Source organism: Terrapene carolina, unplaced genomic scaffold (assembly GCF_002925995.2).
Source record: "Terrapene carolina triunguis isolate 2854851 unplaced genomic scaffold, T_m_triunguis-2.0 Scaffold22, whole genome shotgun sequence".
Taxonomy (NCBI): domain Eukaryota; kingdom Metazoa; phylum Chordata; order Testudines; family Emydidae; genus Terrapene; species Terrapene triunguis.
Genome location: NW_020664373.1, coordinates 5,760,537 through 5,832,625, shown reverse-complemented (window position 1 = coordinate 5,832,625; position 72,089 = coordinate 5,760,537). Strand labels below are relative to the sequence as shown.

The window sequence follows — 72,089 nt, the reverse complement described above, 5'->3', positions numbered from 1 at the left end:
GGGGCGCCTGCGAGCCAGGCCGCCCCGCTACAGGTCCCAAAGGCCAACTCTGTGGTATTGTAAGAGATGCATGAACAGTGCACGTATATTAGGAAGAATCACAGAGACAAACTTTTTTTTTATACTAGTTGACATTCTCTGTTCCTTCTGCAATGAAAAGGACTAGAAATCTTTTACCTGCCAGATGCAAGATCCACACAAACAGGGTAAATTGACTCAACAGAGAGTACAGTAATAATTATACACAAAGTGAAAGATGAGAGAAAAAATATTTTTCTGTTTCCTCAGTTATAATGGTAAGAGTAACTTACAGCAGTAAGTTAAAAAAAGTTCAGAAAGAAGTGTCATCTTTTTTAAGTTGATGGTGTCCCTTTAAAATCAAGTCCAATGATGTTTGGGTGATTGCATTGAATTCTGCTTATTCTGTTATAGGCCACTATAACCACCATAAAAAGAAATACACCACATGTTATTCTCTATGGTGACACATTTATAATCCAACTCTTTTGAGGCTGATCCTTACCAATAATTGTGTAGCTTGTCTTGCTAATAAATTTATTACAGTTGAATCAAACTGGAAAGTGACATTATACTCCACACAGGCATACATCAATGTTTGCTCTGAGGCTCTTTCACTATGAGGCAGAATAAAACCATATAAATCCTTTGCCCTGTAATAGCTTAAGTATTTTCACAGGACCATAAATCCTCAGATTTAGTGTCAGCTATATAGAATTCAATTATCAGTTCTTGGTGACCAGGTAAAGACCCTGATCCTGTAAACACTTAAGTACATGCTTAGCTTTAAGCATGTGAGCAGAGTTCCATTGATTTCAACAGGACTACTCATGCGTTTCACGTTAAGCAGGTATTTTTGCAGCATCAAGGCCACAATGAGCCATGGAAAAATGTAGATATGTCTTCTAACCTTCCTTTAGTCATACAGCTCCTACTAAGATAAGTATCTGCCTACCCATGGTGTACAAAACAAAACAAAAATGCTTTGGCTGGACATTCAGGTAAGTTTTATTACTGGAACATGTAATGCAAGGGTTGAATGGCATCAATAGGAAGTGCCTTGCATGGTGTCAAGTATCAGGGGGTAGCCGTGTTAGTCTGTATCTACAAAAACAACAAGGAGTCTGGTGGCACCTTAAAGACTAACAGATTTATTTGGGCATAAGCTTTCGTGGGTAAAAACCTCACTTCTTCATAGAGTGAAAGTTACAGATGCAGGCATTATATACTGACACATGGAGAGCAGGGAGTTACTTCGCAAGTGGAGAACCAGTGTTGACAGGGCCAATTCAATCAGGGTGGATGTAGTCCACTCCCAATAATAGATGAGGAGGTGTCAATTCCAGGAGAGGAAAAGCTGCTTCTGTAATGAGCCAGCCACTCCCAGTCCCTATTCAAGCCCAGATGAATGGTGTTAAATTTGCAAATGCATTTTAGTTCTGCTGTTTCTCTTTGAAGTCTGTTTCTGAAGGTTTTTTTGTTCAATGATAGTGACTTTTAAATCTGTAATAGAATGACCAGGGAGATTGAAGTGTTCACTTACTGGCTTATGTATGTTACCGTTCCTGATGTCCGATTTGTGTCCAAACTGGACTGTCCCTCCACAAAAGAACAAATTTTCTGTATAAACACAAATGAGAGTGGATGCGCACCAAATTGCTCCCTCTACATTTCTGTTAGTCACCGTTGTTACTATCCCTCTGGTCAAAATCTGGAATCAATAACCTTTTAATGGAGCCACCAGGGGGTGAAGGATATGCTGGGCACCATGTGTCCTCCATTGGCCCCGTTGGAGTTGAGCCTATTGAGTTTAAAAAATTTACACAAATGAGTCATATCAAAAGACAACCCCCCTGGAGGGCTATACCAGCCAGGAGTTTAATTGCACGCCTAAGTGAGAAGCTTTCATTCTTTGCCTTCCCTGTGGTGTGCTGTGCTCAAGCTAATTGTGTTATTTAGAATGACGGTAAGCATCATCTTGAGCTCATTAAAAATGCCCTTGTGTTGTACCTTTTTTTTGCATAAATAAACTGTGTTTACCTGCCATTCATCTACAAAACAAGGCTGATATCTAGGGATCTGGTAACTCCCTCAGGGTATTTATTTTAATATACTGGCCTTTCACTGCTGAAGATTATAGATTCCTCTGGGGGCAAAAGAACCTTAACAGTGAAATTCAAAGGGACTTAGAAATGTGTTTAGCATGGATTCATTGAATGCCTTACATGTGTGAAAGGGTTCTTTTCTGTTTAACCTCTGTTCATTTTTCTAGTAATATAATACAAAATTCTGTATTTCTAAACAATATGAGATCCAATACATTTGACATGTTAAATGTACAATTCGACCACATTAAGATGTGTGATTGAGCAGATCAGCCATGTTAGAAAATGCAAACAGGACATAATTAAGTCTCATTTGATTCGCTGTTTCACCTGCTTAATGCAGAGCTTGACGTCTGCAGAAGGGGGACCAAGTTAGTACTAATTAGGGCTCGTTTAGGGAATGCTGTGAGTGTAACATACTGGAAAAGCATCTCTTTCCTCTCTAGTAGCTGGAATGTTACAGGATAAGAGCATAATACCCCGTTGGCATTTTCTTAGGAGGTTACTTCTATTGTACAAGACCCCACCACTGAGGGAGAAGTTCGGGTGCAGCCATGGATTTGCGTTTAATTGACACAGTAATAAAAACGCTGGCTGCTATGGGAACCTTGTTCACACTGAGCTACCACTGTTAGCACAGGGTAGGATTTTTTTGCTCAAATTCTCAACTATAAACAGTCCAAGTATTGATGAATACTATTTAAAGAAAGAGCTATGAAGAACTCTGAATAAATGATACAATTCATTCGGCATCTGTAGTTACTATCTTCAGAAATTAAGGCAGCAACTGCCACTGATAGGCTACAAAGTCAGTATTGAGAAGGTTTAGCCACATATAGGGGTTCCATTACCCAAAGAAGGGAACACACGTCCCCAGGATTCAACAGATATAGGTTAAGAGTTACAGGTAAAAATAACAAAAAACAAACAAAAAAAATCTAAGAGCTAAACATTTAAAATGTCTGTTCCCTAATTCTTACCAAAATCTAGAGACCTCAAACATTTCTTGCAGATCTAATTTATTTTCTTCTTCAGTGAAAAAATAAAGATGTTTCCCCCTCCTCTCTTAGCTTTATATTTTCCTTGTCACTTAAGGCACCTATTAAAATTATCTTTTTTTTAAAAAATGTGATTTTTAAGAAATTAGAGTCAAGATGTAGACACCCATTTAATTTATTTATTGAAAATTTTGGCTTAGATAATAAAAAACACTAAAAAAATAGTTTGGCTGGTTATTTGCATGGGTGAAAAACAGCTATTTTAGAACCAATTTGATTGTATTTTTTTTAACATGGAAATCATTTTATGGATTAAAATTCATAGTGAAATGTAAATGATTGCATTGCACTGTCTGTTGTGAATGGCTACTTTCCCCTCAGTTCAGGTTAGTGCCAAGTCACACTAGATTGGTGAAAAGCACCCTGAGCAATTTTTTATTGTGCAGGCTGCCCGGGATCTCATGAGAGGAAATTGGGTATGGGACAACAGCATAGCCACTCTTTGCACTGGAGGAGGGAAGAAAAGGGGGATGTACAACAGGCACAACTTGCTTTTAGTACTCTGATTTCAATTGGGATAGTTGACTAGGTCACTTGCTAATACTCAGCAGCTGTTGGCCGAGAGACCTTTACTAAGGCAACAAAGGACAAACAGAAGGAGAGTTGTGTGTTTCTTTCCAGCCAACCATATTGACTGCAAAGAGATATCTGATATACTTATATTCTAAGAAAAAACAATGTACTTCTTTCTATTGAAGGAAGGAAGGAAATTCTGTTATCGTTTTGTCAACAATTGTATTTTGCTGAGTGGTAACTGCAGAGGGTTCTTCCAGCTCATTTTTCATCCTTTCTTTGAAGAGTATCCCTAATACACAGCACAAGGATTTTGATTTCCTTTTCATATTCCATCTGTTTTTAAGGTAGAGGAGAAAATGGTGATGCCTCCATCTCTTATTTATCTGGAGGGCTTTGACATCCTCTTGATATCTTGTGAGCATCAGAGGTTGAGAAGAAAAGAGCTCAAATCCAGTCTAAATTTGGACAGAGGCACAAAGCCAGAAGAAAAAATGCAGAATTACTCCAGGAACTATGGCTGCTTAGAAGTGTCATTTCAAAGAGTTTATTCAGGAGAGAATGAGCTAAATTCACCCCTGGGGTAGCTCCATGGAAGTCAAGAGTAACACAAGGGATGAGTTGGACCCATTGTCTTTGCTATGAGCTTTGACCATGCAGGGAGAATAGGGGGAAAATTTTCCTTTTTCACATGTTTGCAGCATTTCTGTTTAGCTGTTGGATAACATGTGACCAAACCTAGAGGGCTCAGTGCTGATGCCCAATGGGAGTTTTGCCCAAATAAGATCCTGGAGATCAGGCTCAGTGTTACCAGCTCTTTTCATAAGAACAGGCCACTTTCAGAACAGATTGATTAGTGGACTTTGAGGTAAGAAACACAAGCAGAATTCTGGTTTCCTCAGTGGTGGCATAACTGTACAAATTAAACCCAGTTTTCACTTTCTAGACTAGCATTAGAGCCTATGAAGAAATGAATTGTTCAGCTGGCCACTTAATCTAGATGACAGTTTTATTACAATTAAATATCACCCCAAGGATGCCCTTTGTTTGCATTGGACAGATTTTATTGTGTTTATATGGGTTAATGAAGCAGAATGAAATTATACAGTTTATATTAAATTTCAATGGCTGATTTATTGTATTTAAAGCCCAAAATTATCATCTATCGTCTTTAATGCCGCACAAACCAAATTATTACTACTGCTGTTTTATATTTTATTTTAGTAAGTTGCCTGTGGAATAAAAAAGTGACTTTCTGGCTGCACTAGGTTATTTCATGTTCCTAATATTTAAAACTACTACTTTTCAGCATCATAACTGTAAAAATGCTTTGATTTCCATCATCTGTCCTGTACTTCAAGTAAGTGGGTCTAATTTCCTAAGAGTAAAATTGCATTTCATATGTTATCGTCGATGACTCTGAGGAAAACTTTAGAGTTGGACCCCAGGGCAGCAATGGTCTGCACGTGGTCAGACCCCTGTGTCTAAGCAGGGCCTCTGTGAAGTCAAATGGGTCACACAAAGCAGCTGGCAGGAATGGAGCTAATATAGCCTCTCTCTTCACTTTCTATCTTTTATTTTTTGTTCTTTATCTGTATTGCGGTAGTACTAGGAGGTACCAGACCCATTGTACTAGGCACTGTACAAACATATAACAGAGATGGTCCCTTCCCCCAAAGAGTTTACAGTCTAAATAAACTTACAGTGTGGGTATACAGTTTTACGTGTAAATATCAATCTGGCTGGTTCTTGCTCACATGCTCAGGGTCTAACTGATTACCATATTTGGGGCCGGGAAGGAATTTTATGGTTCTCACTGCACAGACCCCTGATTTCTGAGTTTCAATGGCTTCTGCAGTTGGATGCAATGAATGGATTTGTCTGCTCAAGTGATGGAACCTGGAAGTTTAGCAACAGCATGTTTCAATGAGTTTCCGGGATTCAGCCATACTAATATCAGTTTCTGTTGGGGCTAAGTAACTATCAAAAGATGCAGTAGTTTGGATGGCTTCCCAAGCCCTATTTGAACTGTAAAAATACAAGCCTGAGGTGGAAATAATCGGAGGTTTTTGTCAGATCTCCTCTACTTGCAGGGCCAGATTTAGGGGCAGTAAACCCAGGCTTGGGGGCTCCAGGCTTGGGGAGTTGTCAGGTATTCAAAAGTTTAACAAATGGAGTGGGAAGGGGGCACCAAAGATGCTCCTCGCCTGGGGTGCCATTTGGTCCAGAGTCAGACCTGTCTACTTGTTGTATCCAGATGGTTCAGAACTAGGAAGTGTAGAGGCATTCCCTGCAAGATTCACTGATAAGGTACCTGCCACTCACTAGAGCTGAGACACTGAATGGTTCAGCAACTCTGTTGTCTGATTCCACTCAGGAAAGTGATTCTCCTTTCAAATGCCAAGCCTCTAATTCTGGATGAGTAAACTTTTACATGTGAGGAACAGCTACTTCTTTTCTATCACTTGAGGGAATATCACTTATCCCACTGAATATTCAATCAGAGAAAAAAAACACAATAATTTAAAATACTGAGGTCCAGATCCACAAATAAGTCTCTGCTTTAGACACCACTGCAATCCACAATACACCCTTCTGGCTGATGTCAAATCCTGTAGGCATCTAAACTCACTCAATGCTTAAATTGCTGCTGTAAAAGTTCCTTAGGCACCTATGTTTCTGCCTCTGGGTATGTGCCTAATTCCAGACAGCCAGGTGTTTATCTCACAGCTGAGCCCCAGAGCAATCCACAAACCAGGGAAAGATAGGCATTCCAGCTATGAGGGAGGAATCACTACCACCTCTTCCACCTATAAAGTAGGCACCATCTCCTCCAACCATGTTGTGTCGAGTGAGGCTGGTGCCTAACTCATTCTTGCAAGAAACAGCTTAGAGTTCATCTACATTATAATTAAACACCCACAGCTGGTCCATGTCAGCGTACTTAGCTTGCAGGGCTCGGGCTCATGGGGCTCAGGCTATGGGGCTGTTTAACTGCAGAGTAGATGTTTGGGCTCAGGCTAGAGCCTAGGCTCTGGGACCCCAGAATGGGGGAGGGTCCCAGAGCATGGGCTCCAGCCCGAGCCCAAATGTCTAAACCAGTGGTTTTCAACCGGTGTCTGGGGTTACCTGGGGGCTGCAAGCAGGTTTCAGGAAGTCCGCCAAGCGGGGGCAGCATTAGACTCACTGGGGCCCAGGAGAGAAAGCCGAAACCCCACTGCATGAGGCTGAAACCTGGGGCCCAAAGCCCCACCGCCATCCGAGGCTGAAGCCGAAGCCTGAGCAATGTAGCTTCACAAGGGCCCCTGTGGCTTGAGGCCCCAGGCAATTGCCCTGCTTGCTATCCACTAACACTGGTTACATGCACAAAACCAGTTATTATAGCATGGATGGGCCATGATGTTTTGATAGCACGTTGGGCAAGTTTCAGAAAGAAAAAGGTTGAGAACCCCTGGGCTCAATCACAATTAAACAGCCCTCCAGCCAGAGCCCCACAACCTTGAGTCAGCTGACACTTGCCAGCTGCAGGTATTTAATTGCAACGTATACATACCCTTAGGCACTTTAGTTGCCTGACTCCAGAAGAGGGACTCCTAGTTTGTGCGTAGCAAGCAGCAATAGGCACATCCCTGCAGCCCAGAGTTAAGTGCCTAACTCTGAGGGATTGGGGCTTAGAACATACCCCTCATGTCAGCATCCCCCATTGCTAGGTTAGGCAATTTCCTGCTGGCTTTTGGGACTCCCAGTCTTAGGCACTTCTCTCTCCCAAATCATGATATAGGTGCCTAGCTCAGGCTTTGTGGATTCCATTGTTATTCCAATGATGTTCTAGGTGCCTAAAAGTTAGGCATTTTGCCTCTCAGTGTTGCAATGCATAAGTCCTTCTATGGATCTGGGCCTTAGGGCCTGATACTGCTGATCCTTGTTGCATCAGTATACCATGAGGATTCTCATTGAAGTCAATGCGCCAGATTGTGCCTCATCCTGAAGTAGAGGCTAACAAGGGAGGACAATTCCGTCCTCCCAGAATTCCTCCCAGATGTTTCCATCCTTCCTGTCCACAAACCTCAGGAAGTGACCATGTGCACCAGCAGCCCTAGAAACCCCACTAGTCAATTGCCACTTGCCACAGCTACTTTTAAAAGGGGAGAGAAGATACTACAGCTGGACAGGAGGACAATATACTTGCTCCCACTGAGGGTAGGACTGCCCATTCCTCACCCTCCAGCCTGTCCAGCCCCTGTCCCTTCCCCTCCATGGATCCCAGCCACACAGATTGTGCTGCCCAGATCTATGCACAATCTGGCCCACTGGAAAAAGACATACGAGTGAAGTTACTCCTGTGCATTAATTATTTGTAGACTGGGCTCTTGAACTGGAAGGTGCCATAAGGAATTATATATAAAACTTATTTTGCTGAAGCTAAGTGTAGCGCCGCTCTTCACCTGGTTACCTCCTTTAATGGCAATCCGCTTCCAGGTTTTGATGGACAGGTCTGGGTTCTTTTGGATCCCGCCACCCACTCAGCAGGGTGAATCTTTTTCCTTCTTTTTCTATGAAATTATTTGGCAGTGCCTCCACCCCCCTCGCTCCTTCCTGGCAGGGTCACCAGGGCAGCTTGGGCAGAAAATTCTAACTACAAGGTATTCCCCACTTACTTGCCAGATAGTTGGAGACTTCCAAGAAATAACACAACACATAAAAATATATTCAACACAATAATTATATTAAACAGGCAACAAATACAACGTAACAGGGTAAAACACTATTTTTAGGGTCACCGGTGCCCACACTGAAAATACCCGTGACTTGATGTAACAAGTGTAAAACCAGTGTCCTGTTGGTACGCGTACTTTGCTGGGGCCCTTGATGATCTATAAAATTCTCTGCAGTGGTTTAGCAGTGTGGCTGACTGGGTTCAGTACAGCCCAAAAGACCCACAAGTGGGAGGAGGTGGTGAATCCCGCCACAGGTATAATCAGGGCCGGCTCTGGCTTTTTTGCCATCCCAGGCAAAAAAGCCTCCCGCTGCCCCCCGCCCCCCGGCAGGGAGCGCGGCAGGGGAGAGCGCCGAGCCCGGCCGTGGCCCAGCTCGCCCCGGCCGGGGCCCCGCTCTCCCCGAACGTCCGGAGCGCCGGGGGGAGGGTGGTGAGCCCGCCGCAGCTCCGCTCTCCCCGGCGGCAGGAGCGCCGCGGGGAGGGCGGCGAGCCCAGTCGCGGCCCCGCTCTCGGGCCTGAGCACCGCCCCCCTCCAGGTGCCGCCCCAAGTACATGCTTGGTAGGCTGGTGCCTGGAGCCGGCCCTGGTATAATAAGCAGCAGGTTATAAAATCCTCAAACCCTTACTCCCTGGCTTGAGGACACAGTTCAGGGAGTAGGGGGTCCCCAAAACAAATTCCCTGACTAACTAACTTAAAAATGGTGCACTCACGAGGAGGCCCAGATTCTCCCTCTTTAATAGTTTCTACCTCAGGTAATAGCTCATGAAGCATAGGAGGTTTTGGATAATGGGGGAAGAATTCCTCCTCACTGCTACTCTGTGAATGAGGATCATTTTCTCCAGGGGAGGTTAAAGGCTCGCTGTCTGCCTCCTCAGCAGATTCAAGTTGTGCAGTAAGGCTTCTTTCTGCAGGAACTTGCTTCCTGAGTCTAGAACAAGTAATGGGTCGCCAGGAGGGACCACATTCACTCTTGTTTTCTTCACCTATTAACTGCCCCACTGGCAAGAGGTAGTTTCGGTGAATAGTCTTACAAACATCTTTTCCATTTTCCATCCTAAGGTGGTATACAGGCAAGTCTGGTAGCTTATCAACCACTATGTAGGAGTCTGCATTCCACCGGTCAGCTAATTTGTGCTTTCCAGTGAGACCTAGATTTCGGATTAAGACTCTGTCTCCTACCTGCAGATCCTGTTCACGGACCCGACTATCATATCTCTGCTTATTGGCAAGGTTGCTTTTCCTGGCTGCTTGGGAGGCCAGTTTGTAAGCTTCCTGCAAGTCACGTCTAAGACTTTGAATGTACTGGAGATAAGTTGTTTCGCTAGCGTCATCAGAGGATATCCCAAAACATAAATCAATTGGTAGCCTTGCGCTTCTCTACCAAACATTAAATAATAAGGCGAAAATCCAGTGGACTCATTTTTAGTGCAGTTATAAGCATGCACAAGGTAACTGACATGTTCACTCCATCTGGTCTTTTGGGATGGATGCAGAGTTCCCAACATGTTTAGCAAAGTCCGGTTGAATCTCTCCGGTTGTGGATCTCCCTGAGGATGGTAAGGAGTGGTTCTGGACTTCCTTATTCCCAGGGTTTTTGTCAGTTCGTGAATTAGTCTGCTTTCAAAATCTCTTCCCTGGTCGGAATGGATTCGGGCAGGTAAACCATAATGTATAAAGAATTTGTCCCATAAAATTTTGGCCACTGTATTGGCTTTTTGGTCTTTTGTGGGATATGCTTGGGAATACCTTGTGAAATGGTCAGTAACTACCAGTATACTGGAGTGTTTTTTTCTATCAGGCTCCAACGACAAAAAGTCAATGCACACCAATTGCATGGGTGCATCTGTAGTGATGTTCACCATAGACGCTGCCCTTTCCGGCAGGGTCTTCCGCTTAACACACCGAGAGCACCGGTTGCAGTGGTTTTCCACAGATGCTGTCATTTTGGGCCAATAAAACCGGTCTCTGACCAATTCCAAAGACTTCAACACCATCTCCTGGTATTCTCGAGGTAAGACCAGTTGTTTTCGCACATGGCACCTTATGGTCTGGATGATCCGGAATAACAAGCCTTTGTTGATCACTAAACGATCCCACTCTTTCAAAGGAAGAATTGTGCTGGGGGAAAGTTAGCCTTGGAAATGGGTTTTTCACCCTTTTCCACAGCTTCCAGCACAGGCCCAACGTCTGAATCTTTCCACTGAGCTCTTCTCAATTCAGTCGGAGTTAACTGGGGCAATTCAAAAGTCTTTAGCCCAACGAGGTTGGCATAAATTGTAGGTATAGCCTTGTCAGATACCCCCAGTGTATCAGCATATCTTTCCTCATTTACATAAGGGGACTGCAGTTTTCCTATTATGGTCTTGCAGGTGGCACGAATAGCAGGAGAAGGTATTTCCATCCACTCAGACGCTTTCTCAAGTGGGTTATGATGACAACAGGACAATGCATCTGCATCGGTTTGACCCGAACGGTACTGCAGCTTAAAGTCATAAGCAGCCAAGGCAGCCATCCATCGCTGACCAGTAGCATCTAGTTTAGCTGTGGTCTGCACATAAGTAAGTGGGTTATTATCAGTTTTTACTACAAAGGTCGCTCCGTACAGATAACCATGAAGTTTGTCCACAACAGCCCATTTGAGAGCTAAAAACTCAAGTTTGTGCACGGGATAGTGTCTTTCCGATGCAGTCAGCCCTCAGCTCACAGAGGCCACAGGTTTCCATTGATTCTCATAATTTTGATAGAGAACTGCTCCTAATCCATCAAGACTGGCATCTATGTGAAGTTCATAGGGCTTGGTAGGGTCTGCAAAGGCTAACACTGGTGCAGTAGTGAGTTTCTCAATAAGGGTATGGAAAGTGTTGTTGCATTCCTCGGTCCAACGATCCCCAAAGGGCTCATTCACCTTGAAATACCTCTCAGGAGGACTCACAAGCTTATGTTGGGGTGATCTCTTCCACGTTGGGGGGTAGCCCCTTGTCAAATTGGTGAGCGGTCTCACAATGGAGGAGTAATTTTTTACAAATCGGCAGTAATATCCACAGAAGCCTAGGAAAGACTGTAAAGCTTTCAGGTCTTTGGGTATAGGCCAGGTGGTTAATGCCTCAATCTTCTCTGAGTCAGTTGCCACACCTTCTGCTGACACAATATGGCCTACATATTTTACTCGGGTCTGACAAAATTGACATTTATCAAGTGACAGTTTCAACCCACTAGCTTCCAGGCGGTCTAATACTTTCATTAGTCGAGCTTCATGCTCTTCCAGAATCTTCCCAAAAACAATTAAGTCATCCAAATTCACCAGCACTTCTAACAAATTCATATCCCCCACTGTCTTTTCCATCAAACGCTGGAATGTAGCAGGAGCTCCCAAGATACCTTGGGGCATCCTCTCAAACTGGTAGAATCCCAAAGGGCAAATGAAAGCTGTTTTCTCTTTGTCTTCAGAGCTCATCGGGAGCTGGTAGTAGCCGCTTCGTAAATCTAAGACAGAAAACCATCTGCTTCCTGCTAGGCAAGCTAAGGCATCATCTACCCTGGGTACAGTGTATTGATCTGGGATGGTCCTTTTATTCAGTGTGCGATAGTCCACACACATGCGCACAGTCCCATTTTTCTTCTGCACCACCACAATGGGGGATGCATAGAAGCTGCGGGATTCAGAAATTATTCCTGCTTCCAATAGTTTGTGGATATGCTTTCTCACATCCTCAATGTCTGCAGGTGCCAGTCTTTGGGACCTCTCCCTAAAAGGCCTGCCATCTGCCAAACGAATGTTGTGTTCCACGTTAATGGCACACTCCACATCCCATTCCTCAGTGGAAAACACATTAGGTCTCTCACTTAGCTGTTTTTTCAATCGATCTTTCCAACTGGGAGATACAGGAGAATCACCAAAATTAAAAAGATCAGGATCCAATGCCTTACAGGTCTTTCTGGCTCCAGTTGCAGGGCTCATGACACTCTCTACCCTGTACAATCGTGCCAACACCATTCCTTTCCTGATGGCTATAGGATGGTTGATTTTGTTTCTTACTCTTACCATAATGCCAGCTTCCTCCATCTGTGATAAGGACAATAAACTTCTCTGAACCATCAGACCACTAGGGAGGTTATCTCCATCAGACGGCTCCATCATCACTGTAGGAGGAAGGCTGCGACTGTGCTTCTCAAGTTTTCCTCTCAAGACAATCTCGCCATGTGGGGGTATGGACAAAACAGCTTTGGATACTCTTACAACTTTCCCTATTGACTCATCAACAGAGCTATCATGGTCATAATGCATCGTGGATGAGCCCAGGGTCGGCCCTCGCCGTGGAGGGTGAACCAGGCCTGGGGTCTTCTGGTCCAAACGACCACAAAGAGTGGCCAAAGACTGGAACATGTTGCTGTTGATTCCAATCAATATGGGAATGCCATCAGAATTTTGCGTCTCAGGACAAATCAAAGCCAGAGTATCACAATCCTGGAGACATCCAGCCAGTGCTGCAGGAAAACTTAGAGTCACTAGTACATACCCATCGTACGGGTAACTAGCATTGCTAAGGCCCCATATTGTCAATCCCTCTAGAGGATAGATCTTCACTTGAGGCAGGAATTGCTGATGGAATTCTCTAGTAATGATGGTGACCTGAGATCCACTGTCCAGCAGGGCCCTACAAGGAATCCTTTCCACCATCACATTAACTACCGTGGCTGGGCCTATCAATCCCTCTGGGAATGGGCTCCAGGAAGGCTGTTCATAACACAACTTAGTGGAGCTCTGCCTGTGATGGCTCCCAGTATGCTCCATTACCGGGACCCTTGGGAGTTTCCCTGTAGCTCCCTTTTTCGTTGTGCTACCTTCTCTTCATTCCTGGGTGGAAATGTGCCCATCCTCACCACATCGGTAGCAGAATCTCTTGTTCCTTGGGAGGGTCACCAAGATTTGCTTTGCAGGTTCTCTGTTGGGGTCTCCGCTCCCTGGGCGAAAAGGAGGGTACTTCCTTTCCGTCAAAGTTGGTGGAAGAATTTCGCTAGATGACCCCTGAGGCATCTTACTTGTCATAAATTCAGTGAGCTGTGCTGTCAGGGTTTTAAGCTGTTGCTGGAGGTCCTCAGTGGTGGACAGACAAGGATCTTCCTTCAGTTTGTTAGGAGCAACGGTCCGGCTCACTGAGATCTTATTCCTTTCTCTAACAGTTTTCTTTTCCTCCTCCTCCCGGACTTCTCGCAGCAATTGATGGAATCCTGGAGGACTGTCCAATCGGTCTGCAAGTTTCAATTTCATAATTAGAAAGTCATCATAAATGGCACCTCGTATGACCTGTTCTAGTCGTACTCGGTGTTCCTTGCTCCTCTCAGTGCCTTTATGGCGGATGCGCAGTTGAAGGGATGGTTCCAATCTGTGAAGATAGGAAGATAGTGTTTCACCTGGCTGTTGGTAACAGGAACGAAATTGAAAGTAGAGATCTTCCCCTGTCTTTAGGCTCCCAGAGGCATCCTCCATCGCCGAGAGATAGTCATCAACAGTGGCAACAGGCTTGCTGGCTTTTAATGCACAGATTACATTCCCTGCAGGTCCTTGCAGGCTTTCTGCCACACGTTTCCTCTTTTCAGCCTCACTACATTGCCATTCCTGCATCACCTGATTAAGTTGATGCCTCCAAGTGTCATAGTCATCTTCCCCTACAGCCACTGGTTTAATACCTGAAAAGAACTTCAGCCTTTGGGTTTGTGACATTACACCCCATATTCTTCATAGAAATATGGTTATGATATGAATATGGCATAACTAAAATATATTTTATGCAAGATGGCTCATGTAAGGTACCATTGGAAAGGTTATAATTTACTGAATGTGATTATCCAATTTATATGTATGTATCATTTCTGTATCTAAAGTTAGGAATATTGACTATGTAACAATTACAGCTGTGTGTGTACTTGGGAAACGCCCACCAGACAGTAAGCAATCAGCCTTAATGGGCCATTAGAAAAAGACAATGAATCTTTGAAGATGTGGATCTCTCATCTGCCTGGAGTTCCTTCCTGTGGACATTGCAAATAAACCTGGTTTCATAGTTGCTTTGACACTGCAAGGTCAGGTGATAAGATCACCTGATACAAAATACCACCTTGGACACTTCTGGTACTTTTCCTCTGTAGGGGTAGGGGGATCAAACAAAGGTTTCCCACCTTAGATAAATCCTTTTTAAGGCTGAGGAGGGAGGTAATCTGGACTCTCCTCCATTGCCTACGCAAGAAGAAAGACTGCTGAAAGTACCTAAAGGGATAAAGGAACTAACCTGAGGGGAAAGGCAGGAGTGAGTCCAGACTGAGACAGGGGTCCAGTCTGTAAGAAGAAATAACTGGAACTCTGAGCTACAGAAACTCTGCAACTTGCCTAAAACAACATTTAGGGTGAGAAATTACTTCTTGAAACCAGTCTCTTTAAGACCTTAAGCTTAGTATGTATGTTTGTTTTATTTGCTCATTAATCTGCTTTGTTCCGCTTGCTATTCTTTATAATCACTAAAAATCTGCCTTTTATAGTTAATAAATTTGTTTTTTTATTAAATCCAGTTCGTGCAATTTCTAACTGGGGGTGGGCAAGAGGTTGTGCACATCTCTCTTCACATTGAGGGAGAGGGCGAATTTTTATGAGCTCACACTGTGCAGATCTTTCTATACAGTGCAAGACAGTATCATTTTGGGTTTATTCCCCAAAGGGGGTGTGCACGTGAGTGCTGGGTGAATCCTCTCACACAGAGCTGACTTCAGTCTGTGTTTGCAGCTGGGTGTGGCCCTACCTGTGTGTGTGTGTGTGCTGCAAGAGGCCAGAGAGCCTAATTCAGCAAAGCAGGGAGAGGGAATCCAGGCTGGTGGTTCAGAAGGGACTCAGTGAAACCCCAGTACAGCAGGTGGCATCCCAGAAGGGGGGTCCAACCCATCAAAGTTTGAGGGCAATTTAAGGGGCTATGGAGCCTTGTGTAGAAAAAAAGAGCCTTTAGGGTTCTGAATGTTTGCTAGCTGGTAAAACTCAAGCTGGCAGTGATCCAATCCTTCTATTTTTGGTTACAGATGGATTGGGTCTGGGGAGAAGAGGGTTACAATCTTAGGTTTATTTACAGAGATCTGCTATAAAAGAGGAGGGGTTTGAATGTACAGTATTTTGGGGTGCTCAGAAGGCCCCATTAATACAATCAAGACAGTATATGTTAAGCCTGTATGGAATGGAAGTGAATCCATGTGAGGCTCCTGCTTGGAGAGCAAAGTCAGCCTCCACAGCTGGGGGTGGAGGTGTTAACATTTCTTCAGTTCTAGTAAAAGCTCACTGGGATATGCAAAGCACATTCATTAAGCACTGCTGGAGAGTGACAGATGCTGACACACATAATTTGACAGCTGCAAATACCAGGTACTAGAAAGTGTCATTTCCCATAAGTAAAAAATAATGGGTCATTATTTCTTGACAGATTAAAAACCAGCTAACAAGAATGTATGAATTGGTAATCCTGTTTAAATAACATATTCTTTTCTCACTCAGAGGTAAAGGTGATTCCTTTTGTCTTTGCCCTACCTGGCACATGCGTGTGCATGTGTGTGCGCTACAGTCCCCATCTGTGCCTGTCCACAGGGGATGTGATTTGGTTACAGCTCCAGGTAGGGAGGCTTGGATGTAGCAGCTCATGAGGTTAATCCCTGGTATATTGGCCAAGAGGGTGGCTATCACCGCTCCATTTGATGCTGAGGCTACTTTGAGACGTCTGAACCCATGATGTAGATATTCTTGCCCCTTTTCGACCTGAGCGGCTAGTCAAAGTTAGGGGCCCTGGGGACGCTCCAGTTGGAAGTAGAAATTGATGGAGTCTGGTATTTTCTTTGATGCAATCTTGTTTATTTACAAGGAATGTTCAAAGTCCTGCTTCTCTGAATGCTGGAGGAATTAACAACAAAAGGACCCGTTTCTTAGCTTACAATTCCAAGCACCTTTAGCTAACAGACTCAAAAACTCTTACCCTAGCTTTTCCCAGGATTGTACTGCAGTCACTGGCTACTGCTTGGCTTTCTTGCTTTTTGCTTCTGCATCTCTGTCTGTTCTTGTCTTTTTCAGTCTTTTGTCTCTTCTGCATGTGCACGTGTACACACACACATGCTCCTCGGCAGGTTCACTCCTTTTGTCTTAGGTGGGCATCTTATGCTTACCGTCATGTTAACTGAAAGGTGAGTTCACATCTATCAATCTCAATAGGGTTTTAACTCAACCCATAACAAGGTTTAACCCAGCTCATAACAACATGTTTGTTCCTTTAGTATTCTATAAGGATGTGTGTCATGGGTTTTTAGTATTCTATAAGGATGTGTGTCATGGGTTTTTAAGTCTTATGACTACAGCTGGTCAGAAAAATTCCAACAAAACAGTTTTTCAGTGGAATTTGCCTGTTTATCCAAATCAAAACATTCTGTGGCGGGTTTGATTTCAATCAAGTTCCGCTGGAAACCAGGCAGCTTTTGAAACCTGACTGTCAGAGCAGGTTTCCTGCCAGACAGGCTACTGAGTAGCCTGGACTTCCACAGTCCAAAGCTCAGGGGCAGCCCACCAGACTGACTGTTTCTCTGAGTTGGGAGGTCCTAGAACTTTCCCTTTTATGGAGAATTTCAAAAATTTGAATCAGAATGAAACCAAATTTCACAATATAGAAATCCTCTGTATAGCTCTAATCTTCTCTTTCTCAAGAAGAGAACATGGACTGAGTGAAACAATTTACATGTTAAAAACAAACAAATTATCTTACACCACCAAGTCAACTTACCATGTGAACTTACTGCTGTTACCCTTCTTCTCCTTCCCTCTTTTCTCCTATAGTTATACTCGCTCATTTGTGTCTTGTTTCAAAGTAGATCATCAAATCTTTGGGGCAGGGACTGTGTCTTCCTGTGTGTCTGAACTGGGCCTAGCACAAAATGGCCCACATCCTGAATGGAGCTTCTGGGTGCTACTTAGGGTGACCAGATGAGAGGAAGAAAATATCGGGACACAGGGGTGGGGATCACCGGCGGAGCAAAAAAAAAAAAAGCAGACTGCTGCCAGCGGAGATAAAAAAAAAAACGGTCGGGATGCGGGACAAACGCCTAGATATCGGGACGTCTGGTCACCCTAGTGCTACTGCAATATAAATACAACCAAGGAGCTAATTGATCTCAAGATAAATCTATTTCATAACAAGTTGCTTATGATATGGAGGCTCAGATCTTGAGCTGTGCTCAGTGTAGCTCAAGAAAGGGAGGAAGGAGAGAGAATGGTGCAAATATGGCTATAAGCCAGCACCACCACTAAGCTGGTCAGTTTGTGAGGCCTGTCCCCACAAATTAATTTACACCAGATTCTCATGGTACCAAGGGGCTGTTCTCATAGTGAGTGTACAGACACAATCCAGCCACACCCCCTTTTCAATGGCCACACCCACTGCACCAGCATCTGGAAAGGGGGAAGTGTAGGAGCTTATTACATTTAAGGAGTCCCCTGAACAAAGTGAATCCTCTGGTGGCCAGGTAAGCAGGCATTTGCACTGTTTTATATCAGCAGAGCAGTGCAAAGAGCCTTAATGCACTGAAGAATCTAGTCCTTGTAGTCTTTTTTCCTGTATGCATAATATACTTACAGAAAGAAGAATTATATATTTACTTATTTCAGTTCCTTTAAAGTCTGCATGTATCTGCAGCTATAGAGTAGATTTATAACACCAGACCTACTGTATAACACAGGCTACAGAATATCACCCAGTAATTCTGTAATGGCGGGGAATAAGCCTTCTGTTTTACATAAGTGCAATTGCATGCATCAAAGTTGTATGACATCCAGGAAAGCACAAAATTTACTGAAGCATAAACTGTATCCACAAAATCTTAAAACTGTCTACTGCATATTTTAATCATAATTATCTTTTATGCTACATTAATAAAGAGGTATGTAGCTTTAGATATTTTAGCATCATTGCTATGTTTAAATTCTGTTAGCATTTACTTTTAACAAATGATGTTAGTTAGTATCTTTGTATATTGTAGATAACTACAGACTCAGTAAGATGAACAAAACAAAACAAAACAACCTCATTGGCTAAACCACTGGTGAGATCATTATAGGATCTTTGGGTCAGGACCATCTCTTTGTTCCATTTGTACAGTATCTAGCACAATGAGGTCCCGGTCGATGACTGGGGCAGTGAGGCACAATAGGAATGTAAATAATAATAACTGGATACATGTTAAAGACAGTACTACCGCTCCAGGGTATTGATCCGTCGAAAGGAGGGGAGCCTGAAACGTAGTAATGATCATTTGTTTACTTCCCATGGGGAAAAAACCACACACAGCGGGGGCGGAGGGAATGTAAATTAGATGTTCAGTTTAAAATATCTCATTACACAGCTAATTATCAGCTCAAGGGATATATTAAGAAAACTTTCCACTCCAATCTGCCAATTTCTTCTCCCCCATTTTGTAACTGGTGGTTGTTCAGCGATTTGGGAGAAGATTACCTCCTCAGGATGACTATCAAAGGTTGTCAAAGAGGTAGTCCTATAATCTCAGGCACCTGGCATCAGCTGGGAGCTTAGTTTTTGTGAATTCAGTGTCATGCTATCCAGTCTTCTCACAGTCTAGGTCTAGATACAAGTCTTCTAACAGTGCTTGGTCTGTTTAAAAACAAATTCTCCTCTGGCTGCCCAAGATTTTGACATAATCTCAATCGCAATGGCCATTCAGGACAAGAAACTGAAAAGCATTGAATCAAGACTACAGATGAAATAATAGACCACTGAGAAGGATATGTGTTTAGCAATAGGTAAACTGGTGCAGATAAAATGAGTCAACAAGCCTTCACCAGTGTCTGTTAAACTCCACCCTCACCAAGTCTAGCGTGAGAGAATTATTAAATATTTATAAGGCACATACTATTATTTATTATCATTATTTATTTACATAATGCCAAAACTTCTCTAGACACATTACTGCACATCAGAGGCATAGTCCCTGTCATGAAAAGCAGACAGGCTAAATAATTTGTTAGTGTGTCTTGAGAATATAAGTCACATTTTTCAAAAACAGCCATACCATAGAAGGACAGTGTATGCATCCCTTTCCTGCACAGGGCCATGTTTGTCCAAAAAAAGGAGCCCAGTGTTAGGCTCCTAAATCCATGTGTAGGCATCTGCCTGATTTCCAAAATTGCTGATCACCCAAAAATCCCCAAATTATCTAAATATGGATTTGGGAACCTAATGTTAAGTGGCTGTATTTGAAAGTTAAGCACATGCATAAGCCTTAGTTTTCAGTTTCAACTTGACCTTTAATGTTCTGGATAGAATTGAGTGAAAATTTTTGTCAAATAGTAAATTTTTCAGAAAATGCAGATTTGGGGCAATCAAAACTATCCCTGAATTCAGGTCAAATTTGGCAGATAGCTTGGGCCAAATAAAAAATGAGGAAAATAATTTCAAAAAAGTCAAAATGGTTCATCATCTTGATACTTTCAACATGAACAGTTTCATTCCAAAAATGTAAATTTGAATTGACCTAAACAAAAATTTGATTTGTTTTGTTTTGTTTTGTGTTACAGCAAGAAAAAATAATTCATTTTTGGTTTGAAACAAACCACATTTGGGGTATTTTTTTTCAGATATTTCGGGTCAGCCACCAAAAAAATAACTATTCACTCAGCTCTCCTTATGGATCAGGAACCAAGATTTACTTTTATACATTAATAAACTTTTCAAATGAGAAATAATCTGATGGTTATTTCTCAGCTCTTGTATTCAACAGCCGTCTAGTGTTGGTTTTATCTGTAAGTCAGAAAGAGGTTGCAGAGGCAGTTAGTGAGGAAGTGTTACAGAACACCAGTAAAGTGGCTGACATACTATTGGCAGCAGGAGCCTACTACGAGACAATCATATCAGAATGAAAACAGCTGTCTGCCAGCACCGTAAACCTTTAGGAAATGTTATGGGTGATTAGTTGTTACACTTAATGTGTGAAAGTTGGCTTCTGCCTGCCTATGGACAAAGTAAACCCCTCCTTTTTTTCTACTTACTGCTACTCATATAGGATATAGTGAGGTGTTTTAAAACTCACAAAAACCAGGACATTCAGAGTTAGAGCCAGAGGTGAAAGCAGAAATAGGGACTTACCGGTATGGGGCTGGGTTGGGGCCAGCTCTGGCCGCCGGAAGGGGCGGGGCCTCGGGTGGAAGGGGCGGGATGGGGGTCAGAGCCAGCCCCGGCCTGCCCTGTACCAGTAAGTGCCCTCCCCCGCCGGGGTAGCAGCGGCAGCCGGGGGCTCCGGCAGCAGTTTAAAGGGCCCAGGGCTCGGCAGCTGCTATGGCCCCGGGCCCTTTAAACTGCTGCCGGAGCCCCCAGCTGCCACTGCTACCCCAGGGCTCCAGCAGCAGGGCTCCGCAGGCTATTTAAAGGGCCTGGGGCTCCCCTGCCTCTACCGCCCCGGGCCCTTTAAATAGCCGCCGGAGCCCCGCTGCTACTCCAGGGCTCTGGGGCTATGTCATGCTGAGAGTTGCAACACCTAACTTTTAGGTGCCCGGAAGCCTAGTGGAATACACAGCCCTGAGTTAGGCACCCTGGCTACCCATACCCCAATGTGCACGGCTGCCACACTCACACTTAGAAAACTCCTTCTGTATTTGTAATCGTTTTATTAATACAGTTAGCAAAGTCACCAACACTGTAACTCAGCAAGGTAACTAGAGATAATGAAGAATGCACAGTCGAACATCCATATACTCATCATCCCTCTTAGACCAACCGGAAATGTTAGCCATTATCTTCCTCATCACCATCCACTTTCTCATCACCCACAACCATTGTCCTGGTACCTCTCAAGTGCTACATCTCTCCCTTCCCAAGCACTCAGGCTGAGATACAACTTTTATAATATGTTACGCTGACATCACTATGCCTAATGCATATTCAGCTCTCCCCTCTTCCTTATTTGTATTTCTTCACCCTACTAATGTTGGGGTGTCTTTATCCTATAGGTTAGTATATTACTGATCTCAACTTATCATATGTCAATTTGTTGCCATGGCACTCTTATGGTCACATGTCTGTGGATGTTCCTATCCTAAAAATATGCAAAACCTGGTATCAGTTCAAGGTTTTTGTGGTTAACTCGTATAAACTTCCCCATTAAACATAACTTTCCTAGTTCCCAAAATTCAGGGTGACTGGCCATTTATCTGTGTCAAAATTTGCAGGCCTCAAAGCCTTATGCTAACTGCTTAAGTCAATGTCTTACAGGACACATGCCTGTAGGCTCATAGCTCTGCTGCCTTAATTTATGCTTATGCCTTACCTAGCAAATTCCTATACCTATAGGCTACAGGATGTGCATTCCAAACCAGCAGGTGCTGCCATCCAAATATAATTTTCTGAATTGAGACTCTGTAGCCAAATTCACGGACAAGTTGCCTGAATCCTTTAGGGAAGAGTTCAGGGCATTTATTGTGGGAGACCATCTGGTTGCCAAGGCATCATTACAATAAGCACTGGGCATAACTGATAGAGCTGCCAGAGTTAATGGCATCAGTGGTTATCACGAGAAGGGCATCGTGGTTGCAAAACTCTGGAAGCACCAGGCATCCAAAGAGTGTGGGACACCTGATAAAATGGATAAGACTTTATATTCATTGAAGACTCACAGCCAACCCTGCACTCTTTGGGGATTTATACCCCAGCCATGAAAAGGGTCCCTTCACAGGTCAGCAACAGCAGCAGCAGTACTGGCCCCAATGGTATTTTAGACAGGTATCATACCATTTGAGGCACCAGACTACTTCAGAAAGGGGAATAAGTCCCATAGGAGGCGGTCTTCTGGATCTACTTTCACTCAGCCAGCCCATTCCACTTCTACCTTCGGGCAGACTTGTACATTGACCTTAATACTATGCTGGCTGTCCTTGTGAGTCCTCTGGTCGAGCCCAGAGCAATCTGCTCACTCTCTCTCCGCTCCCAAAACACCACCTTTCATCATCTTGACTTTCTGTCTCCTATGCAGATTGGATGAAAGCTCAGCCAGTCACCACACAAATGATCTCCAGGTGGATACCACAGCTTATATACGGTAGCTTAGACTATGCCCCCACAGACATTATGGGCCCATTCCACAAGAGCACAAGCAATATCAATCACATTTCTCAGTGATGTCTCAATGTTGGACATTTTCAGGGCTGCTACCTGGTCTTCTGTATGCATTTTTGCTAGACAATATGCTGTTGCCATGGCATCTAGATCAGAAGCAAACTTTGGGAAGATTGTTCTGCAGTCACTGTTTAAATAGACTCCGAGCCCTATTGCCTAGCAAAACTGCCCGAGTGTCGCCTGAGTGGAATACATGTCTGCGCCCCTTGAAGAAGAAAAGGTGGTTACTTACCTGCTACTGTAACTGTTCTTTGAGAGGTGGGTACAGACATGGATTCACCACCCACCCTCTGCGCCTTCAGCATTGGAGTCCCGAGCCTTGGATTTTGGTGTGAAGGAACTGAGAAGCAGGCATCACCCTTATGTAGCCATGGGAGATGCTAGGGCCATAGAGCATGAGCACCATGCCTGTGGGTACTGCTAGGCAAAGTTCTCCAGCTTTCATATCCTGGGTGCACACACACGCGCACACACACACACGCACGCACCTGAGTGGAATACACATCTGCACCTACAACTCGAAGAACAACAGTTACGGTAAAGGTAAGTAACCATCTTTGACTAGGGGAACACAACGATCTTTTGTGTGGATTTTGATATGCTCTCAGCACACCTACCAGAGCACCTCTTGAAAGCAAGATAGGCGGGGAATGCCTAGTTTGTTAATCCTGCTGAAGTTTAGGTGTTACACAGGTTCTCGGCTTCTGGATAGGGTCAGGACTTAGGTGTCTGTGCACATGCTCAGCTGCTGAACTCTAGGTGCCTCAGAGACTTTAAAAGTGGAAACATAAGCACCTAGAGAGGTTAGGTGCCTACAGGCTTAGGCAGCAGCTGAGCAAGGGTTTTGTGAATCCCACCATCTCTGTGAACTGAATGCACTAATAATGAAAATGTACTGGTTACATGAACAATCTCACAGAAACCACCAGGAAGGAGGTTGCAGATTATTTTTTCCTCTTTTTGCCACTATGTTTTCACAGATGTGATGTGTGAATGAACAAGCCAAAGCCAACAGACATACTTTGCTCCTGCCAAATAGTCCAAACAATGCAGAAATTCATCCCCCCCCCCACAAAGATCTTTGACAAACCTCAGTCTTTAAAAATAAATAAAAATAAATAAATAAAATGACAAATATTGAGTATATCTAAGGAAAATCACGGATACAATTTCAGAGTTAAAAAAATAAAACAAAATCCCTTACAAATGTTAAAAGGGAAAAGAAAGTACAGGCATGACTTGCTGGCATTCTGAGGCTGGAGACTTTGCTATATTGGGTATTTGAATGCCACCTAGTGGGCCTATATAACTTATAGCCAGTGGAACAAATAAGTTAACTCATGCCCCCTAAATTGACACTATTGCATCCTACTGTGCCTGTGGCATTTTATATGCTGTGTCACAAGGAATGCCATAGTACGTGCAATATTGTATACATAATGAGGTATATTCTGCATCCATAGCAAGCTCCATGCATCTGACGAAGTGGGTATTCACCCACGAAAGTTTATGCTCCAATACATCTGTTAGTCTTAAAGGTGCCACAGGACTCTCTGTTGCTTTTTAAAGCTCCATTAATGTTAATTGGAGTTATACAAGAAGAATGCACCCCAGTGTATTGCTAATAAATCATTTGCTAACTCAGTACAAGCTAAGAATATTGCACTGATGTAAGTCCTATATGCTTAAATGCAGAAGAGGACATTGGCCAGGACACCCTTTCTGGTACTTGAATGCTCTTATGAGAACGTAACAGGGAAAGATTAGATCTCTCTTTGAAGCTCACAGAATATCTAACTATGAGGTCAAACACTGGGCCTTCTTTGAGCTGCTGTAGAGAAATAAGAACAGATTAATGCTGGCTGCCAGGGCTGGTGCAAGGAAGTTTCTTGCCCTAAGCGAAACTTCCACCTTGCGCCCCCCCCCCCGCCCTGCGGCAGCTCCCCATCCCCCCCCGCCCTGAGGCGCCCCCCCTGTAGTAGTTCCCCCCCCCGGGAAGCCATGCAGCAGCTCCCCACCCCAGCTCACCTCTGCTCCGCCTCCTCCCCCGCTCTAATTCTCCTCCCCTCCCAGGCTTGCGGCGCCAAACAGCTGATTGGCGCTGCAAGCCTGGGAGGCGGGAGAAGTGGAGCGGCGACCACGCGCTCGGGGAGGGGGCGTAGGAGCGCTGTAAAAAAAAAATTGGGGGCACTGCTTTTGGTGCCCCTAAATCTTGGCGCCCTAGGCAACTGCCTAGTTTGCCTTAATGGTAGCACCGGCCCTGCTGGCTGCTCTGACAAGTTGTAGTTTGCCGTGCTTTATACAGACAGAGCTGTACTAGCTGCAATAACAGATTTGGTTTCCATTGTAAGGCGGATTGTGTTTATATGTGGGAAAATAAACTGATGGCAATTCCTAGTACAGATGCGTATATGGCAATTTAGTGATGACTCACTAAATCCATACTACTCCCCTGGTATGTCATATGGGGTACAGGATGAAATGGCAGGAAGGAAATGGCACTTGGCCAATCAGATCACCTGAGGAACTTTTAAAAGATCAGTCCCCAAAGGGAGGATTTGCAGCCAAATATTCCTGTTCCTCATCTTTTCCTCTTGGTACGTCATCCCATGAAGCTTCAGAAAAACTAAGGTAATAGGGGGAGGAATGGAGTCACTTGGTGAATGTCTGTGAGGGAGTGGGGTGTGGGAGGGAGACCAAGGATGCTGTTAGGAAAGCAGTACATTGGGCGACGGGAGGCTGAAATTAGAGGAGAAGAGTAAAGGGGCTACAGAGGGATAATTACTATTTTGGTCCGTCCTACCCTTTCCTATAGAGTATTGCAGTATTTCATTCATGGATGAGCAACTGGATATAGGAGCACAGGGGATAGGCTTTCTTTACACATCTGCACTACCTTTCCCCTCATACCCCTCCCCCACACAATGCATTCCTTTGACGTTTTCTCTCCCTTCACTTTCCCACATGATCTCCAGCGTTGGCCCAATTTCTCTCTTTGGAACATATGATCAACCCACCACGCGGAGGGGAGAGGGTTAGGGATGCAGTAGAAATGGATTTAGGCAGCTCGTGACCACTTATTTGGGCAGCAGCTGCCACTGCACAAGCCCCTGCATGTTAACTCTAATTCTTACTAAACATAAGCATGTTCAGAATTATTCAGACCGCTTGTATATTGATGAGTGTGTTAGAAAGGCAGAGAAGAACAAGAGCCCTAAGGGCCATACCTGGATTTGTCACTGGCTTGCCGTCTTCTTATAATCATTTGTGTTATGGCGGCCCCCCTACAATGTCTGTGGTATCCATGAGACCTTAAAAATATATGACATCACAGTCCCTAAGCCCAGATTCTCAAGGTATTTAAGCACTTCAGGCTAGATTCCAAAAGAAACTGAGGATGGATGACCACCTCCTTCATCAATTTGAGCCTAATGGTTAAGGCATTTCCCCTGGGATATGGGAGATTCCCCCAGTTCAAATCCCCCTCTGCCTGGTGGTGGGAGGCAATGGGATTTAAACAGGGATCTGCCACCTCTCAGGTGTGTACTTTATCCACTAGGCGATGGGCAATTATGATGTGGGGTTCCCTCATGCTCGCCTGCTGATGCTGTTCCACTGTGGCTAAATAACGAAAGGCTCATATTAGGTGTATGAGAGAGAGAAAAAGCATGAGAATGAGGCTAGAGCCTGGGGGTTAGAGCACTCTCTTGGGGGGTGGCTAGGAGCCAGTCCCCCTGCTCCAATGACTTCTTTAATTATTTCTCCACAATGTAACAGCTTAACAGGAGATCCTGAGGGAGCCCCACATCAGCATATCCCATCACCCAATGTGGGGAGGAGGACGAGATCTCAGTTAAAACCTTTAGCCCATAGGTTAAGAAATCCCTTGTCCTCATCAGGCAAAGCAGAGAATTATATCAGTCTCCAACAGCTACGGTGAGTGCTCTAACTATTGGGCTAGAAGCGAGGCTGCTGTTACTCCTTCCCCAGCCATTGTGTGTGGTGTTAGGCGTGCTTTGAGACTGCTTATTGGATCAGGCCTGTAGGTGGGGGAATGCCTATCTTCACCTGGTTTGAAGATCATGATGCGCTGAGCTATGAGAGAGGCACCTAACATGAAGCATTGTGCACATGTCCAGCAGCAGAAACTTTAGAGGACTTTTATAACGGAAATTTAGGCAGTGAGGGATTTTAGGCACCTCCAGAGTTGGCAGCAGCTGACAGGGGTTTTGACAATCTCAAACTCCCACTGTGGGAGCTAGGCGCCTAAGTGAGTCCTCCTGTGGATTTATACTCTAAAAAATGCAAAATGAAGGGGGCGATGGGACAGTAGGAAAAGATACAACACACAAAACATGACCAGAGTGGTACCAAGCACAGGGGTTTTTTTTAGTTACAGAGGATAATATATTAGTTTTATTTCTGTTACAAAAGCTTGGATGGGTATTTCCATGAGGTACTCACGGTTGAAGTCAGGGAAAGGAAAAGCCTGTTGGTTTAAGGCAAGGGAATGGACAGAGGGAGAGGTAGTCAGGTGACTGGGCTATTGCTGCAGTTCATGTGGAGGAAGTCATGTCCTGAACTGGCCCTTCTGAGTTTGGAAAGGGGGCATGTGACCGCTGTGACTTACCCGCTGGTGCCCTAAGACTCTGGGGACTGCTATAGTCCAACCCCTGAAAGCTCTTCTAGGCAGAGAAGAAGGGGAGGCTTTTGGGCCTGGTGCCCTAGGCAGATTCCTCTGGGTTGGGAATGGAGGCATAGGCCAGGATTGTACGGCACTGACTTACTTCCCATGCCCTTGTAACTAGTGCTTTGTGGTGGCATTACTTAAAAGTTGATACATGTCTAAACCATAACCCAGACCCTCAAATATGTGGGGCATTCAAAATCTGCAACCACGTCTCTTGACTTTGTGTCTTGTGTCTACCTCTAATTACAATTTCACTTGAAGTAGGGGAAGGGGGGGAGAGGGAGAATGCGAATGTAACTAAATGGCTGCTTAGCAGCTCCATTGTGTACTCCTGAGAGAGAGAGAAAAATCATGGATGAACATGACCAGGTCTGAGTCTGATGGGAAATGATGCAATATTCTGGCCAATAACAGCCAGTGTTTTTTCCAGCTGTGACTATTTGAGCATTCAGTGTCAGAGAGGTGCCTTGAGATTCCCAAGGCTGCAGACCTATTTAGCAAGCTGGATCTAAATGCCCTTAATAGTGGGGAATGGTATAGAGGAGGCAAATTTAGCCTCTGTTTTTTTCAGTCTGCTCTCCTAATGGCTTCAGATAAATAGCGATGAACCTTGTGAGACACTGAGGGCTGTGAAGGTGGAACAGGTAGTCGTACGAGTTTTATGCTACCTTTGCCACTCACAGCCTTTCTATGCTTCAGTTTTCCTGTTTATAACATAAGATTGATAGTACTTAGTATCCCTAGTACTATATGTGAGTTCCTAGTACTACTGTATATCTGAAGCTTAATTCATTAGCATGCTCCTTCTGATGGAAGTCACTATGGAAGTGCAATGTATAATTACTTGTGCTGGGTTAGCCTCCTCTTATTTTATAAGCATGACAAATGATCTAAAAATATACAAAAATGGGAAGTTTGTACTTGGTTTTCTAAAGTACGAGGCTTCATCACATAATCCAAGTAGCATCCGGAAATGCCTTATCCAGTGACTGGAAAACTTTCTGTGGCTGACCTCAAAAATATGAAATTACAGCCATATTCAGCCAAAAGCCTTCATCCCCCTAATTATTTGGGATGGTCTCATTCCACGGTACAGTTACTCCAGTCAGTCCATTAATTTCTACAGTCTTTCTCACCAAGAATTCCTTACCACTTAAATCAGTTGATGCTAGTATCCTACAGTACTGCACGTCAGCACTTTGTTAATGAGCCAGTCCATAACCCAATCCAGCCTACTAACTGTTTAAGGAAAAGACTCATTCTTGATGGAAAGATGTTGTAGTTTCAGAAACAGCAGGAAAGGAAAATAACAGTGGCTATATTACCTGCCACGCCCCGTAATAGAATTTCAGTTTTCCTTAGGGGAGCAATACGGGACTCATTCTTAGGAATGGAGGTAGCCAGCATTGAACAGGTGACAGTCCTGTTGGGCTTTACATGCATTTGTGTATAAATAAATGCACTTGACACAACAGAGCATTGTTCACTATATAAAGCAGTGGACTCTGCCTAGCCCATTAAGCAATCTGAGGAAAGTGAATTTGGTTGGGTTTTTTCCCTCTCCTTACTGAATCTGTTTGGATTAAGAAAAGCTGTTTAATCACTAAAATATGTGTTCCATAACAAAGTCTGGATTGTGCATAAGTTGTTCATCTCACTGTGCAAGCCAGGAACTGACTCCTGGGGCTTTTGGAAATCCCCACAAGATGCTGCGCGCTTATTGTTTCTTCTGCAGAATTATTTCTCTAATGAAATCTAATGTTGAAGAGATGCCAAAAACTGGCTATCCCTGATCTGCCTTCACATATGGCAGTCTCTTTCCATCCAGTTAACCACCGCTGGACTGGGAAAGAATTGTAACAGCATGAATTCTCTATTTTCTTTGTTCTTGGCTATATATGCTTTGGTCCAGATCCTCTGCCTTGGCTAAACTGTACATTGTACATGCTAGATTGGAGGCAGGCAGGCAAAGATGACCAACAGCTGCAGCTCAGGCTACTGCCCCTGCACTGAGAGCTGCCTAACTTATGCTGGCTGCTAATGGTCCCAAGAGGCCAAAAGCAGAGCTAGCAATCAGTGCAATGTAAGAATGCTCAGGCACACCCCCTTTCCTTCAGCCAAGTGCCCTTCCCCTTGCTGCACCAGCAGCAGGAAATGATGCAAGAACCTCTAGCCCACCAGAGGCTCCTAATTACTCTAGAATGATTTTCCTTGGGCAGGATATCCTGGCTTTAAAACTGTGCTTGGATGGAACCTGCCCCAGCATGGGTAGAGCAGACCTGGGAAGATACCACCCCCACCCTCTGTTTGGAGCTGAGCCAAGAAAGCAGGGAAGGAGAGGGAAGAAGTGGTGTCTGGAGATTAAAGAAGAGGTTGAAAGGGGGAACAAAAGGGAATGGGGCTGTCACCAGGCCATGTAGCAGCTGGCTGGTCTGGGCCTTGAAGCAGGGCAGGCAAGGTTCAGGGAAGGAGGAGAGAACCTGGCCCTGAGGTGGTGAAGCACAGGTGTGAGAGGAGAGTACCAGATCTCACACACATACCTTGAGTATTACCTTTCAAGAAAGGCTCTGCTCTCACAAGAGGTGGTTGACAGCTCCTGGCACTAAAACTGCCACCATACCTGGAGGTAGCTCCAAGGCTCTGTGGTAGCCAGTTTCAGTTCATGGGTTCTGCTCCAATTTTTTATAGTCTCCTGCAGGCTTCTGCGATGATGATGATTCTTCTCAGCTTATGGACACCAGTGTAAGCATGGGGAAGAGCCAGCAACACCATATGGGTTTACAGCAATCTATGGCCCAATTACAAAGAATCCAGGGACTTCGTCGTCTGCTTCTGAAATGCAACCATCTCTCAAAGGTGTTTAACAATACACAGCTCAGCGGCACAAAAAAGGAGGAGGAAATGAAGAATACTGTATCCAATGGAGACTGCAGGGAAACTTTTAGGCCAGGCACATAGCAATTAGTTTAACTGGACTATTGCCAAGATGTCCGGGTTAACACACTTACTTTCTGGAAAAGTGCCATGGTATCTTTAAAGCCTTTTGTGGTCAACTCCTTGATTTAGTGTCACATCAGCATAAAAACATAGTGAAATGTCTACCACCGTGTGGGACATTAACCAGGAAGAGCCCAATCCCACATTCTTTCTTCTCACTGAAAGCAATTCTCAGGCACAGAATTAATGGGAGTTCTTGCCTGAGTTACATATGCAGGATTAAGTCTACCATTTTCATTCGCTGAGCTAGCTCCAATCCAAGAAAGTAATCATGAATCACAACCAAAAATTGAACTCACACAGGAATTTGAATTAGCAGCCTTAAACTAGCTTAGGGAAGACAGCAAACAGAACAAACTTGCAGGAGAACAAATTATCTTCTTTCTTTAATTTAAAAAATAAATAAATTAAGAGTTCATGTTATTAAGACAATGTACTGCAATGTTGCTCTCCAAATACAGTATAAGACTATTTGTCTGAAGTTCATTGTATGGAGTTGACCAACTCAATATGTAACTTTAGCAATCACAAAACTCAATCAGAGATATCCCAACTCATCCAACAAGCTTGACTGGTCATGTGCGGTGAAATCTAAAGTCATACTGGTACACATGATATAAATGCTTTTTCGCTTACTTAACAATATGTTCATCTTTGTGGCTAGAACTGTAAGCTTGTTTTATTTAAAAATAGACTCCAACATTACTTTTTAATAAGGTGCAACATATAGACTGCTTTTTACAATTAAAAAACAAAGTAAAACAATACTCATTAGTATGCACTCATTCCAGCACAGAATTAAATGGGATCTTCTACAATGCTTGAATGGTCTTGTTTTCTGCTTCACCAAAACAAAAAAATTAGCAGTTACTATTACAGTGACACTCAAATAAGGGACTGGTGCATGTTAGCTTTGTCCTGTTCTTTAACAGAAGGCCTCCTGGTGCAGAACACTTCAAATACATGTCAGAAGCGGAGTCTAACTCAACACAGTCCCTGCATAACAAATGTGTAATACTGAACTTGCATCATTCATCAGCAAAGGTTTTATTCACCCATTTGGTTTGACATCAGCCTCAGTCCAATAGCTTGAAAGCAAGTATTGAACTGTAGTTGCATACATTGAGTTATATACTACAGTAACGTCCTCACTCTTAAATTAACCAAGTTCTGTGAAACTTTTTAGGTTCTGCAGAATTAATTAAATAATTAAGGTTGAGATCTATACTTCAGGGTTTGTCCAGTAACTTCTGAGATCAATGTTGATAAATGCAAAGTAATGCACATTGGAAAACATAATCCCAACTATACATATAAAATGATGGGGGTCTAAATTAGCTATTACCATTCAAGAAAGAGATTTTTGAGTCATTGTGAATAGTTCTCTGAAAACATCCACTCAATGTGCAGTGGCAGTCAAAAAAACAAACAGAATGTTGGGAATCATTAAGAATGGCATAGATAATAAAACAGAAAATATCATATTGCCTCTATATAAATCGAGGGTATGCCCACTTCTTGAATACTGTGTGCAGATATGGTCGCCTCATCTCAAAAAAGATATATTGAAATTGGAAAATATTCAGAAAAGGGCAACAAATATGATTAGGGGTCTGGAACAGCTTCCATATGAAGAGAGATTAATGAGACTGGGACTTTTCAGCTTGGAAAAGCGATGACTCATGGGGGATATGATTGAGGTCTATAAAATCATGAGTGGTGTGGAGAAAATAAATAAGGAAGTGTTATTCACTCCTTCACATAACACAAGAACTAGGGGTCACCAAATGAAATTTATAAGCAGCAGGTTTAAAACAAACAAAAGGCAGTATTTTTTCACACAAAGCACAGTCAGTCTTCGGAATTTCTTGCCAGAGGATGTTGGGAAGGCCCAGACTATAACAAGTTAAAAAAAGAATTAGATAAGTTCATGAAGGATAGGTTCATCAATGGATATTAGCCAGGATGGGTAGGGATGGTGTCCCTAGCCTCTGTTTACCAGAAGCTGGGAATGGGTGACAGGGTGGATCACTTGATGATTACCTGTTCTGTTCATTCCCTCAGGGGCACCTGACATTGGCCACTGTGAGAAGACAGGATACTAGGCTAGATGAACCTTTGGTCTGTCCCAGTATGGCTGTTCTTATGCATTTTGGGAATACTGTATGGACATAAAACACTGATGATACCATAAAGGGCTTGTACTATGGGCATTACATAAGGCATACTTTATAGCCATGGACTCCGAAATTCCAATGTGACTCTAAAAATAGCCTCCTCTCTTCCAGAGATAGCGGGTGTAACTGATGACAGCATTTGGCCTTCTGTATTCAGACTATTACAGTCTGCTACAACACAAAATACCGACGTTCTGTATCCCACAGAGCACCAGAATGGGAAGGCTTTAGGACCAGGTTAGCATCATTACCCCAACATACTTGGAGTTGTTTCCTTTTAAACTTCACATTCTTGGGACATAAGTGACACAAGGTAACAACAACAATTGCTTTCTTGCACCCTTGTCCAAGCTTGGTACTATGGAGGGTTGAAGCATTAATCCTGTACATGGTATAAGCAACTTAGGCCTGGTCCACACTAACCCCCCACTTCGAACGAAGATACGCAACTTCAGCTACGTGAATAACGTAGCTGAAGTCGAAGTACCTTAGTTCGAACTTACCGTGGGTCCAGACGCGGCAGGCAGGCTCCCCCATCGATGCCGCGTACTCCTCTCGCCGAGCTGGAGTACCGGCGTCGACAGCGAGCACTTCCGGGATCAATTTATCGCGTCTAGACAAGACGCGATAAATCGATCCCAGAAGATCGATTGCTTACCGCCGGACCCGGAAGTAAGTATAGACCTACCCTTAAAGAGTGAGTAGCTCTGCTAGAAAATAAATGTTTCAGCCATGCTATTGTAACCCACACACCTCCCGGGTGTGGTGTTCTGTCCCAGTTAGTGGCACCGAGACCACTTAGAGATTAATGAGTCTGCCACAGTCTTAGCTAAGAGCCCTGTGGCTTTTAGCTCATGCACTAGAGGCCCATGCATTTACCTCCAGAGGTCCCAGGTTTGATCCTGCCTGCTGGAGACCAGGGTCTGTTGGTTTTACAAGTGGGGATTTGTCCGGGATTTCAACTGGGAAGTCTCTGATGCTCGGAACGCGCTTCCTCAGCTAGGGGAAGTATGTAACCCACACACCTCCTGGGTGTGGTGCTCTGTCCCATCTAATGACACCAAGACCACTTACAGAGAGATTCATGAGTCTGCTTTACAGCCTTAGCTAAGGGCCAGGTGACTTTTGACTCATGCATTAAGCTCCAGAGGTCCCAGGCTCAATGCTGCCTGCCGCCGCCTGGGGTCTGTCAGTATTACACTATGTTAATTTAAGTGATTTCTTAGCACGTGCAAACAATTGCCAGTGGAGGAATAAGGAATAAACTGGAGCAGGGCAGAAATCACTGCAGAGCTTCATTTGTCTGTTTCTTCTATTTACATGGAGGGAGGGAGGTGCATAACTCCCACTGACTTTCAGTGAGAGCTGAACACCTAATTGTCCTTCGTGCCTTTGAAAATCTCCCCCGTGAGCTTTTTACACTTTTTCCATAGTCATAGCAAACTACATCATACTAAATATTACAGTACCAATTTGCCAATTTTTGCATAGAGAAATAATGAATCCTTACAAATCAATCTCTGCATTTTAAAAATAAGAGGAGAGCTGATTGACAAAACTGCTAAACTGAGTAAAACTGAATGGCTTAAAGCAGGAAACAAAGGACAGGATGTTTAAAGTGAACAGAAGTGTATTCTACAGCTTGAGTTCCACTCCAGTCTCAATTAACTTTTACCAAAATAAATGAAGATGACAAACTTCTCCATAAATAGGATGATTTTTTTTACCATGAAAATATTTTAGTATAATTCAGTAGCAAATAAATAACCATGACATCAGTAACAAATAAATCAACATGAATCGTACATGCTCCGTTCTCAGTTTAGAACACAAAGGTTTACAGCTGTTACTAACTTATTTATAAATATCTGCTCGTCTTCGCACCTGTCTAATAAGTTAGTGTGAACGTTGGTGTGTTCTCCAGTACTCCTGGCTCCTTGCCTTCAAACCATATCACTTAAACCTATATCACTTCAAACCATATCACACATACCAGCAGAGCTACTAGGAAACTCATTCAAGAAATATAGCTTGATGTTTGCAGCTATAGAGAGTGTCTAACCTGACTACCTGATTAAATAAGTCTCATCCTGCATCCAATCCTCTCTGTTATAGCTTAGTTTTGGGCCACTCCTCATACACTGTATTTTTCTCTTTAAACAAAACAAAATACTGTATGCAGCCTTTGTGTTAACCTAGGAGAGATTCCTTCAAGGTTATTTCTTCCCATCTTCTGTTACCAGTCTAGTTAAACATGATAGATTCAGGGTCCTGGTTTGCCATTTGAGCCATATGTCTTAACACATCCTTTTTAGTTATGATGCCCAGCAGCCTTCTAGAAGAGAAGAAAAAAGGAAAGGTGAATCATCTTATATCTCATCTATTTTTCCTGTTCTGCTGTAGGGTCCTTTTATGAGAGCTCCCATGTGCAGCTGTGGATCTTGTTAGTTTCCAAAATAATGATTAAAAACAAAGCAAAACAAAAAACTATTCCCACCTAATGATAACCACCAAGACAATAAAAACCATGTCCATTATAAAAATGAAGTGCTCTGATTCTCTTTACCTCCTTTTGTGGAGAAGCTATTCCACTCTGTGTTCAAGTGAGAACTGTAATTAATGCAACACCATTTTGTTTGAGAAAATAATTAAATTCTATCAGAATAAAATTCACTTTCAAGCAGAGGGCCACCAGCACAAGATCTAGGCAACACAAAACCACTTAAACCATCTAATCAGGGGCTAAGTGGGGCCTATGACTTGTCCTGGCATTCTGCACAAGGGTGAATTTCAGCTTGTGTGTTCTTTTTAAAAATTCTGGTGCCCTTATTTTCACGGCATAGTGCCTTACTCCCATTGACTTTAATGGAACTTAACAAGAAGTGACCATCCAACAGGAGTGAGAGTTTTGGAATCTGCCCCTTATTAAGCTATAACCAGCAACGCAAGTGCTGGTTGTGAGACATTTTTAATATCCAATATCTCACGACTCCTCGGGGGCCAGAATACCTCCCCATGCTACAAAGCATTCCTTTCCAACTCTTGAAAATAGTTAGATACTGGACTTTGGAACCCCATCATTCTTAGCACCATTTGCCTTTCAATTCAGTTGTAAAATAATATTTGTGGCTGATGCTTCAAGAACCGCTAGAGGTAGAAACCAAAACCAAAAGGTTCCAAGCCCGAGTGCCTAATAGTAGGCACCTAAACCCATATTCCAAATCAGAGGCCCTATTTTCACAGTTGTTGAGCACCCAGAACAGAAAATGACAGTGGATACTCAGCGCCTGTGAAAAGCAAGCAGGTTTTATTTAGGTGCCAAAACAATAGGCATCCAAATTTATCAGGAATTGGGCCACTATATTTTTCTGTTTATTCCAGTCACTAAAGCCCAAGCTAGACTGTCTCTCCAAAAGGTTTTAAAACCAGTTTGAGCTGTTAGGAAAATTTCCCCAGTGCAGACAAAACTGTTGTTTCACACTTTTGATTCAGTTTCTGTTCCTGATCATTTTTTGTCATCTGTCTCTCGTGGAGTTTTAACTCACTTTCCCTTGCTGTCAGACAAAACTGAGCAGATTTATTTTCCTCAGTTGTTATCCACATCATGCTTTTCATGAGCACTTCAGCCTGGCTGGAAGCCTAGGGACAAGCAAACCCTTTGCAAACAGTGATATTTTGCCAACTCTTGCTTAAAAACAAATGATTGTATCTGTATTTTATTGTCCCTTATCTTAGATATGGCACCTAAATTACAATACACTACAGAGAAGGGAACATGGTCTGAGTGTGAGCTCAATGGCAACCAATATATCTTTGCTTCTAATTCTAGCTCTGCCACTGATTTTTTTCTGTTGCCTTGGGCAGCCACTTGACCTGTCTACCTTAGTTTTAGAGAAAATAATAATACTTACCCAGCTGACTTCATAGGCTGTTGAGAGTTAGTTACTGTTTAGAAATTCCTTTGAATAGCAAAAGTGCTATATTTATTACAGCTACAGCAAAGCTGGTGTGGCACTTTCCTTCCCTTTAAGTACTTAATCTTATTGGTTCATCTATATATACCTACCCACTGCGTGTGACAAGACATTGTCTGAGTCCAAGTTTCCGAAAGATGTCTACCACAGTCTCCATTGGCGTGTGGTCAGTTACTGTGAAAGGGCTCAAATTGAGAATGCGCCGTAGCTTCAATGGGTGAGGGCTGTTGGCTGGGAGCTCTGGTGGATCTTCAGTGAAATACATGATAGAATTGCTCACCACCCCATCCTGACGCTGTCTTGCGTTCTCTGGAGGACAAAGAAATCAGGCACATGGCAGACCTACTTGGAAATGAATGGTTACATTTGCTTTTAATATGCCAAGGTATCAGAACATGGGATTACAGAGCAAATCACTTGCATTTCACAGGGTCACCACAGTAATTCAAAGAATCCTACCCCAAATCAAATATAAAGACAGTTCCTGTCCCTTTTATTTTGCTTAGCATATCTTTACCAACATGCTATTTCTTGTGTTGGGATGTTAATTGTCATCATTTTCCTTAAATTCAAATGTTTTACACTATTGGTTTTAGCAGGTAACACAATGCAGTTGTTGTATGAAATTCACCCAGGGTGTCGAGGTATGGAAGACCTCCCAAGACAATGGAAATGTGGAACTTCTGCTGTACATGTGCACCTGGATTTGGACATTGTGACTTCTACACCACCACAGAGGGGCAGTCTGTGGGCATGTTTACTCGGTCTGTACACTGATCCCATTCAGGGTGTGTGTAAGAGAGACAGCCATTATTTCAGGATTGCTGAACCACCACATGCCTTGCCCACAGCTTGGGGGGCAGATTCTGTCTCCTGAACCTCTGGATACTTCCTCATATAAAACTTGTTTACCTAGGCTTCATGTTGGAAGGAGGCGTGGTTGCCTTTAAGGAAAAGGAGCAATAGTGAGGGGGAAAGTGCTGAGCTAAATGAATTTGATCACCTCAGTTTTCTCAACTGTGCATATTTGCCCATGTTCCAAATCAAAACCTCTCACTGGCACCTTGATCAAGCTGTGAAGTGAAGTTTACTCCTGGCTTTTATGACTATTATTACAAGCCTGTCACTTAACGTATAGCCCTAGTCATTTGCTTTACAGTTATTGTTAAAGTGGAAACGGCTGGTTTTCTTTGCACTTTTCTCTTCACTGGCTGTTCGTTTGTACTCTGCAATGTATGGTGCTAACAACAGATGAAGTGAAATCTCAAGAATGATGATAGACACCTCCCTTCTCCCTAATATAAACATCTTTTTTTTAAAAAAAAGAAATCATAGCTAATTCTAACCATTTTCCTTTTTGATTGATTCAGGTTGCTTCTGTTCCTGAGAGGCACAGGGAATTGGAGACAGTCAGTGAAAATATATATATTCTTGGAGCTCATTTCCATCAATCAAAGTGCAGAAACCTGCTCTGTGACTTGTAATGTGCAGACAGTAATGATTTCCAACACATTCCTGCTGCATTATTTTTCTCTTAAAGATCATTTTGTTGTAATATCACTGGAATCAGAACAGCTCCAGTTCACACCTAATATTACTGTGTCATGTGACTTTCAACCTTCTCACCCCATATATTACATATACCCCCGCAATTTACAGGAATGATGCTAATCTTGTCTTTTCTTGTCTTGATTTATACATCTGACTTTCAAAAGTGAATGTACCTGCACAGGTCTTTGATATAGTAAGCTATGGGTTTACATCATCTAGCTGAAGGTGGTTCATTTAGTCTGACCTAGGTCAAGAAATGTTCCTCACATAAAGAACCATGAATAAATCAGCTAGTTATTTTCACTCCTTTATCTACACAGGAAGCAACAGACAATGACATTTTGGTAACTATTTTTCCAAAAGTTCTACTCCCCCCAAAATGACAATGACACTGGACAACACTGATAAGCCCAAGCCATTATTTTACTCCTGGAAGTAAAATTTGTGTCTCTAGAGACAATGCTTTTGCAAATGATACATTAACATTGGTCTAAATTCAGTAGTACCATAAATAGGGTAAAATTTATACATAGGGTATGAATGGGTTGGGAAGTTAGAGACGTGATAAAATATAGTAATTGCACAGATATATTTCAGTCAGTGAGTGTGCAAAACTTAGTCCAAGGAGCAAAGCGGCACCAAAGGAAGGGTGACTATATTTGCTGACTCCACTGAACCAGAGTAATCCACAGAAGACGACTCCTGTCAGATTTAAAGGTGAATTAGTCCCTGCAGATATGGAAATGGCCTCTCGGATCCAAGTTACCCACATGAGCTTCAAATCCCAGCTTGTCTAACCTAAGTTCCCATACTGAGGATTTCTCTGTAGTGGAAAAGTGCATGGAGTTAGCCAACCTGTTAGTTATCTTGTTTGAACTAATATGGCGTTCAACATTGTTTGCCCTGGTCCACAAGAATGGTTTAAAAACTTATTAGCTAGTCATGTCTAGTCACAGGTAATGCAAAATCAATGTGATTACATCATTTTTTATTAAAAGTGTGCATTTGTCTCCTTAGCTAGACAGACCTCCATTTGCCTCTCCTTCATCTTTTGCTACCAGAAGAGAAGCACTATTTCTTCAGGGTCTAGCTACACTGGAGAAATGCATCTGTGACATTGCACTCTATATGATTTTATTAAAATATGCTAATGAGTGTGAATATAATGTAACAGGAATATGCTTCATGCAAAAGGTCTCTTGTAAGGTATCATTACAAATCTTATAATCTACTGAGTGTGGTCATCCTATTTGTATAAATGTATCACTCTTGTATGAAACTAGAAATATAAAATATAACTCTGAGGTCCTATTGTAGTTATGCAAAGTGTGGGCCATTAATGGTGGTTTGGAATCTTAATGGCTCCCATCAACCAGGACAATTGATTGTGGATGGCTCTGTTTACTTGTAGGCCCTCCTCTGCCACCAGAATCCTCACTTGGAGGCTCAGTTCTCTCGCCAGCCTTATTCACATGCAGCCTAGCAGAATTAGTAAGACATCACATGCTCAAATGCCAACAGTATGCAGATGACATACAGCTCTATCTATCCTTCATACTGTCATTAAGTTAGCTCAGTAATTGGCTGAGATCAGTTCATGGACAAAGAACATCTGGTTGAAGTTAAATCTGAGGAAGACTGAGGTTATGTTGGTTGGCAGAGGAGTTTGCAGCCACAGTGAAGTCTCCTGTGGTTGACAAAACACACCTACAATTGGTTAAGCCAGTCTGTAGTTTAGGGGAGGGATAGCTCAGTGGTTTGAGCATTGGCCTGCTAAACCCAGGGTTGAGAGTTCAATCCTTGAGGGGGCCGCTTAGGGATCTGGGGCAAAATCAGTACTTGGTCCTGCTAGTGAAGGCAGGGGGCTGGACTCAATGACCTTTCGGGGTCCCTTCCAGTTCTATGAGATAATATTAGGAGTGTTCTTGGATGTTGACTGACATTAAGCTGTCACATAAGTAGTGTTCACAATTATCTTCTACAGCCGGCAAGAAGACTCCATCCAATCCTGCTGGCTGAAGACCTGGCCTAAGTAATATGTACTTTTGTTACTTCCAAATGGATTTCAGCAATGCAATATTCCTGGTATACAACCATAAGTCCTCAGTATAGAACACAGCAACACATCCCTTCAGTACCATGGGCCACCATGAACTCATGCAACCAGTCCTCTGCTCACTACACTAAATTCCCATTGAACACTGATTTATGTTCACGATCTCTAGTCTTACCCTCAAAGTGCTCATGGGCCCAGGTTACTTAAAAAAACAATGACAACAAAAAACAATCTGTCTGTAGCTCCAGAACGTGAATCACCACCACAAACCTCACCACCTTCCCTTCCAAGTGCAAGGTGCAATTCTTCAGCCTTGCCTTCACTAATAGGCAGACATGGCACAGCGTATATACATAAAAATATGGAAAAATAAAATAAAATTAATAAAAAATTTCAGAAAACATGCAATTTTTTCCCTGTCCGAAGAGATAAATAAGGAGAAAAGACACGCATGATGCTTGTTATAGCACTTCATGCCCCCTGGAAGGCTCTCCTATAGCATGGTGCAGGGCATGAATAGAATAGAATCCTTTTGAGCTAGAAAATTTAAATCAGGATTTTGATTTATAAAAGACACATATTAAATCATATAGAATCACCATGTACCACGAAAATTAACAAGCGAGACCGTTTATTGCAAAACTGGTGTAATATGAGATCAGAATCAGTCATATGGTTTCCAAACAGTTGCTGTTACTCCCCACTGCAGCCCACTCTCCGCAGAAATGGTGGGAAGCAGTCGCGGATAGCCCACTACTCCTGGATGTTTTAAGAAAGCTTATCTATGAAGAAATGTTCTTTGATTTTTAATTCTTGACTCTGCCCCAGGCCTATTAGAAGAGATTTTAATTAGAGCACCCCGGAAACCACACATTTTTTCCTGTGGAAAATTTGGATTTCACATAAACCATTTTCTGAGAGGAAAATATTTCAGTTGAAAAATGTGGGCCAGCTTTAATTTTTAATTAACTCTGCCCTAGTAATAAAAAGCGTAGAGACAGGACCACACATCCATGTGCCTCCCCGCGAACAAACCAGCCTTGTTGCCATTTAGCATCATCATCAAAAAGTATAATTCTCAGCTTTTTATACCCATTTCAGATGGTGTCTGATCTCTCTACATTTAAATTAACAGGCCTGATCCTTTCCTGTTTGCAGCTTTGCTGGTCACTGATATTGGTGTGACATTAGTGCAACGGGCCTGCAATCCAGCATGGCAACTCGCTGCACACTCACTGCATGACAACATACGGTACAAGACAGACAAGGGTCAGGCCCAGTGTATCTAATTTGTATTTTCAAGTTCTCACAAGGGAATTTAGGGAGTTGGGGATGGGCAGCACCTTAAAACTAGTTAGAAAGAAAGTGATATAAAACTGCAAACTCCGTACATTTTATAAAAAGTACCAACTCTTAGTCTTTATATCTTTTGTCAACTCTCAAACACTGGTTTATTTTGCCCTTCTGACCCTGCCATAGGGTGTGTCTTTTGTATCTGCCAGAGGAAGTGACAACCTGGAGGTAAAACAAAGATTTAAAGGGACAAAGTCACAATTGTTGGCTTAATTATCCTGTAAATGACTTAATAATTGTCTCATATTGAAGTTATTACTTTGAGGATTCCTTCCTTGTGATTTTGTAGGGGGTAGGGAGGAGGAGGGGTGGTGGTGGGGCTATTGAGTTGATGCTATTCAAAAAAGCAGATTCCCTTGAACTACTTGGTTGTCTTTTACAGTTAGATGAGCCAGGTGCCTTGTAGTTTGAGGTGTGTGCACTTCCCTATTTTTGATAATTGCAAAACTAGTCTGAATTCACAAATAGGGTTGCCAGGCATCTGGTTTTTGACTGGAATGCCCAGTAGAAAAGAGACCCTGGCAGCTCTGGTCAGCACCAGAGCTGTTAAAAGTCCGGTCGGTGGCACAGCGGGGGCCCGGGGCTAAGGCAGGCTCCCTGCCTGTCCTAGCTCTGCGCTGCTCCCAGAAGTGGCTGCTAGATCCCTGTGACACCTAGGTGCATGGGTGGCAGGGAGCCTCTGCGCGCTGCCCCCACCCCCAGTGCCAACTCCACAGCTCCCATTGGCCAGGAGCTGTGACCAATGGGAGCTGTGGGGGTGGTGCCTGCGGACGCGAGGGCAGCACAGAGCCTCCCTGGCCACCCATGTGCCGAGGGACTGCAGGGACCTGGCAGCCACTTCCTGGGAGCTGTGGTAAGTGCCGCTGGGACCCCACACCTCCCACATCCCAACCCCCTGCCCCAGCCCAGAGTCCCCTCCCACACCCAAACTCCCTCCAGGAGCCCACACCCCTCCCTCAACACCGTGCCCCAGCGCTGAGCTCTCTCCTGCAACCCAAACCCCTCATCCCCGGCTCCACCCCAGAGCCCTCACTCCCCTTCATACCCCAACTCCCTGCCCCAGCCCAGAGCCCTCTCCTGCACCCAAGCCCCTAATCCCTGGCCCCATCCCAGAGCCCACACCCCCAGCCAGAGCCTTCACCCCCCCACACACCCCAACTCCCCTCCCTAGCCCGAAGCCCCCTCCTTCACCCCAAACCCTTCATCCCCAGCCCCACCCTAGAGTCTGCACCCCCAGCCAGAGTCTGAACCTCTTCCTACACTCCGAACCCCTGGGCCCCAGCCTGGAGCCCCCTCCTGCACCCCAACCTCTCATTTCTGGCCCCACCCAGAGCCTGCACCCTCACCCAGAGCTCATCCCTTCCCCCGCACCCTAGCCCCCTGCCCCAGCCTGGAGCCCTCTTCTGCACCCCAAACCCCTCATCCCCAGTCCCACCCCAGAGCCCGCACCCCTAGCCATAGTTCTCACCCCCATCCCCAGTCCCCTGCCCCAGCCTGGTGAAAGTGAGTTGGGGGGCGGAGAGCGAGCGACAGAGGGAGGGGGATGGAGCGAGCGGTGGCAGGGCCTTGGAGAAGGGGCAGGGGAAGGGCAGGGCCTCAGGGAAGAGCGGGGCAGGCGTGTTTGGTTTTGTGTGATTAGAAAGTTGGCAATCCTATTCGCAAGCCATTTAAACCACTCACCTCTCAGTCATGCAGTTAAAAACAAACATACTTGTAGCTTAAGGGAAGGCTGCAATATGTATTATAGCTAGAAACTGGGCTCTAAAATTCTTCTCTCATCTGCTCTTTAACACTCACTCCCTATGCAGAACATGAATCCAATAACTTTTGAGTCTATGGCACTCTGTTAAACCGACAATGATGAAGTGGATTCCAAAGTAGGCACAAAGAGTTTTTCCATCCCTTGTGCTTAACATATATAATATGACACCAATTATCAGTTTTGGAGGAAGGGAGATGGGAAATCAAATTATAGATGGACACCTGATGGGAACAAGTAATTTAGTTTTTAGGTCTAATTTTACTTAGGGGTAGATCCACAAAGGGACAAATTGAGAGGGAAGGCTCTGAGAAAGTAGGTATTACAAAGCTCAGCATTGCAACACTTGCTTCCCTTTGTAAATCTAGGCTTTAGGTAGTATCCTTTTAAGTAGAGCAGCTTAAAATGTGAAGAGTACATGGTTTACAGAGCAATTTTTACTTCATGAAAAAGTCCCTGTAAGCAGGAAAGGCGGTCACCAAAATAGCTGTTATTTTCTATTTATAGATTTTATTTTCCAAAGAACTCAGGAGCTTCCCCTCCTCCACTCATCTGAAAATCATACCACTGATCTTTCAGGTCACCAAGATCTGCAAGATTTAAATGCTTACAAATTAGAATAACTATGATGTGATAACAGAAACTAACACAGTGTGGCCCCAGCACTTTGCAAGTTGTTATGTAGTGGCTGAGGTTCACAGATATCTTCGGACTTTTACTGCTGAGAGTGACAAAAGATTTGGTTGGAGACTAGAGATGCTACTGACCATGGTCTGATTTGACTTTCACCAATTTGAAACTGGTTTAACTCCAACGGCTTCAACAGAGTTCAGATTTACCTCAGCATAACGGAGTGCGGAATTAAACCCCAGAGGTTGGCTGAAGGTATGTTGTAGTGGGGAGGTTGCTTGGCATGGTTCTTATAAAGAAGGGTAGAAACAGCCTTCCACATCCTTTGGAGTAAACATTCAGTTTTGTTCTTACTTACCTATTTGTACATGCTTCACAGTATCACTAATACCCTTTACATTCCCATTAAAATCTATATTGTACTCTTTACTCACTTATTGCAAGAATCAGTTCCCGTCTCTGTGCAAAACCAATGAGACGCTCCGAGTCTTTGGAAACCACCACCGGAAAGCCATTGTAATCGGTCTCTTTGATTAATGTCTCCACATCTTCCACTGTCATACTATCCTGTGTCAGAACGGAGAGTGGAGGCTCACCACGCCTAGGCCTCATGACATCTGTTGCTAGTGTTCGGTGTGTGAACTCGTCCTTAGCATCCAGAAATGGGTAACCATTCAAGTGGATGTGTGCCTCATAGATCCCTTCTTTCCCAAAGGCATCTGCTACCCACTTGCTTGTCACAGCTGCAGCCATTAGAGGTACAATATACTCCAAGCCTCCAGTTAACTCAAACATAATAACCACCAGGGAGACAGTCATTCTGGTAACTCCACCTGCCAAGAAAAAAATCATTCAGGTTCCCCCCTAAAAAAAAACAACAACAAAAATCTATAAATGTATCAACTCTTCTGGCTTTCTAGTATCTTATATTCATAAAGGCATGAAATTATTCAAACCCCTCACTGTGTGTCGTTCACTGAAAGTACAGGTTTCCATTTCATCTGCTGTAATTTTGAACAGAAAAGGTTACAGTGACATGCTCAACCCAAATTTATTAGCATGTGAAAAGCAGATAATTACGGACTCTGGTACCTGCGTGCTTGGAGATTACCTTAATTAAATAATCTGGCACAACAGCAAGCACACACATGTCTGAACTATACTTGATACATGACATACCAAAACTGGATTGGGGTCAATCTAAACTACTAGGCCCGTATTTCTGGGAAAATCAGTGCTAAAGTGCAGACATGTTTAATTTCATTATTGACTTCTTCATTTATATACAATTGATTATATTGAAGGTTTAATTTGAAAACATACTTGATTAAGGATTACACTCAAAGAAAAAGAAGCATTAAGGGAACTGTATTAAACATAGCACGCTCCTCGATCAACCTCTGTAAATTGCTTGTCATAATGTAAGCAGCTTCCATGAAATGTGTTTTTGTAGCTTGGTTGTGATGCCCTCTGTATATAAATCAGTTCTAGCATCAACATTCTTCACTGTAGTTTCTGTGTGTCATTTTATAATTAATCTGTTTACTGCTGCATTTTACATTACAATATATAAAGAATCATAATCACAGTATAACAATTGTATACGTTTCTCCAGGTAATATGTCAGAAAGATAATTGTGATAATTTGATATTCTTAGATCTCCAAATACAATGCCATTGTTTAGATTGGAGAAATAAGAAAATAGGTTATTAAAAGTTGTTTTTATATAATTGCATGGGTAATGCTATGCAGTTACAATTATTACATAGCTGTTTGTGGCTGTAAAAACAGAATAGGATTGCCTGCTAATGGATGCACAGTAAAGAACTTTTCTTTAATATAAAAGCAAAATGTCTACACTGATCAATTTTGTTTTGGAATGCTAAAGAAAAGAATAAAAAAGGACAACTGAGGCTGGTTTACTATTTCTGACATTAGGTTCCTACCATGACTGGTGTCACAAATGATCCTACTTATCTGCCAGTGCTCCTCTGGATGCAGCTTTCATTGGAAGCCTACTGAATTACACTAAGGCCTGGTCTACACTTAAAATTTGCTGGCATAGCTATGAACATAGGAGTGTGAAAAATCATACCCTAACTGACATATCCAGGCCAGCAAAACTGCTAGACGAAGTTCAACTGGCACAGGATTCCTTTTGCCAGAACAGCTTATTTTGTTCAGAGCGCTTGTATAAGCTATATCGGCAAAAGCACTCTTTTGCTTGTACAAGATACATCTACACAAGAAAGCTTCGTTGTAGACAAGGCCCAATTCTGTGATATATGTCCATTACTGCATAGTCCAAATACCAAGCAGCAGTGGAAATTATGTAAGATACAGGTCAAGTAAAAAATGAAAGAAGAAATAACATGCTTGGAATTGATGTTTTCACATTTCCTTTCCATGTACAACTTGGCATTTGATGTACGAGATTTAGTTTATATCACTGGGCTCGCTTTAACAATTAGCATTTAGGACTGAATGGCAGTTCAATTGAAGTTAATAGCAAAATTCACATTGAATTCAAAGGAACCAGGCTTTGAACCTATAATCAGAGATGAAAGACTGAATATAGCCTGTGTGATTAGTAATGGGATACAGACCTTTCACTTCCAGATCAATTATTTCAATTTGGGCAAAATTTGTAGTGACCAAAGATGGCTTTCCTTGGCTCAATAGTGGAATATTTTAAATCAGTGGGTAATTACAGTGGAAATCACAGCCATCGCAAATGAGCAAGCCTCTTGGAAGAGTTTTCCTGCTCTTTATAAAAAAGAAAACTCATGTTCTTTTTATAACTCTCTCCCCACTCACCCCCATATTGTTTGCAATTGACATCCTTTTTGGCAGATTCAACAGAGAAGACTAAGTGTAACTGGGCAGGGACAACTAACTACCCCCTCTCCTCTAGACCACGTTTAAAGTACACCGATGGGGCAATGTAAGGAAGAGTTCAGTGCTACTGCCTGTGCAGTGCCTGATCGTATAATTTGTTTCCAGGATTGTCAGAGTGGCAAACTTGCATGCTTCCATGAGCATGAAATTCTCTTAACAATTTAAAAAACCCACAGTACATCTGGAAAACATCTTGTAGCACACACACACACACACACACACACACACACACACACACACACACAAATAAAGACCGCCACTTACTGTACCTAAACATGCTGCAGCTCCCACCATAGCATAAAGCCCTGGGGTGACACAATCCGCTCCGGGTCTACACCAGTTCCTGAAGATGATCCAGTCATGATGGTGGTAGGCCAGCTGCTCTACTCCAATTCCAACCATTCTACCAGCCATGGCTCCCACAGCCATGCTGGGAATAAAGAGGCCTGAAGGGATCTTAAATGAAATACAGACAAGTGATCATTTTGACCAAAAGGTCTCAGCTATGCATGTAAGACATATAGTAATAGAATACCAACATCCCTTATCGGAGCCAGTGCCAGACCCCACAACTCTCCGGAAATCTTAGTGGATCTTCTCCTTGGTCTGAGATGGTCCTCTGCAATGACTGGAAGTATACAGGTACTTAAAAAGTAATATATAATTTAAATACATGCTTATCTATTTGACCTAATCCTAGTTCCTGAATTCACACCAACTTTATTTCTCAGTATTGGTATGAGCAATCTTCTTTTTTAGATTCAAAATTTGCACATTGCATAGTTTTAATTTCTCCTCTTCTGAAGGCGTAGCTTTTTGTGTGTCATAAGTTTGAAAAGTATAGGCTTAACTGTAAATAGCACCTAGAAATGAACCTCTACCATATGGGATACTTTAAAACTTTATTACTGCTGTTCACCTTTATTTACTTTATTAAATATCAGTGTAATTTAGATTGGATTTTAAATTAAACACCAAACAGCATACACATTGAAATGAGGAATCTGATGCTCATAGATGAAATGAGGTAGATCGTTTCTTCATCTGAATTTGCTATACACCTTCCAGGAAGCATTATGAATCAATGCCTTGCTGTCTGTTGTACAGTCAAGTCACAAGGCACTAAGCAATACTACAGAAAAGAAGAAATGAGAGAACCAATCGCTCTAGCTTGGCTAAGTCACTTTTCTGTAAAATATCAAGCATGTCTTTCAGGTAGGAGAGAGATTTATTGGTGGGGAAGAAATTGTTTGGTAGCCAATTATAAATTCTGTAGGGTTTTAAAAATATCTTTTTAATTCTGAAAATGAAGTTAGAGCTGGAGAAAAGTGCCAAAGCCTGGAGGCTGAAATCCTCTCTCTACCCAGAGGAAAGGTATGGCACTGGTAGCAGCAGTGCTAGTTTCCCCAGTGTTCTCATTCCTGTTCAGGTACGACCTTCTCTAGAGAGTGTTAAGCCTCTTTGCCTGTTCTCTCCTCGGGTTCTCTGCTGACACTGCCAATTGATGCTGGTGTCCACTAAAGCAGTGCTTCTCAAAGCTGGTCGGCTGCTTGTCCAAGGAAAGCCCCTGGCGGGCCGGGCCAGTTTGTTTACCTGCTGCATCCAGCACATCCCTCAGCCCGCGCCGCTTCCCGCAGCCCCTATTGGCCTGGAGCGGCGAACCGGCGGACCCGGCTGGTAAACAAACCGACCCGGACCGCCAGGGGCTTTCCCTAAACAAGCAGCGACTGGTCTTTGAGAAGCACTGCACTAAAGAACTGTACTGAGAACTTTTAGCTACTGAACAGCCATAAGGATAACTTTGTGCCAGTATCAACCTCAGCCACATCTGAACTTGAGACTTCATCAGTGAAAGGCGTCACCATCCTATTTCAAATCCTCCTCCAGTTCCATCAAGTTATATTAAATCCACAGGAGTCTAAGAACACTTAACTTGGACTCTGTTTGTTCCTACAACTCAGGAAATCTACTAAAATTGAGAGATAGTGTTAATAATATTTTAATCATTAAATGGCTTTTTATTATTAACAATATCCCCAGTGTAAGAAAACCCATGTTTCTTGACTGAGATTATCCTATTATTATTTCCAAAGACAATTACAGAGTGAAACCTTATAAAACAAACTAACTGAGTTAAATCTAGTAAGAGTAGCACCATAAGGAGAACCCCAAGTTTGAGCATCACATGGAAAAAATACTAGGCCTTTTAGGCTATGGATCCTCAGTTCAAGCTTATTTTGCAAGATAGACTTTAATGGGTTTTAGCTTAGCATATGGCACTGATACCATATTAAAGTGGGTGGCTCAGCAGAACTTGATTCATTCTGCTATAGACAGGTCCTAAATTAGACACGGATAAAATAGCAGTTGGTTAGGTTAGCAAAATAATCACACTGTTGGGTTTATTTCAATAGTTTCGTTTTTTGGAATAAAACCATCAATATATTCATGTGAATGCGAGCTACTAGTTTATACAGACAAACGTATGTTTAGAAATGGGCCCCATCACCAACCGTGTAGCTACAACTTGCCTCTGCCCATTTTGTGTAGTTTGGGCTTGGATAAAATGGAATCTGGACCACAAAACCCCTGTTTGTTTGGAGTGGGGGGTTTTAAACCAAAATAACCCTTGATTGCTCTAGGTTAACATTTAAACAGCACCTTTTTTCTTTTAGCCATTTGGTCTGATGTACAGAACTCTATTTCCCCTTTCTTTCTAAAAAGCAAAATTTGACAAACACAATGAGGGAAAAAAATAAAACAAACCAATAAAACCTGCACTGGTGGAATATTACAGCTGAGCTTTTATTTAAAATTTTGCACATTTGCATAATCTCGTGAGCTTTTAAATGTAATAAATAGTCAGTAAATTCAAACTTATGGCTCCCACAATCAGTGCAACTTGGCTACACTGCACTATACTGAGACAAAAATTCAACAACATATACAGCAACATAAAATATTCCATATTTCCAAGGGAGCTGAAGTGGGAATCAACTTCAGTTGAAGTGGGAATCAAGCTGAATTGACTTACTGGCAAAAGTGAATTTAAATGCTCAAGTACAATATCTTTTTTTTAAACCAAGAAAAATCAAAGAAACCTAGAAGATACAACAAGGGTGCTCATTCCAATACTGTCTTTTTTGTATCTAATGCAAGTTGATGAGAAGCAGGGGAAGCGAGTCATACAAAAATAGATAGCATGCTACAGCTAAATTGAGTTACTCTGTATATTACAATGAAATACAAACACTGAATGAAAGACACGAGATGGTTATGTGATAGCATCTTACAATTCACCCCTGACACCATGAGTGTCTGTGGAACTCTTGCTAATTTCTGAATCTTTAGATGAATCTGTTGCCATCAAAGCAGAATCCTAATTAAGCCTTAATTTTCTAATGCCTTGTGCTTCAGAATTTGCATGTTCTGATACACATCCCTGGTATTATGCCAGATGTATGTAACCTGAACATGACACTCTAAGCTCTAATATTAACCAGGTCTTGTCATGCAAAAGTCTAGCTTCAACACGCAATATGGATTGTAGCTGTGAACTTTACACACCCTCCAACTTACCTTCATGCCAAAAGTAAATATTGTGATGATAATTTTAAAAATCAGAGCCAGGGCCAGCTGCCACATTGCAGTGTAGACTCCGAAGCCAGCAGGTCTGTCAGGGATGTCATCTACAGGCCTGGTCATGTTTGGGTCATTAATATAGTCACAGAGTTGTGAGGACTCCAAAGCACCACAGTCATTGAAAAGCTCAGAGATCAGCTCACTGGTGCTCCTCCGGGTGTATGGATTAGGATAGGCGATGATGGCAGTGATAGCAGTTACCACAATGACCTCTAGGACTGGATACTTCCCAAGCCTGGTTGTTTTGCGCCTCCTGCACCATGCAATGTTGCAACGGATAAAGAGCGTCCCCCACAGACCTCCAAAGACCCCAAGCAGAATGAATGGGAAAAGTTCAGCCATATACCAGGGGGTGTGGTACTCCACATAAAAAAGAACCAGTCGGCTGTTTCCAAACGGATTGATGGACCTCAGAGTAAAGGCAGCCACAAGAGCAGCAAAAAATGACCTCCAGAGGGTTTTCAGGGGAAAATAATAACTAACCTAAAACAAACAGAGACAGTGAATGCTTAACTGAGTGGGAGGTAAGGTGTTTGATTTAGTTACTCTCTTTTCTGTAGCACCACAGGCCCTACTGCATTCCGTCTGTGGTTAGTATGACTTTACATACATGGGTGTGTCTGCGACCAGAACGTGGTCACACATCTGTAAGGAAAGGCATTTTCAGACTTGAGGAGGAAATTGCGAACAATGGAAAATGAACGTGAGATGAATCATAAAGCAAGCTGTTGAACAGTTATGATCTCTAGACATGCGGTAGCAAGTTTCTGTAATCTTTTGTTAGAATGCTCAAGGCATACACCTTTTCATATGGAGTCAAATGCTGAACACACAGAGCACAACCATGCCTTTGGTTATCTCCAGGAGACTATTACTCCTCTTCCGCCAACATTATGCTAATCTACAGGGTTACTTCTTATTGGCAACAACTACAGATTATATATGCTTATATATGGCGTAACAATATTGGGAAAATAAAAAAGGATTCTTAAGGAAGGAATCAAGGGAAAGTATTTTTACTGATGCAAATGAATTCTGCAAACATACATCATGAAAGTGAAACATAGCTGATTCGCTGGTAGCTCTTACCTCTTCCAGGCTAAAAAGTACACCACCAATTGGAGCACCAAAAGCAACAGAGACTCCTGCAGCAGCTGCAGCTGAAAGCACCTGCAACACAAAGATTTGCATTCAAGGCATGAGCCCTTTGAGTTGTTGACTATATTTAAGGGGAAAGAAATGACAATCTGAGTCCAAGCTCACCTCTCTCCTCTTTCCTTCATTCCTGCTGTACTTTGAGAAGAGGCTGCTGAAGAAGTTACCACAGCAACAAGCCACATGCACTAAAGGACCTTCTTTGCCGAGGCTGAGGCCCGAAGACACCACCAGAACCAAGGTGACTGTTTTGATTAAGAGTGTCCACTTCCCTAGGTAGCCCCTAATAATGAAACCACTCAGGATGGTTTTTATCTGGAAGGCAGGAAGAATAGGTTGAAGAACTAAATAAACTTCTGCAACTTCAATTTTGCAAAAACAGCTTAACAGCTATAGTAGACTAGAAGCCAATGATGCACAGAGCAAAAGATTAAGACAACTTTTCTACAGTGATATCGTACTAGTGGTTAACATGAGTAGTGGGTAAACATGGCAACAATTTTACAAGCTAGTTATTGTGGGTGGATCCCTGCCTCTGTGAAGTCAACAGGATGCTGCCCATGTGGATTGGCTTGTAGGATCAGGGCTTAAATCAGATGCAAATGAGTGTCACCAAAAAAACCAAAATAATTATAGTGGGAGGCAGATTCCATAAACAGAAAATGTTTTGTTATTTCTAAAAATTCCATCACAAAAAAAATATTACAGTGGCATGAAACTGAATCTGGCAGAGATCTTGGTTTGAACAAGTTTCTCTTAATTTTTTTAAAATATGGATCAAATCTTGCCATATTTAAACAGACAAAGTCAACAGGCAAAAATCTGATTTGAAATTTACCTCTAAAACATGTCTAAATTGAAGGTAACTCTAGCATATACACATTACTTGCCACCATTCTTAGCAGTGATTTTTATTTTTCTACATCCTGTTCCAGCAATCCAGTCCAGTGGGACTAGGACATGGGGCTGGCTTGGCATCTGAAGCGGCACAGTTTCTGATGGGAGTTCCTTTACTGACTGCAGTGTAAAAGGAATTGACTGAGCGTGTTCAAGCAACAGCAGTTTTAGTGTGCCTTGTAGCCCTTTGAGAGGGAAGGAACTATGATTTACTATATGTTTGTACAGTGCCTACATCTCTAGAGTGCGTGACCTGGTTAGCTTATAGGCATTAAAGCAATATACACGTAAAATAATAATAAAAAATCCTTTACAAGATTATAGCACGAGTTAAGACCATCAGGATTTTAAAAGCGAGAACCAACTAAGCTGTGTCAATTTAAGTACACACCATTCCAAGTTCCAGTTTACATGGATTGATACTCCCCCCTTCCTTTTTTCCTTTGTATTCTTCCCCAAAGATATAAAGAAATAAATCAATCTCTAAGCAAGTTTTCTAAAAGTACACTCAAATCAATATTGAAATAAGGTTTTTGGCTTTGGTGTTTGTTGATTTTTATACTTCTCAAAATTTTGCAAATGAAAAGTTTTTCATCAAAAAGTGGCTTTTTTTACTTCTGACTTTTCTGACTTCATTATCAGAATTTTTATCCAAAACGTTATCAAAACCAGTAGACATTTTCATTTATTAAAATTCAGGTTTTCTGTAAGTGAAAATGTTTGATAATATTTTTATTAAATTTTTTTTAAAAGTTACAACAAAAATTGAAAAAAAATTAAAATAGCTTCATATTGACACCTGAGCAATGGAAACAATATCAATATTTCAGGAGGGTTTTGCAATTATTTTTTCCAACCAGTTCCAGATTTTTGATTAATCAGTTTTAGATTTCTTGGGTTGCTCTCCTAGAGGTGAGGAAAGGAGCAAACAGCTCTGTACACTGAATTAAATCTAAAGAAGAAGGATAAGACTTTCAAAGACTGAAGCTTAAATTTAGACTCCGAAATCCATATGGAGGCTCTTAAACAATAATATCCAGCTGTTATTTAGCACTTTTTTTTAAATAAGCGTCTGACATGTTTTATTAAAGTATTGAGTAACCTGTAGATCGCCTTGATTTCAAGGTCACTCATTTAAGAACCCAAATATGGATTTAGGGCCAATTTTTCAAGTGACTGGTGACTTTGGTTGCCTGAATGTTGGGTACCCAGCTTGACACACCTGATTTTCAGAAAATCAGAGCCTTTAAAGGAATTCCAAATGGTGGGCCCCCAAAAATTGAGGAGCTCAAAATCACTAGTTACTTTGGAAAGCTTGGTCTTGAATCTTCCTCCCTTCCCTTTCCCTCCCTCCCATCCCCTGCTTAAATCTTGGCCTAAACTTTTATCTTCTCCCTTATAATTGGAACACGTAATTGTATCTGCTGGACTTCCACGCAAATATTTATGTGTAACCCACTGATGAGTATGCACTATGGCCCCCCTCTGTGTCCAATCCACAGAGGATATGAATTGTTACAGCCCAGCTAGGGAGTCTTGGATCTTTAGCTCAAGTTGTAGCAGTTCATGCTTTTAGCTCTGGGAGTGTCCAAGTTCAGTCCTTGGGTTGTTGGCCAAAACAACAGCCATTGCATATGCCTTTGAGTGGAGTCTAAAATGAAGAATTTAGATCGGTAACATGAACACAGCTTAAGCAAAAGGCATAATATAAAGACATGTCCAGTGGGGGGCGGGGGGGGAATTAAAATGCCTTGCTTCTGCTTGTTCATATACCAAAGGCATAGCTATATGATAGCACAGGTCTGGAACATGAAATGATTTTTCAGTTTTCAAATTTGCATCCATCTGGAAGAAACTCACCTCTGGAATCCCAGAACCACAGGCATAAGGAGCAAACACCCTGACCAGGGAGACTGCCAGGAAAGCAAAAGATAGAGCCCACATAATGTACAGAAAATAGTTTAGAATGTAAGCACTTGCACCCTGGAAAAATAACAGCAAAAACACTGTTAGACAAATGCAATGAAATAACCTTATGTTTCTATTAGGATTAGGAGTGGGGTGGAGCAGGTTCTGTTCAATTATTGCAACACTAGTAATATGTTTGAAGCTGCTTTTGCCTCAGTAAATGTGAACATTTGCATTTTTTTGTGCTCCACAAAGATATATAGATGCAGCATCTTAGTTTATTTAAATCAATCTATATGGTGTCTTTTGTAAGGTTCTCACGCACTGTACAAAATACCAAACTAAACACTTAAACAGTTGAAAGAAAAGGTAAGCACATATACACAGTCCAAATAACATCAAACAAATCTAGCACCAGGGCAAACCCAGTTACAGCCAGAAAAAAATACCTCAAAGGAGGGATTTGCAATGTACTTTAAAGCCAGCCAATGAGAGAGAGCGGCTGGCCTCTCTGGGGACACTGAGATTTTCAAAGCCGGGGATTTAGCAACACTTCTCCATTAATTTTAATAGAAGGGCCAAGACCAGAACCAACCTGGCTAATTGTAATGATCAGGCAGGGACATAGAATGCGAAGTGATCAATCCAGTTCTGAGGGTTTCGATTATGAAGAGGCTCTCCATACTAAGTCTGATACCTTAAATTATATTCTTTGGTGTAATAGCAGCCAGTGCACCTCACAGAACATGGGTATAACTGAATTCCTCACTCTTATCTGAAGGTATAAGGTAAATGACTCATTCTGCAGGGGTCGCAGCCTCCAAAGCAATTTGAAAGGACGCCCAATTATGAATGTATTACAGTCGTTTATCCTGTGACAAAAGCACAAGCAATCATGCTGAGGCCTGTACTCAAGATAAACAGATGGGCTTTCCCACCAGGATGGAAATGGTAATAGTAATAGCCACTCTAAATCACTGTTGTAACTGCGGAGCGAGCAGTCAGTGGTTACCTCCAAGTTCCACACCCATCTCCAGTGACGCCATTCTCCCTGGAATGGACATACAAAGCCTGCCCAAGTTTTCCTCAAGACACTTTTCCCTACCCACGAGCATGACCTTGACCTTTTCTGTGTTGAGTTTCAACTGGATGTGTCCATCCAAATAATAAAGCCATCTAGACCAGGGGTTCTCAAAGTTTTGTACTGGTGACCCCTTTCACATAGCAAGCCTCTGAGTACCAACAGGGGGGAGGGATAGCTCAGTGGTTTGAGCAGTGGCCTGCTAAACCCAGGGTTGTGAGTTCAATCCTTAACGGGGCCATTTAGGGATCTGGAGCAAAAATCTGTCTGAGGATTGGTCCTGCTTTGAGCAGGGAGTTGGACTAGATGACCTCCGGAGGTCCCTTCCAACCCTGATATTCTATGATTAAAAACACTTTTAAACCTATTTAATACCATTATAAATGCTGGAGGCAAAGTGGGGTTTGGGGTAGAGGTTGACAGCTCGCAACCCCCCATGTAATAACCTTGTGACCCCCTGAGGGGTCCCAACCCCCAGTTTGAGAACCCCTGATTTAGACACGCCAATAGCCAAAAAAGAGCCCATAATGGACTGATCCAATAGGCAGCATGGAGCTGTGATTCATCAGTCTAAAGATGACAATATGATGCATACCTTTAAAGGTTCTCCCTCTGCTGCCTCATGGCCCAGAACAGAGACAAGGGAAGCCTCTGCGTGAAGACTAGTAGTGTCCATAACCTATATTTGAGGTCCTGGGAGTGCTTTTTCAGATGGGAAGGATTAAGATGAGACAGTGCTGCGTGTGAGACAATCAAGGAAGTCTGTGTTAACTACTCCTATTCTGTTCCAATTCCCAATGCTGAAAAACCTATGTTCCAATCTCATGAATGACAAAGCAGACAAGGCCATGATGGTCCCTGTTTGCCAAACATGCCATAACAATAACTAACCCTAGCATAATCCTAGAGATTTCTATCCAAATACAATATCAATGATTGGCCTTGCTGATAACAGCAGAAGAGCAGAGTGTTATCAACTACCATGACCCAAGACTTAAGTCATAAATTCCACACTTATCACGGACACCCATCCATAGTCATAGTGGATTTTTATTGTTCCAACTGAAGAATGTTTATTTAATTGCCCCATGAATGTCTTCTCCCTAGTGCTTTCAGTTAGAGACTCAATGGTAATATTCACTATTCCCTTAGAGCAGTGGTTCTCAACCAGGGGTCCAGGGCCCCCTGGGGGGCCGCAAGCAGGTTTCAGGGGTCCGCCAAGTAGGGCCGGCATTAGACTTGCTCGGGCCCAGGGCAGAAAGCTGAAGCCCCACTGTATGGAGCTGAAGCCTAGAGGCCCGAGCCCCTCCACCCGGAGCTGAAGCTGAAGCCTGAGCAAGTTGCCCTGCTTGCTACCCCCTAACGCTGGTCCTTGCTTTTATATGCAGAAAAACAGTTGTTGTGGCACAAGGGGGCCGTGGAGTTTTTAATAGGACATTGGGGGGCCTCAGAAAGAAAAAGGTTGAGAACCCCTGCCTTAGAGGACAGTCTGGGTTTGCAGTCCCAGGGCCAGATTCTCATCTCAACTACACTAGTGTGAACCTGCAGCAGCTCCAGCTCATCTGGTGAGAATTTGGCTGTAAAACATTGGGCTAAAGCAGCTATTTTGCTTCTTAATTCAATTAAGCTGTACCATATTTGTTTCTTTTGACAGACTTCTTTTTCAAATCTGAGATGTAAACACTGCAGATCTGTTTTATGTATTTGCTACAGACACACATACATATACTGCATTATACTGGGTCAGCCTACTAGGATCCCACTTATTTTGCACGACTACCTCACTAGGGATAACATTCATCCTCACATTCTCCAAACATTTAACATATGAACATAAGAGCGGCCATACTGGGTCAGGCCAAAGGTCCATCTAGCCCAGTATCCTGTCTTCTGACAGCAGCCAATGCCAGGTGCCCCAGGGGGAATGAACAGAACAGGTAATCATCAAGTGATCCATTCCCTGTCGCCCATTCCCACCTTCTGGTAAACAGAGGCTAGGGACACCATTCCTGCCCATCCTGGCTAATAGCCATTGATGGACCTATCCTCCATGAACTAGACACGTGGTCACAGGCAAGATTGAGTTCTTTTTTGAACACTTATAGTCAAACTTTTGGAACTTTAAACAGCAGTTTCTAAAGATTAATAAGTTCTTTCAGAAGGGAAGTAGTAGTGACCCAGCCACACTTTTAGCTGCCATCACCAAGACCTGATTCAGGAAGGCACTTACTCACATGCTTAAATTTAAGCCTATGAGTCGACTGTCGGAGTCAACACTAGGCCAAAATAGATGGCTCCAGTGTATTACCAGAGGCAAGTTTAGTCTCCACAAGGAGGATGACGTGTATCCTACTTTTACAGCATCCTCTGCTGGCTGTTTAAAGGAGTGGCACTGGCAGTGGAATAGGATAGTGGTTCTCAACCAGGGGTATGTGTATCCCTGGGGGTATGCAGAGGTCTTCCGGGGGTACATCAACTCATCTAGATATTTGCCTAGTTTTACAAAAGGCTACAGAAAAAGCATTAGCAAAGTCAGTACAAACTAAAATTTCATACAATGACTTGTTTATACTGCTCTATTTACTGTACACTGAAATGTATGTAAAATATTTATATTCCAATTGATTTATAATAATATGGTAAAAATAAGGAAGTAAGCAATCTTTCAGTAATAGTGTGCTGTGACACTTTTGTATTTTTATGCCTGATTTTGTAAGCAAGTAGTTTTTAAGTGAGGTGAAACTTGGGGGTACGCAAGACAAATCAGACTCCTGGAAGGGGTACAATAGTCTGGAAAGGTTGAAAGCCACTGGAATAAGAGAAGGAAAGAGCACAGGGTTGAATGGATGGCCCACACAGGTAATCTGTATAATAAGGAGTCGGGAAGAAAATATGGTCTGGTGCGTAGTCTGATTTATTTTCATGTTTTCTCTAAATTAAATCTGCTTTTTGGGGGGAGGTTTCATAGAAAGACTATAATTAAAACAATATTGACAGATCCTATAGGATGTGTCAGAATTCATAGTGGCAACATATTTAAGGGGCTGAAAGCAGCCATAATGCCCAAAACCACAGGGAATGGTTTTGCAAAAAAAAAAAAAAAACTATCTACATCTAGGGCTCCAAAATGTCAAATTCAGTTAGACATGATAAGCAGAGCCACAGCTGTGCATAAAATAGAAGAGTCTGAACAGATTACATCTGGGAAAAACCCTCCAAGAACTTTTTATGTAAAATGTTCTGTGAATTGTTCCCTCTGTACACTCAAGGCAACCAGTTCTTTTCACTGTGCTTGTGTCTGTTGTTTGGATGTCTTCTGCAAGGTGTAGTAACTTATGAATGAGAACAAAAATCTCTCTCTGTACTGACTGTAATTAAATCAATCTTGATTGTTCTTAGAAGTTCTACAAGGCTTTGAGAAGCCTGCAGAGTTTGTACAGAGGTAGGACTGACTTTCTGTTGTATGTGTGTACATTGCTTGTGGGCCCCTGGTCCCTGATTGGGGCCTCTAGATGCTACCATAATATAACAACAATATTAATACAGTTAGATCTACTGACTATAGCAGCCAGGGAGACTCGGGAAGACTGAAGATCTTAGACGCTCCGTTGGTCTTGGGAAGTCACCAGAATCAGGTCAAACTAATATGGTGTCAAGTATCAGAGGGGTAGCTGTGTTAGTCTGTATCCACAAAAACAACGAGGAGTCTGGTAGCACCTTAAAGACTAATAGATTTATTTGGGCATAAGCTTTCATGGGTAAAAAACTCACTTCTTCAGATGCATTTGTTAGTCTTTAAGGTGCCACCGGACTCCTCGTTGTTTTTGTCAAACTAATAGTTATTTTCACTGTAATAATACCGTTGAGGATCAGAAACCTAGCTTGAATATGGTGAAAAAATTAACTCCATGTGAACTAACACACCCATCCAGCTGTTATGCTTAATGCAATGCATAACATACAGTAGACCTGATTGTTGAGTTTCCGGTGCATATGGGTAAAACGAATATCCTTGAGGACGTTTTCTATTTATGTCCTCCCAGAAATCAAGTGGCCTGCTGTGGATTTCCTCAAGACAGGGCCTATATCAATTATATGTTCCCCCTGGTTCTTCCTTCCCACCTCTTCTCCATCCAGGGAATTTCTAATAAACTACAACTTCACTCCAGTTCAACAATTTATCCTGGGACAATGTTTATTTAATGTTACTAAGAAACAACTAACAGTCTATAAATACTGACTAAGACAGTTGAAATGCCATGCAAAGTGCATGGCATTGTGTCTCACCCAGTGTACAGGAGCGATTCCTGCTTGGTATCTAACAGCGCAGCATATACACACAAGTTCCAGTGAAGTCAGTGAAACAACACCTCTGGAAAATTAGGCCAGGCATGTCCACAGACAGTGCAGTCCAGCTAAAACTAAAACAACGGCTTTGGGGTTACTGTTAAGAATGACCAAGTTGTTGTTGTACAGTGATGACAGGGTTCTTAGAGACTATATGGAGTTCCAGGTTAAAATTCCACTGCCAAATTAAAGTGAAGGTTGTGGTGTTCTCCCTGGTGGAGTCAAACCTTATGTTTATTCTGCTAAATCCCTTAAGCCAAAGATGACTTATCCCATGGGCCCATAAGAGTACATCCAAAACACTTTTTTCCTGAACGGATGAGATTGTAGCAAGCATCAGGGTTTTTTTTTTAAATTGCTGGTGGAGGATACTCACATAACTCTGTTCTCCACAGAGAGAGAGCGCGCGAGATATTAGAGAACATTTTTCGAGCCGAAACTAATCAGGTCAAATTCGTGAATAGTTTCAGGTTGGCCACAACTGCATTTTTTAGCAAATAAACGACTTGTCTGAAAATTTTCACCCAGATCTAGTTATGAGGTAATTCTTTTATTCTAGTAAGGATACATTCTCACAGACTTCGTTTCTGCAGCACACACACCCATGAGACCTGGGGCTTATAACAGGCTAAGCAGAAAATGTTTGTGGGAACCCCAGGTAACAATATTGGCAGTACATAACTCTCTATATTGGGGGTTGGGAGGCAGGCTGTTTGAAGAGAATATCACAGAGTAGTGGGGGGGAAAAGAATATTCTGGGAATGGTTAGTATTTCCCAGTCTCCAGCCTAACCAGGTCTTGCATACCTCAGACTGGTTTACCAGAAGCTCGGACCATTTCTGCCACTTGGGACATTTGTCCCTGTCATCAAATGTGGTTTCATTAGATGTCCAGCAGCACTGCTCATGGCTGTACCAGAATGCAGATAAGCAGACACCCTCTTTCAGATCTGTCATCCAGTCTACAGCTAAATCTATAACTCCAGCTAACGTGCCTGAAAAAAAGATCAGGAAATAAAAAATAAAGTGGAACACATATTAATCTAATTATATTGAAACAAAACACATGATCTGAAGGACCAGTTACAATATGAGCATAAAAATGTGCCAAATAATTAGACTGAACAGCTGAGAGTTAGTAGGGAGGAACTGAGCTTCTCCAAAAATATCCTCTCTTCTTCTACATTTTACTGTGCAATGCTTCTTTTTAACACCATAATTCTTATCTTGGCTCTGCCCCTGATAAAATAGGACATCACATTCCAAATACAGACACAGGTCCCAATCCTGCACGCTAATCCATGCCAGCATGTCATTTGACTGCTGGAGTACCAGTGAAGTTAATGGGACTTCACACATGCAGAGAAATCAACGTATACATATCGGACTGCAGGATCCGGGAAATTGTTCCACATGGTAGATGAGAGGAGGGGTGTGTGCGTGCACACACACACCTATTTCTGTTGGTTCCAGTACACAGATCTTCAAAATGAGCAATTTAAGTAATAAAAATAATGTTAAGGCCCAATCCTGATTTACTGAATTTTATGATAGTTTAGTCATTAAGATCAATGGGACTATGATTTAGTCTTTGATATAGATACCTAATAGTAATTCAAGCCCAAGAATAAAAATGTCCTTAAAATGCTTTCTTTATGAACTTCATCCTTCATTGCTGGAGCCAGCTTTTTCAAAAATTATACAGAGCAACAGTGACATCCAGTGGCCAAACAATGCTTGAGTATATGCCTTATGCTGTGGATTCCCAGAGAAGATCTTGACTTTCCTGTATAAGTCCTAATCAAACAGCGTAATCTACCATAGCTCTAGTATTGTGAAAACAGAGAAGTCACCTTAGCACCAATGCATTTTGCATCGTGCATAAGACTGTGAAAGCCTGTCTTCCACCACAGTAAAACCTCAAAGTTATGAACACCAGCGTTACGAACTGCCTGATCAACCACACACCTTATTTGGAACTGGAAGGACACAATCAGGCAGCAGCAGGGGGGGGGGGGGAAGCAAATACAGTACAATACTGTGTTAAACATACTAAAAAAATAAAGGGAAAGTTTAAAAAAAAGATTTGACAAAGTAAGAAAACTGTTTCCATGCTTGTTTCATTTAAATTAAAGCAGCATTTTTCTTCTGCATAGTACAGTTTCAAAGCTGTATTAAGTCAATGTTCAGTTGTAAACTTTTTGAGAGAATAACCATAACATTTGTTCAGAGTTATGAACATTTCAGAGTTATGAACAACTTCCATTCCCGAGGTGTTTGTAACTCTGAGGTTCTACTGTGATTATTTTGGACTTATTCTACACTGTTGTCTCCAGATGCTGTTATTGAAAAACTACTACAATTGTATTCAAAAGTTAAATTAGAAACAAACTCTTTAAAGACAACTGAAAGGTTTTGCAATAACTTCAAAAGTACATCACATTTATTGTCACGTCAGCAAGAGGGATAATACTTGTCACCACTGTAAGGCCATATGACAACAATAAAGGATTTAATGTGATATGGGAAGAATCTCTCTCCAAACTAAAGGAGAACACAGATATGCCAATGAGAGGTATGTGAGATCACTAGAGAAGCAAAGGGGAAAGCTGGTGTAGCAATCCAAGTATTTGCTTTTGTAGAGTTAGTTTGATTTTTTTTTTTTTTTGGATTTGGTTTGGTTTTTTGTGGCTTGTCATTTCTGGTTGCTCAAGTTTCTATGGAAACAGTGGGCCATATCCTAAGTCGGTGTAAATCACCATAACGCTACTGACCCCAATGTGCCTAGCTAAGTGAGTTTCGCTGTAAGCTCTATGATTTTCTGAAAAACCTCCCACTGATCAGAATCTTTAACTGGTTCAAGGAAACACAAGATCTGGGACTGGCACAAGGAAACCTCTGCCCTGTCCAAAATGTGCAGAGTTCGGACTCTACCTCAGCCTCTGATGGACCTCCCTATTTAGCTACACTTCCCAAGCTTCGCTGAAGGTACATCTACCCTGCACCCTGCTTTTGGCAGCATGTCGAGTACATACACTACGCACACACCCCAGCAGCGTACAGGGTAAGGCACCGCTGCCTCCCCCCTCTGCCAGAGCCTTTCACTGATACATGGAGCTACACATTGCAGTGTGGATGCCACCTGCTTATTCACTGAGGCGTGTAGCTACACATCCCCTCCATGCTGCCGCCCGTGGCATGCAGTATAGACAGATCCTTAGAGACGCCTTCCACCATGCCCTGTCAGGTAAATCAATACTCGTGTCACTTCAGAGGTGGAGTAAATAAGGACTATAACAGGGGTGGCCAAACTTACTGGCCCTCCAAGCCGCATACGACAATCTTCAGAAGTTCAATAGCCGGGGCACACCTGCCAGGAGCTGGGGCTTGGGGCTTCAGCGCCACGGAAGGTGCCTGATGGGGCTCAGGGCTTCAGCACAACCCCCGGCAGGCGCATCCGACAGTGCTGAAGCCCCAAGACCCTCCTCCCCGCTGGGTAGAAGCCCCCATCCCACCACCCCACTGCAAGGTCCTGAGCTTCCCCGCACCCCACCAGTCTGGTAGGTGGAGAATGGGGGGGGTGTGCTGCCTTGAGCCGCACTTTAACAATAAAAGAGCTGCATGTGGCTTGTGAGCCACAGTTTGGCCACCCCTGGAGTATAAGATTGTTTTTAACCTTATAAAGTGACTTGCCTAAGGTCACAAAGAAAGTTTGTAGCACAGCTGGGAACATATGTCCAGACCTCTGATGTGATAGACTCACATTTCATCCATTACACTATGGTGCCTCTGAGAAAACTGCATAGTTATGCTAGCTGCAAAATGAGGTTGCTGGGGTCAAGTGCTTTGAGATCTGCTAATAGATGAAAGTGCTACACATGTGGCCTACTTTTCACATAAGAAAACTGAGACATGGAAAGACTGAATGACCTGCCTGGGCAGTACTGTGTGCTAATAGGTTAGGTAGAGCCCTATGAGCCAGAAAACCTTGTGCCTGATTTCCGTAAGTGCTGAAAACTCATCACTCCAAGGAAGTCAATGGCAGATGCAGCTGCTCGGAAACCTCAGAAAGTCAGGCTAGTTTAATTGACTTTCAGTGAGACTTAGGCTCCTAAGTGCCTAAATCACTTTTGAAAATGGGACTTAGCCATCTAGATCCCTAAGGCCTTGCAATGCTGAGTGAAACAACACCTAAACACCTTTAAAAATCAGGGCCTGCGTGGCTTTCCCAACGTCACACAGGAAGTCTGTGGCAGAGCCTCTCAGGCTCCAGGCTAGTTCCCTAACCACTGGCCTTTTTCTTTCTACTACATCAAGCCACCACAGTGATGAAGAAGTGTGCAGAAGACAATCTTGAGGGGTAGTCTGATGTGTTTGGACAGGATCGTTTGGTAAAGGGGATACTGGAAGGCACATTTCCCTAAAAGGGCAGAATTAAATGTGTTGTGTGTTGTCTGTGGTGTACAGTAGTCAAAGAAGTGGTAAGGTGTAGGTCTGTGAGTAGTTAATATCCATTAACTAAGCCCAACCTAACCACAACCTTTTCCCTAGCATAGGTGCAGGATAACATGTTTTATTTCGATTTAGCCGGTTGAGATAAAAGGTGTTAACCTGTATCCACATTCGGGGAAAGGGTGGAGTTAGTTAACATGTTAACTAGCTCCATCCTAACCTCAACATACCCATACGACATACATGAAGGACAACAATTCCATTTGGCATCAACTTTTGAAGTTTCAAAATATTTTGGTTCCACACTGGAATGAGAGAGCGAGCGAGCATATGTTTTCACTGTACAGCTGGGTAATTGGGGTACTGGCTTGGAATGTGGGGGAGACAGGTCCAAGTCCTTGATTCAGAGCAGAGCTTTTCTTCCCAACTCAGGCAGAGCACTGACTTGAGCATTTCCCAGATTGGTACCCTAACCACCAGGGGTGGGTGGGTGTGGGTGTCTCATATCTTCCCAACAAAAGTTTTGTGTAAATTTATGTGTCTCCATGAAACAGCATATTTTGCCAAAATTTCACTTCAACAAAAATGCTCCAGCTAGCTTTAGCCATAATGTTCCAGAACAGCTTTCAATCACAGTTCTAAACACTGATATTAAGGGTACTAACTTTACATTTGTTAAACCAGGAGATTCCCACTAGTTTTGGTGAGAACATGGTGTGTAAAACTTGGCATCGTGCTGTTTCCTAGCAGTCAATCACATTGACATAACTGAGACAGCATAAAAACTATTCAAGGCCGCTGTTTTAGGTTGGTAACATGAGAGCAGCTTTCCAAACTGGAAGACATGCTAAACTGAGCAGGAGACAGGAGCAACTCAGGAAATTAATGAATTTCCCATCTGAGTTTGTTGTTAAATATGTAATGTCTGTCTGGCTTGTGAGCAGATCTGGAAGTCAGTCTGAAATTGGTTGTGTGTCGGGTCTTTTTTTTTTCTTCTTTTTTTCAGGCATGTATAAAGAGATAACTCAGTCTACAATGAATCTAGTGCATTAGAGAACTATATTTTCATTGTACTCTACCAGTACTCTCCTCCTGCATCAAAATATCTATCCATGGAATTAAATTCACAAGAGCAAGAAAGGAACATGTGAATCAGAGGCTGAGATAGTCAAAACAGTTCAAGGCACTTCCACTCAGAGGCATGTTTTCAAAAGCAATACAGAAATCACATTACTTGTTAATAGCACTTTTTCTAGGTCAGCACTCAGTGTGAGACTTTCCAAGTGAAGCATTAAAACTGTGTGGGTGCATAACTGTCTCTTTATCTCATCCATCTTGAAAAGTTGGGGACCAGACAAAGTAAGTAAAAGATAAGCAGATGGCTCTGCAGGAAGACTGAGAGAGAGTTCCAGACACAGCACTTCTGCTATTGTGCACATACCTGCCAGTAGTCCTATGAGAAGCATTACAACCCATCCTGACCAGGCATCCAACAAACTCTTGATGAACTCCAATATGGATTCCTTACTTTTGCTTGTAATCTGTAAAAAATACATACACTGATTCATAAGAGTTGGTTCTGTTGTGTCACATCTACAAGGCAAGACTCTTATTTGAACACAGATGGACTGAACACTAAAAACATTGATTGTTTTTACAGAGCTCGTGATCAAGTTGTTTAAAGTGAATTTGTCCAACCTTAACAATTTTACTTATTATTTCAGCTCTAATCCACCAGATTCAATATGTTTTTTCTTCCTTTTTTCCCCCCCATATTGACAGATGAAATCCACGAGCAATGAAAGGCAAATTACGACCATCTTTTTGTAGGTCCTGCTCAAGAACCAGGACGTGCACAATGAGATGATACAACAGTTTTGAAAACAACATTTGCCTGCTTTAGGTATAGATATAATTTGGGCTTTTGTTGATGAGTGCATTTGTGTTTGAGTCTACATCTCTTACATAAAGTCATACAGTTTTAGGCCAGAAGGCACCACCAGATCATCTAGTCTGACCTTCTGTATATTACAACACCAACATCACCCACCCCTGCAAGCTAAACCCAACAACTGAAATTAAACCAAAGGATTACAGCCCACAGGAGACTAGATTAATGTGTGCCACCATGAGAGAACAGGAGGGAGTGAGATGGACCAATGCCCAGGGCCTCTGCAATGGCAGAAAATGGATTAAGTGAGATATTCCCAGATAATTCTGGCAATTGACTTGCACCCCCATGCCTATGGGGAAAAAAAAAAAAAAAAAACCCCATAGGCACTGCCAATCTAGCCGAATATCACATATGGCAATCAATTAGACATGGAGCATATGAGCAAGAACCAGTGTGATGTCTTACCAGTGACTTGTATAATGGCATTAATACCTCTCTAGTTCTACTGGAAATGCTTCGCCTGATACATCCTAGGATTGCATTTGCCTTTTTCACAGCCTCATCACATTAGTGGGTTATAGTCATCCTGAGATCGACCCACACACCCAAGTCTTTCTCCTCCTCTGTTGCTTCCAACTGATGAGCCACCAGATTGAAGCAGACATTCTTATTATTAGACCCTAAGTGCACTTTGTACTATTGAATTTCATCCCATTTCTATCACTCCAGTCTTCAAGGTCATGCAGATCTTTTTATGTAATATTCCGATCATGCTCTGTATTGAGAGTGCCTCCCAACTTTGTATCATCAGCAAATTTCATTAGCACACTCCTACTCTTTGAGCCAAGGTCATTAATAAAAATACTGAATAAGGTTGGACCAAGACTGATCCTCGAGGAACTCCACTAGTAACCTCCCTTCGGTCCGGTAATTCATCTTTCAACACAACCCATTGCCTGCTCTCCTTTAGCCAAATCCTTATTCACCTTACAATGCCTATATCAATCCCTAATTTAACAAATAATTTCCCATGTGGCCCAGCGTCAAATGCTTTACTGAAGTCCAAGTATATTAGATCTACTGCATTTCCCATAGCTAAAAAATCAGTTATTTTGTCAAAGGAGGAAATCAGGTTAGTCTGGCCTGATCTACCTTTGGTAAAACCATGTTACACTGCATCCCCTTTACCTCTATGACTTTAATTATTCTTTCCTTCATAATTTGTTCTGAAACCTTGCATACTACTGAGGTCAGACTAACAGGTCTGTAATTGCCCAGATCACCTTTTTTCCCTTTCTTAAATATAGGTACAATGTTAGCTAGTCTCCAGTCATATGGTACTACCCCAAAAAGATATATTTATTACAAATCCTTGCAACTGGACTAGCAATCTCATGTGCTGGTTCTTTCAGTATTCTGAGGTGGGAATTGTCCGGTATGCCTGATTTGAGTGCATTAAGCTCTTTCTGTTTTTCTTCCACCTCAGATGTGGTCATTTCCATTTCTAGACACTGCCTTCATACCCACATTCCATATTATCATCATTATTAAAACCAAGACAAAGTATTCATTTAGTTTTGGGGCCATACCTTGATTATCTTTCATCTCCTTCCCATCCACACTGCATAGTGGCCCAACCTCAACCGTCCTTAGTCTACTTCTAGTTATACAACTAAAAAACCTCATTATTTATTTTAATTTCCTTAGCAAGAACTCATTTAGCTTGACTTTTAGCAATTCTCTCTTTATTCTGGCATTTTCGAACCTCCATGGTGTAGCTTTCTTTGTTGATTAACACCTTTTCCAAATCCTTATAGGCTCTCTGCTTACTCCTAATAACCTTTTTGAGGTGATTATTTATCCAGGTGGGTCTACAACCTCTCTCTTCAAGTTTCCTCCCTCTTACTTGGGATGCAAATTTCCAAATTTTTTGTATAGTTGATTTGAAAAAATGCCAACCCTCCTCCATATTTAAGCCCTTGAGCTCCTCAGTCCAGCTGACTTTTTAAACTAATTCCCTTAATTTTCCAAAGTCTGACCTTTTGAATAAAAAGTCATAGTTAACCACTTGGTTTTGATTTACCTTCCTATGTCTGTCAGTGTCACGCGACTTCTCTCTCAGCCAATCAATTGTGTGGAAGTCCTCATATGTCCCAACATCAGGGAAAGGCTCATCCAGGAAATCCATCAGATTGCCAGAACCATTCATGTCTCCTGCATTAACCATATTAGTACCTGTAGGAGGAAAAAACATAAATTTAGAAAATTCATGCAACATATCCATTTGTTTCAGAACAAAATTATTCAGAAAACCTTCGACCTGCCACTACACACACAATGCAAGAATGGTGGGAGCATGAGATAACAGCTCTTGTTTAAAGGAGCTTAGTATGTATGAAAAGTAATTGTTTCTAAAGCCTACATCAACGGAAAAAATACATGCACCCTGAGCAAAATGTTTGCATAGAATTCCTAGTCCACTAAACCGGGATGGTTTCAGAATTCAGTTGAAATGGTGCACCTCAGACCATGTCTGAAAAAGTAAGCATAACCTTACAAACTAGCTGCTTGCAGGACACTTTATAGTCAAAGGGGCCACATTGGAAAATAAGTGGTGGTACTTACCTAGAATCCCAGCTCTATCCATTCATAATGGCAAAACAAAATGACACCCATAGCACATCACACAAATCTTCATAACATGATAATCACTCTGAAGATCTAGGGGATTTACTAGGATTGCCAGGTGTCCAGTTTTCAACCGGAACACCTGGCTGAAAAGGGACCTTGGAGGCTCTGGTCTGCACCACTGAACAGGCTGTTAAAAGTCCGGTCAGGTGGCACAGCGGGGCTAAGGCAGGCTCCCTGCCTGCCGTGGCTCTACACGGCTCCCAGAAGCAGCGACATGCCCCCCTCTAGCTCCTAGGTGTAGAGGCAGCCAGGAGCTCTGTATCGCTGCTCACACCCCAAACACCGGCTCTGCAGCTCCCATTGGCCAGGAACCATGGCCAATGAGCTGTGAAGGCGGTGCCTGTGGACGGGGCAGCATGCAGAGCTGCCTGGCCGCACTTCTGCATAGGAGCTGGAGTGGGGACATGACACTGCTTCTGGGAGCTGCTTGAGGTAAGCACTGCCAGGAGCCTGCACCCCTGACCCCGTCCCATGCCCCAACCCTCTGCCCCAGCCCTGATCCCCCTCCCACTCTCAGAACCCCTCGGTTGCAGCCCAGAGCACCCTCCTACACCCCAAACCTCTCATCTCCAGCCCCACACCAGAGTCTACACCCCCCAGACTGAGCCCTCACCCCCAACCAGAGCCCTCACCCCCAACCAGAGCCCTCATCCCCTCACACACACACCAACCCCCTGCCCCAGACCAGAGCCCCCTCCCGGAGCCTGAACCCCTCATTTCTGGCCCCACCCCAGAACCCACACCCCCAGCCCAGAACCCATACCCCCCCACACATACACCCCAACCCCCTGCCTCAGCCCGGAGCCCCCTATACTCCAAACCCCTCGACTTCACTTCCCATCTTGGAGCCCCCTCCTGCACCCCAAACCTCTCATCCCTGGTCCCACCCCAGAGCCCACAGCCCCAGCTGGAGCCCTCACCTCTTCCCACATCCCAACCCCCTGCCTCAGCCCTGAGCCCCCCTCCCGCACCCTGAACTCCTCATTTCTGGACCCATCCCAGAGCCCGCACCCCCAGCTGGAGCCCTCATCCTCTCCCACACCCCAACCCCCTGAGCCAGCCTGGTGAAAATGAGTGAGTGAGGGTAGGGAGAGTGAGCAACAGAGGGAGGGAGGATGGAGTGAGTGGGGGGTGGGACCTCAGAGAAGGGGAGGGACAGGGCCTCAGAGGAAGGGTGGGACAGGTGGCAGGGCAAGGGTGTTTGGTTTTGTGTGAGTAGAAAGTTGGCAGCCCTAGGAATTACAGAGGGGCCACCTGACTCCAGGATATAAGAAACAGGACTCACTCAGCCCTCAGAAAACATTTAATAGTACAGGGCTTGGGAAGAGGCTGCAGGGTAGAAGCTGCCCTGGAGGATTGTAAGCAGAGTGGGTGGCTTCTTCAGCCCAGCTCCACAGAACATTCATAGTTCTGGGCTGATGGTCTCAGTTACTGTCGAAAGCAAGGTTTTGCCAGACTCATTACTACCAAGCCCTGAAAACCATGTGGTTCACGTAACTCACACAAGCCAAGCATAAGAAGGTTCACACAGCACTACTGTACATCTCTCTCCCCAAGAAGCTTGAGCAAAGGTATTTTAGCTGGCTGGTCAAGTACATATAAGATGCAAGCTCTGTTGGAAGTGCAGGTTCCTATGTGGCCACTCAGGTGATAGTTCAAAAAAGACTGCCCGTGCTCCTGATGAGGTCTGACAAGTGGTGGGGGTGGTACCAATTAAATAAACTGCTGTAGACACCAATTGCAATTTACAAGGAAAAATTGGAGATAAATATGGACTTTACAGATCCTTAGGTAACCTGACAGGAGCAGTTCTGCAACATTTGGAATTCCTTAGCAGAAAGAATGTCCTTTTGCTATAGATTGATAAGGTAAATAAAATCCTGAACACCTTGGATCATATTCTGCTCTCAGACATCAACACACAAATCCCACGTGTGTGTCAATGAGTGCTACACATGTGCAGGTAAAGGCAGAATCTGGCCCCCATGAATTCCTTAGGAAATTTACTGATTCCTATAATTAAAACAGGTAAAAATGTGGCAGACCTGTCCCTGGTGCTGTGCTCAGCTCCTCCCAGTCCACTTGCCTATATTTTTTGTTTCAAATTATATTTAATCCCTCTTTTTCTATCCCTTTAATTTTTTGTGGTAGAAACATACAGGACATAAGCACCAGAGCTCAGTTTTCTGAGTTTCTATTCCTTTGAGCACTGCCAATTAAGGACTTTTATACTACATTGATAATCTGCTCTGAGCAGACAACTGAAAAAAAAAAAAAAAAAGCATAATCTTACAGGGAGTGCAGCAGCCACGATGACAAATTTATAGGAAGTCTTAAGTGCAGAAATCAAATAATCTTCAAGCACCATGGCATGTTTATCTGAAAATGAATCAATCTAGGGAGTCCAAAGGTTGGGAAGGACATGAAACCCAGACAAGGTGTCCAACACAGCAATGCAATGCATGAATAATTTGCTGCTGGACTGGCTTTTTTAGTAAAAGTAGCAGTGAAAGAGTGACACTGAGAATAATGGCAGATAACCCAGCGGATGGCAAAGACTCTCCTGCACATATGAAACTCTTATCTTAATCTATCTCAGGTACTTATATGCCCCCTATCATCATAGTATCTGAGCACCTCACACTTTTTAATGGATTTATCCTCACTACACCCATTAGGTAATAGCACTCTATTATCCCCATTTTACGGCTGGAAACCTGAGGCACAAAGACTAAGTGACTTGCCCAAGATCACACAAGAAGTCTGTGACAGAGCCGGGAACTTAATCCAGTTCTCTAATGCCCCAGGCTAGTACCCTAATCCCTGGACCATCCTTCCACTCCTCATCCAACACTGATCACTTCATAACCAAAGACTATGTGTTTTGTGGCTTGGCGCCGGCAGAGTACAATTTTGGAGGTATGTGACCTGCCACAGTTGTGAGGATGATAAACTGGATGCGACTCTGGTTGTAAATTTAAATGTGTTTTTGTTTTGTGGTTACACTGTTGGCCATGGTCAAATATTTCCATGCCATTATTTACTGTTCCCTGTGAATTTGTGAGCCTGGCTGCTAGAGATTCTCAGTGCTGTATGTCGATATCACACTCTCACAATGAACACACAGCTGTATTTTTTTTTTAAAAATTGCCCACTATTTCAGCTAGTTCACCACATATCATCTATTCATAGAAAACCAGCACTCCATCTAACCTGCATGTTTATTAGTATTGCCTGTGTGCTGGTGAATGTCATGGTTTCAGGTCTAGCTGCACCTCTGTCCCTTCCCGGTCTCTCTGAATGCATCCCCTCAGGAGGCAGGCTTTGTGCCTTTAC

The 72,089-nt window shown here is 42.9% G+C and overlaps 1 protein-coding gene across 2 annotated transcripts; it reads right to left on the bottom strand.

Moving 5' to 3' along the window:
* Positions 1 to 34,280: 34,280 nt before the first annotated feature.
* LOC112114875 (H(+)/Cl(-) exchange transporter 4) lies at positions 34,281 to 68,289 on the bottom strand. Of its 2 annotated transcripts, XM_024211794.2 has the most exons (11): positions 68,146 to 68,289; positions 65,610 to 65,709; positions 60,524 to 60,711; positions 54,242 to 54,364; positions 51,593 to 51,799; positions 51,419 to 51,499; positions 50,267 to 50,812; positions 46,957 to 47,143; positions 44,223 to 44,621; positions 36,532 to 36,748; positions 34,281 to 34,800 (listed from the first exon to the last, which is right to left on the bottom strand). In XM_024211794.2, the coding sequence occupies exons 1-11, from the start codon at positions 68,287 to 68,289 to the stop codon at positions 34,710 to 34,712; spliced, it is 2,283 nt and encodes a 760-aa protein (XP_024067562.1). In that variant the 3' UTR covers positions 34,281 to 34,709. The 2 variants fall into 2 exon arrangements, with proteins under 2 accessions (XP_024067562.1, XP_024067563.1); XM_024211795.2 differs by lacking the exon at positions 51,419 to 51,499.
* Between the last annotated feature and the right edge of the window lie 3,800 nt (positions 68,290 to 72,089).

Bases quoted from the DNA above. Each gene is read 5' to 3' on its own strand.
- LOC112114875 (XM_024211794.2), bottom strand. From the start codon at position 68,289: ATGGTTAATGCAGGAGACATGAATGGTTCTGGCAATCTGATGGATTTC. The intron at 51,800-54,241 runs GTGAGTTTCTTC...CCTGCCTTCCAG, and splicing joins GTGGTTCTGGGATTCCAGAG to ATAAAAACCATCCTGAGTGG. The intron at 36,749-44,222 runs GTGAGTAAAGAG...TTTGTCCTCCAG, and splicing joins GGAACTGATTCTTGCAATAA to AGAACGCAAGACAGCGTCAG.